Source organism: Anastrepha obliqua, chromosome 1 (assembly GCF_027943255.1).
Source record: "Anastrepha obliqua isolate idAnaObli1 chromosome 1, idAnaObli1_1.0, whole genome shotgun sequence".
Lineage (NCBI taxonomy): Eukaryota > Metazoa > Arthropoda > Insecta > Diptera > Tephritidae > Anastrepha > Anastrepha obliqua.
This window is the reverse complement of record NC_072892.1, coordinates 153,983,092-154,047,620: the sequence shown is the minus strand read 5'-3', so window position 1 is coordinate 154,047,620 and position 64,529 is coordinate 153,983,092. Positions and strand designations below refer to the sequence as shown.

Sequence of the window (64,529 nt, the reverse complement as noted above, 5' to 3'; positions counted from 1 at the left end):
TACCTGCAAGTCACATTCGGGCCGCTTTCGATTCGTTTCTGGAATGAATGCTTGGAATGCAGGACATTCATAGAGGAGATGTTGCACCGACTCAATTTCTTCCTCATCTCCATTTCTTGTGCATCTCCATTTCTTGTGCAGAAGTCATTGAGTGGTACACCCATTTTTCTGACTAGGGTGCCAATTGTGCAGTAACCCGTTAAACACCTGTGAGGGCGCTGGTAGTTGATCTGTTGAATCCAAGCAGACATTTTTTCCTTTTACGATTCAGTTTTGTCCAGAGCGCTTTGGAGACCTACAGTTAGTAGTCAAAGGCTACCTTCTCCTGATTTCCACTATTACGCTCAAGTCAATCGCAGTGTATAGCTCGTTTAGAAAAATGTTTTCATCCTCTACCACTCGCTGAAGGTCAAGCTCAGAGTCTTTCATTGCACACTCATCCGCTCTTTCACTTCCCTCCAGAATGTCGGGGGATCCAACAAAGTTAGATGTTTTGTTATTGAGAGAACTCTGAACTCGCAGTGCTTCATAAAGGCAATATCAGCGATCCGTTCACTACCAACGTATGCGTAAGGCAAGGTTGTCTCCTGTCGCCCCTTCTCTTCGCCATAGTCCTTTATGACGTCATGAGCCAACTGACCCTGCACCAAATGGCATCGTATGGAGTTTCACCAGACATATTGAGTACCTGGACTTCGCCGATTACATCTGCCTCCTCTCTCACAAACTCTCTGACATGCAAGCGAAGGTGGACAAACTAGTCGCGCTGGCACGCACTCTCGGACTGGAGGTCAACATTGCCCAGACCAAAGCTATGACAGTTAATCACAATAACGCAAGGCAGATATTGGTTGACGGAGGCCCGGTGGAATTCGTCGAAAGCTTCTGCCACCTCGGCTCCATCATTACGGCAGATGTTGGAGCAGATGAAGATGTCAACTACAGGCTAGACAAAGCACGGGTGGCATTCGGGCGATTGCATGTAGTATGGGGAAGTTCGCAAAGTGCGAATGTTCGGCTCATGCGCAAGGGTGCAGAGGTTGCGGTCGACCAAAAAATACTTGGAGAAGGTCGATGCTGCGCGAACTAGCAGATGCTGATATCTCATGGGACGGTACAAAACAACAGCACAGAACCATGTACAATGGAAGAGTCTTGTTGTCTTTCTTAAGTCTTTCGAATGTCATAAATTCACATCTGCAATTTTTTTCAATCCATACTACGGTGAGTTATCGCAAGACCTACGAAATGACTGTTGCGCTTTATAATAGCGGCTCCCTACAGACACCTCTTCAACTTTTTGTTAGTAAGTAAATGCTTTTGAATTATGTTGTTACGGGCGCTTCATAATAAAATAGTGCCTAAATGTAGGCTACAGTTTAATGCTACTTTTCTGTGTGTTAATGATACGCATGCGTATTGAAACGCTTCTGCCAACAAATTGTTTTACACGAAAGGAAGATGAGTATATATTGAAAATTCACGCCTTTTAAAACAGAAAGTGGTGCTTAAGCAGTTTTTTTAGAAATTATGTACTGGTTGGTTGAAGTGGTGATTCATTCGGAGTCCAACTAGCACTTCCGCACCATTTTGTTGCCATATCCTAGCTACCAACTTGTTTAGCGGTTATTTAAAGTATGGCCATATCCAGTCTCTGCGGTTTAAGATCTTTATTAGGTTGGCGAATAATGATTTGCCAAGGGTTGACTTCCGCCTTCCATAGGGAAGGACATTCAGAGAGAAAATAGAAAATCGTTTCCTTTTTCTCTGGTTGCTTACAACTGCGACGGTCAGATCATCTGCTTTTTCAACTTCACTGCTTGCTCAACTTCAATATTCCGATGTCCCGGGACTAAGATAAAGGTAACATTATGGTTTTCACTTAAGGTGGGAAGGCTATTCCTCCTTTGTTGCGCCAGTTTAGTGGCTGTTGTAGCCGAATCCAGTGCCTAGATTGTAGCTGGGGTTTCCGAAAGAATAGCGATATGGTCCTTAAAAGAGAAATCTGTGCTTAGTGAACTACAAGTTTTGGCAATTTTTTGTATATCCGCCTGGATATTATATGTTAGGTTGAAGCAAACTTTTTTTTTGTATAAAAAAGAAAAAATACAAAAACCCAATTAAATAATATTGTTTTCATAATAAAACTTCAACTGGCACTTTGGATGGTAGTACGAGTATACCTTATTGCCCATGATCGCTTCTACATATTTGCTTCTTTTCGATCACTCCCGTTTTTTTGTGTAACAAGAAAAAAGTCGTTTTCTATTCAGCTTAAAAAATATTTTTTCTTGCTGTAGATACTTTCACCCTTATATAAATTTTATTTTGTAAATGTTAATGTTTATAGCATTGCCCTACGCCTTAGTACGGGATGTGAGTGATTAAAATATGGCACCTTAAAACTGTTTATCCAGAAATTGTGTCACACCTATAACTCAGTAGCTAAAAGCAAACATTTCGTAATTCTCGTAACTCTTCGGAAGACATGACCCAGCCAACGGAGCCACTGCGCTATGTCTATGTTGTTATAAAGCTCATGCAACTCATTGTTCCGTCGCCTACGTTGATCTCTCTAGTGGACGCCTCACCGGATGTTGCTATCGTCCAAGCTTCTACGCCATACAACCTCGAAAGCATAGTGTACAACAGTGACGTGAGTACCGATACGCGAGTGCGCCGGCTGTTTCTTTGAAGACAGGAGGAACTTCGTTTTGTCCTCGTTCACCACTAAACCCAATATCATCGGCGTGCGCCAACAATTGTACGCTTTTTATAAAAAAGTGTGCCTGAGCGATCAAGTTACGGGGCTTGCATGATCTTTTCCAACATCAGGTTAAAGAAGTCAGACGACAGAGAGCCCCCCTGTATGAAACCTGGTTTGATATCAAACGGCTCGGAGAGGTCCTTCCTAATTCTGACGGCGCGTCTGGTATTGAGCAACGTCATTTTGCATAGCCGTATTAGTTTTGCGGAGATACCACATTCCGACATCGCGGCATATAGGCAACTCCTTATCGTGCTTCCGAAGGCAGCTTTAAAATCGACAAATAGATGGTGAGTGTCGCTTCTCCTTTCACGGGTCTTTTCTAAGACTTGGTGCATTGTAAACATCTGGTCGATTGTGGATTTAAGAGGATGGTTTAGCGTTTAGAAGTCCACACAAGTGAGAAAGTCCCTGATTCACATTCACTTGGGAGTGACCAGAACCATTCTTCTACATATGGTTCAACAAACTCACAACTTACGGGATTAGCCCAAGTAATCGTGGAAACTAATAGAACTGCTCTGGCCAAAAGTGAATCTTGAAAAGACAAAATGTCTGCTTGGATCCAGATTAAATATTAGCGTCCTCACAAGTGTTACAACGGGTCACTGCACTATTGGCACCCTAGCCAGTAGAATGGGAGTAATTCACAATGACTTCTGCAGGATTTGTGAAGATGAAGAAGAAAGTGAGTCGGTGCAACACGTTCTCTGTGAATGTCGTGCACTTGAAAGAAGCCGTGCCAAATATCATGGCCATCTGGGAAACTTTTAAAATGTCTCCTTATCAAATGCAGGTGTCACAATAGGCTTTAAGGAAACCTTGCTAACTTAATCTAACCTCTGTGCGGCTTTTCCCTACAGCCTGTTTTATAATTTTCCAAGGAGGTAAATAAAAACAAATGCTAATTAATAAATAAATAGTCAGATGCATGATTTATTAATAGTCCAATAAATTAATAAATACTAGATTAAAACTATTCTTGCTTAAATACTATAATTTTCGTAAAGATGTACAAAAAAATCGCATTTTCTTACTGCAGATGATTTGGCATAGCCAAGTTCAATTTTCGTGCATAACCGCCGTAACCGCTGCCGCTGTGGCCACCTCCGCCCATATGGCCACCGCCATGGCCCTCATCGTAGGAGTGCGAATGACTTGATGTGTATACAGGTTTCGAAACAATTTCGTATGTAGTCGACTTGCCACCGCCACCGGATGCCAAGCTCTTCAGGCCCAATATACTCGAAAGTGTTAGAGCCATGAGGGCCGTCATGAGTGCTTTGCCAGCCATCAATGCCACAGCACCCATGCCGAGAGCCATGAGTGTACCTGATGAAGAGAGTGATTACAAATATATTTAACAAAAAAACGCCTACTTTCATTACGAGCCCACCTTTCATCATGAGACCAGCGGCGATCAGCGCTTCCAAGCCACCCTTTTTGCCGAATTTGCCCTTGCGTCCCGTCTCCAAAGCCGAGCGCGCCTCCGCCACTGTATCGGTGTCGATCAATTTGAAGCGTAAATAATGGGTTTGCAGAAAACTACTCAGTTTATTCACAATGTAACCGTTTAGGCGTGAGTTGGGATCGCTGGGGTAGCTACGTGCCACTTCTATGGAAAAAGATGAAAAAGGAAAAATATAGTATTAATATACTTTCGTACTTAGGTGTACTTATGTATGTATTGTACTTGTAGTATACCAAAAAATGGATAAAGGTTAGGTTAGGTTAGGCTGCCTTAGCTTGTGGACAAATATTCAAAATTCGCCCGTTGTGATGCCATACAGGGGAAAGGAGAACGGAGAAGGGAAGGAAGAAGGTGCCTTGGTTAGAGGATGATGCCCATGCACTAACAGCGCTGGTTGATTTACGTACATAATTAGCCGCAACAAGCTACTGATGAACTTCACCAGATGTGTGATATTTAAACCCGCTATATCCGCAGGCGTAGCGAAAAAATGAGAGCCCAGATGTCTAAATCTTTGCCAGACGAGAGCAGGGCAGCTGAGAAGAAGGTTTTGAAATGAGGAGTAAATTACATGTTTTTAAGGGAACCCCAATCCTCTCATTTCGCAGCGAAACCCTTTCCAAAGTTCCCTGTCTATCCAGCTCATCAGCCCAGCAGTTTCCCTCTATGCCGCTGTAACTGGGAACCCAAATGAGCCTAATATCGAAGTACTCGGATGCAATCGAGAGAGAAGCCAGAGATTCCCCCACCAATCTCGAACGCACAAACAACGAGCCCAAGACGCTAATTGCCGCTAGGCTATCGGAGTAAATATTTACTTCCTCAGCGGTAATTATCGAAGTAAGCAACCCATCCACGGCTTCCTTAATTGCGGCTACCTCCGCTTGGAAAACACTACAGTGGTCCGGATGCCTGAATTTGCGCTTAATGGGGAGCTCCTTATAGAATACTCCCCCACCAACTCTTCCGTCCAACTCCGAGCTCTCTGCGAACATGTTTGCCATGCCTTGCCGCCAAATGTTACACCCCGCCTACTCATCTCTTGAGGGAATATGAGTGGAAAAAGGTCCACTCGGACCTAGCGTGGGTGTACAAAAATTGATACAAATATTTAATAAAAAAAAATAGTTTGTTGATGAAAAATTGAGGCTAAAATTTGCAGATGCAGCTTTTGCGAATTATCTTTCATTTTGTAAAAAAATCGGAAAAATGTTTAATTTCAAGCTTAATCGCATAGTCTTTAGATTTCCTCTTTAATGTGCTAAAATTTATATGCTTAAATAAATGCTTAAAGTGTTGACCGTAATAAATTTGGCTTGTTTTGCGATGTCTTTTAAAGTTTGGTTGCCTTCATTGCGCAGCAATCCGTATGCACCCCCGAATTTATTATAAAGGCACTACATTGACAAGCTTTTCTTTATTTACTTAGCTATTTTTTTTTATTAAAATTTTATTTTGTGTAAAATATAGTGCGTTATGTAACAAAGGATGTAGTAACAATCCGTTCTTTTCGAAGGTAGCTTTGTTAATAATTTCCAAGGTTAAATAATCCTTACAACTAAGTTAACAAAGAAGAGAGATGAAAGTTAACAAATATGAGCGTGAAAACTAATAGTGAGAGTCAAAATGTAATTTGTTGTTGTTGTTATGTAACAAAGTGAAATAGATTCGTTTAGAAAATGTCTTTAAAGGAAAGATAAGTTAGTAAGTAAGCAAGTTCAGTTCTCTGTGAGTGTCCTGTCTTTGCTAGAGCGAGGCTACGAGTTTTGGATTCCGATGTCGTGAGAATGAGTAATATTCGATCTCTAAAACTGGAGGATATTTACAAATTTACAAAGAATATGGAAAATTCTCACAGTACTAACTACCTCCGTCTCTGTCTCTATTCTTTGCTATATCTTTCTCTGATACTTTTTTCCTTTCCTCCTTGACTATCTACCCGTTCGCCAGAGCTCTACATACAATGTTTTAGTAGCCACCAAATCTCTTGGTGCTCCTTCGCTCGACCAATTCAAATTTCAATTTCAAGCAAATTCAGCAGTGTGAAGAAGAGATGTGAGAATATAAGTAGGAGAGGTTCGGATAGGATGAGTAAGGAAGTGTGTGTTGTTGGTAGTGGGAGCATTGGTATGAGACTATATGTTTATATATACAGTAATAATCTCAGTTTCACACTTTGTACAAAATCTATGTAAAAACTCAACAAAATTTCATATAAATTACAAATTTTTTAATCGGAATTTAAAAAAAATTAAGGTACGCAGTTGACCCATTAATTTTTAGTACAACAATATGCAATTTTGAAGCCGCTTGAAATTCTCATTGATTGAATTTTTGATAATTATTTTCCTCACTACTCAGCTTTTCCTCTTATTTATTTATTTCTAATCTAAAACATAATAATAGTTTTTGCAGACCTCTTAAAGCTTTTTTTTGTTTTGGTTTTTGTCGGGTCAACACTCAGCCACAATTAAGTCCATTGTACTACCCTCGGATTCCCGTTTAATTTTCTTTAAATCTAACCGACATCCGAAGAAATCTGAGTAGATCTTGTGGTGACAAGGTGGTCGCTTCTTAACACATCAGTGCTAAAGACCTCAAACTTGATTCGAGCGAAGGCTAGACAGACGCACAGAAAGTGATCCGACGTCTCATCCTCCTCTCCACAAGCTGGGCAAAGTACACAGAAAGTGGCCCATCATCAGTCCAACCAGCAGTCGGCAGTCCCTTCTGCTTTATGACAAGAGGATTTACGACAGTCGATCGGATATAACAGCTAACATCAGTTTAGTCCATCTGTTCGCTTGAGGGTTGTAGTAACCCATTTGCTAACCGTGACTTTGATGACTGCAGAAAGGAGAGGCAGAACGGGCTCCGGGCCAAAGAAGTTAGCCACAGAGCCCATCATAGCCTATTATGTCTACCGACATTGTTCAACCTGGATTTACAGGACTCGACTACCTCTGATGTGGTTGGGAAGCTGTCTAGGTCTATGAGTGCCTCTCTGTCTCTCTGCCTCTCAACCTGTTTTCCACAACAAAGTTCATTGCATTTTGATTAGCTTACACCTCCGCTTGAAACACAGATGCATGCATTACAAGAGCAAAATGCAGTTTTGTCCGGCTGGACTCCACATAGACCCTAGAACCGGAGCCGTGCTCGGTCCTGGAGTCATCCGTGAAAATGCGTTAGCCTATGCCAGCACCACACTGGTACGGCCCCTGTCCGGCATTGGAAAACAGAGAAGGCATGGACTTTGATCCTTTTAAAGTTAATATGAGTTTAAATTGCTAAAAAAATGTTAAATAAAGTGAAACAAGAGGTTAAAAATTCATATAATTCCTTCTCTGACACAGAAAAATCAAGCCGAATAGTAATCGAGATCTCATAGAATTCTCTTAGTGAGCGGGCAATAGGAGCACTAAGCGCATAGTTCGTGGTCGCACAGTTCTAGTAGGCATATGAAAATGAATTTTCCGTAACAAAACTCAACAGTGAATTAATTGCAGTAAAAACAAAAGGCAGTGAGAGTACAGATCTGCTATTCTGTAGAGACTTTCAATTAGTTAAAATCAAACGTGGATTATAGAAAGGGAGAGAACTTGAGAATTTTAGCGAACTGAGAGCATATTTAAGGAACGCCTTCAGTACACATTCAATTATCTCAATTGCAAAGGTCTTCAGATAAATGTTGCATATTCTAATCTAGAGCGAACAAAAGAAGTAAACAATAATTTAGGAATGTAAAACCAAAAGATATTGTAAGAAAATAGAGCAGGAGATAGAAGTTATTTACTGGTTTTTTGAAACCTGTATTGCTGTTGTTTCTTCGAGTGGAGTAGCATCCTATGGAGATTATAATGTGGGAATTAGGGATGTAGCTAGAGCAGAAAATGGGTTAAGAGGTTATATACAGTTGGAACTTTCAAAACATCATTTTTTTTTTCTTAATGTACATACATATGTATGTATATTTAAGAATACATACAGAAAATTTAGTATGGTTCGCTGAATATATTCGAGGTTACACGCAAACTTTAAAAGGCGTTTCAGAGTGCTTGAAAGTACAAGGCAAACATTAATCGCGTTTTTCTCAAAATTATGTTGTCAAAGTCGGTGACCAACATTACTCGAAAACGGCTAAACCGATTAGTCTCAAATTTTCACAGGAGCTTCTTAAATAGCTTAGACGATTTTTTCTCACCGATACATTTTTTTTTTTAAACAATTTGAGGCCGAAATTTTGGCCAAAAGTCCATCTGTTTTTTTTTTTGTGAAACCACCATTTTGTAAAAAAAAATTATTTTGCTTATTCCTTCGATTAATTACTATATTTAACATTACTTTAACGAAATCTGTTTGGGTTTTTAATTACAGAGGATCCAGTTCAGAGATAAAGTGGTCACTGCAAAACGTCTTTTTTGAGAAGAGTTCCGGAGATTAGCTGCAGCTCCTTTCCAAATAAATATTTTTACTAATATTAAGTCTTAGAATACAGTTAAAAAATAACATAATATGTGTACAAATTTTTTGATCAATAAAGTTAAAAGTTTCCTCAGAAAAATTTCTGGGAATTTCGCTTTTCTTTGGCCTTCTAACTGTATATATCTCCTTAATGGATACAAGGCAAATTATAAGCTCTCACTGTTGACCACAGGAAGCATTGAACCCCATCCACCATCCTATCATATCTTTCATTCTCATCGCTTCTTCTAGGAAGATTTGGACGACGTCTAATAATTATAGTCGGAGATATACCAATGCTATCACAGGTAGTACTTCGCTAAATTCATAAAAAAGTAATTATGAATTAGGTGATTAAGAAATGTAGCTTCAGACATACATATAAACTTTTACACTGCGTTAAAAAGCGCCTTGGTCAAAAGGGTTACACTCATCAAGTAAGTTAAGTATTCGAATGCACACAAAAGTCAGTGCTATGTATGTGCGAATGCTCAGTACAAACAAAACCAACTCGAGAATCACGATCGCTATAGAGAGAGTAAATAAGAGCATACGAAGCAGCCTACACTTGATACCAAAACTGATGCTAAGCAGATGCAACAAAGCAGCGTAAGAATAGGAATATTGCGGGTAATGATAGGACAGTAGATTACAAGGCAAGGCTTGGTTTTAAGTTTGGCATGGACTGCTTGAAGAAACCCCTTGCCATAATATCTGTTTGTCCTCTATGTTCAAGGAATCTATACTGACTATGTAGTTTGAAAAACATATATCACAAGCTTTGACTTCTTTGTCGGACTACTTCCATTGCAGTGACACGCGGAGTGTAATGCGCTGTAGTTAGGTTTATTTTTTATTTTTAAATTCATGCTACTTCTCGTTTGCTTAGGTACAGGGATAGTTATGCCAAAAGGCTTCTTTCTCCACTTATTTCGAAAATTTCGATGTGCAAATGTTTTAGTTTCAACTAAATATTTCTGTTACATATAAGCAGTAAGTGAACGAATTTATAATTTGGCAAAAAATGAGCGATTATAAATTAATATTACTGCGGTGAATTCTTTTTTACTTTTGAGTAGGCCCATATAATTACTTTTTTGTGAGCGGAAGTGCTACTTTTTTCATTGATAATTAAAATCAAATTTAAATATGCATTCCGCATAATTTTCTTCAATTAACTGATTTCATAATTTCTTCAGCATAGAAATAATGCCACATAATTTACGTTTGGTATCACTAGCGATTGGTAAGATAAGTAATATCGTAAATAATAAGAAGAAAAATAATAATCATTAAAATATGAATAATGAAATAGTAAATCACATAAAAATCAAAAATATAAAAATTCAAAAAAAAAAAAAATTTCAAATTCTAAATCAATGTGGCATATTTTGTTTGATCCTTTTATTCCTACAAGGTGAAGTCCAAAATAAACAAGACTGTCGTCATAAAAATGGTTTTGATGGCGCCATCTTTTTAATGAGTTAGTGCGTTGGAAGTAACGTCCCTAGCTGACTTCCAGTGAAACCTTGGTGACATTCGGTCGAGTGGAAGCGAAGTTATTGCGTCTAAAGCGTCAATTTGTGTCATCGGTACAAAAAAGAGTTTCGAACAAAGAGCTAATATCAAATTTTGTCTTAAAATCGAGGCATTTGAATTGACGAAAAAAGGCGATGATTGTCAATCTCCTATCTGCCAGAGTTCATGAGTGGCTTAAACGTTTCAGAGATGGTTGTGAGGACATACATGACAATGAACAAATCAGTAACCACCGAAAACTCCATATAAATTGTTCGTAATTTTATCAAAAAACACCCAATCGTGGAATCGGAGTTGAATAGCTCTAAAACATTGATTCATCGCATTTTAATTGATCATTTGGGCTTACGAAAGGTCTGTGCATATTTCATTCCGCACAAGTTAATTGAGAACCAAAAATTGCACAGAATTCAACACTCGAAAGGCCTCAGTAAAGAAGCGAGAAAAGACGAGAACTTCCTTTACAATATTGTAACTGTAATGAAACGTGGTATTTTCAACATGAACCTGAAACTAAGCGTTAAAGTGCCGAATGAAAGGTCCCAGACGAGCTACCACCCAAAAAATCGTATTTGGAGAAGTCAAAAATCAAGTCGATGCTCATTTGGTTTAACGATTCCAAGGGAATTTTACACAAGTAGTTGGTGCCAACGAACCAAACCGTAAATGAAATTTTCTATCTTGGCCTTTTGAAGCGTTTGTTGCATGTCATTCGTCGAATTCACCCTGAATACCGCGAAGGAGGAGCCTAGCGCTAATTGCATGATAATGCACCATCTCATCGATCCACTCTTGTGACTGATTTTTTGACTAGAAATCGCATTTTAATCATCAATCACTCGCCGTATTCGCCTGATATGGCACCATGTGACTTCTACCTATTCGGAGAATTGCATTTGGCCATGAAAGGAAAACGTTTTGCGTCCGTAGAGGCCACCCAAAAGGCTTGTATCGGCATCCTGAAGGACATTCCGGATTTCGGACAATGACCTGAAACACTCTTTCGAAAAGCTTTTATATCGCGCAAAAAATTGTATCGAGGCCAGAGGGGACAATTTTGAATAAATGAACTTGAAGTTATCAGAACAAAGTTTCTGTCGTTTCTACTTTAGCTCAGTCTTGTTTATTTTGGACTTCACCTCGTATCTGTACACTCCGAGGGCGGCTTTAAACTATTTGCGGCTATTGAATGAATGCTCGCACCGCAAAATTGGAGTGCCTCTGCATGCTCACTTAGTATTACAAATGTTTATTTCAGCAATTCTTCCTTCTTTCAATGAATACATTGATGGGTGAATTCTAATTTCGTTTGAGTGAGTGCTGATTAAAAAGTATGTGGCCGCTTCCAAATGAGGGGGAAATAGTGAAATTTTAAAGCGCAAAATTATTGGTTTCTAATTCAAATGATTTCACACTTTCACCACTGTGATGTGCAGCCCGTAAGGGGTTAATTGGTTTTGAAACCGATCAGCATCACCAGACAAATCTTATTTGATTTACAACAACTTTTCATTTTTTATTTCTCCTCTTTCCGCGTTTTTGTACCCTAATTTTAGCTGCGTTATAAAAACGCCACTCTCTTCTTTTTCACCTAACTTATTCAAAAATACTCCAATTTGTGCGCCTTGTTTGCTTTGCTCTCTTTTTTTCCAACCCGGGAATTGCAAGTACACTCTAAACTTTTTATTATAAAATGTCCCAACTTTTCGTGCTGCACTTCCGCTCTCCTCTTTTACCACTAACCTGCCATTAAATCGTTGCTCTTCACTTCCGACGCATTCACATTTCGCACCACACTGATGCCGGGCACCAACAAAAGCTCATCCTTTTCGGTCAGGCGCTCCATAATTTTCACAAATTCAATTTTCAAACACATCCAACTAAACTGTGTGCGACACTCCTCAAAAGCACGTTTCATCGTGTCATGTTTATTACTGTTCGTGCTCGCTGTTTCCGAAGGTGTGAGATGTGACGCGGGCGGTGGTTTGATGCTATTCTCGCTTATGGTGTCCTCCGAGTTGGGCACAATGGCTGCATCCGCGCGTTTTAGTAGTAAAACAAAAAATCCAAAATAAAATATATAATCCATAGTCCTTCGTGACAGCATGTCAAGCGCGCGTGTGTATGTGTGTATAATCTTTCAATATGACTGACTCCGTGTAGCGGCTAGCAGCTGTTGTATGCCACACTATTACTAACCAGCAACTGTTGATCGACTTTGGAGTGATCTCAATTTTATACGATACTAAAAATGCAATACAGAAATTGCGGCAAAATGCTGGAAACGAAATTATCTAAAATGCTGCGGTAAGTAAGTAGTTAGCAGTAGTGGCAGCAGCAGCAGTGCTTATGTTTACGGCAGCAGCAGCGGCCAGCTGTTGTAGATTCCCTTTCACTGTGGCGGCACATAGCGGAACTGCAGCAAATGAAAGGAACATCGCGCGATACGCGTTCACGTTGGCCGCGACGCACGCTTCGGAGCAGTAGCTTAAAGCACAATTGGAGGGGTAAGAAGCAGAGCGAAGCCACTTTTGCTAATACCAACGTAATAACTGTTAAAATTAAATTTTTATATACCTCTGATACCGAATTCTCTTTCACGCATACTTTCCAGTGCATGGCATACTGATTACCGCCAAGAATCACTAAAATGCTTCAGTGGCAATAAAAATGAAAATGAAAAATTCACAACAACAATTAAACATAATTAACCAAAGTATTGACAGCAGCGTACATTTCCAAATTCAGTGAAGTGTATACGATTGGGTGGTCAGTCCAAACCACTAAAGCCACCACCACCACCCAAATAGTAAAGTGCCGGACTCACAGTCGACGTTTTGAAAATGAAAGTTTTGTTGCTGGGCAGATGGACAAGACGAGAAAAAGAGAGAGACAGAGAGAGAAGAGGGAGCAGCGGTTCACTTCGAAACGCCCTACTGGCACTTTCCCTTAAGCACTTGCTCCACTCGACGACACATACACATACATATGTAACGCATAAATATTAACATACACATACACACATGCATCTCGACGTTCACGCATCCATACATTCCCACAGTATGGGAATTAAGGGGAAAATGCAAGCCTTGACCATAACCGCAAATAACGAACTAAAACAACGCAAATAAATCATCGTCGGAAACACTTACCAGAACTATAAATCTGCAATAAAATAAGGCCGCAACAAACAATGTTAAAATAATTAAGCAAAAACTGCGACATTGACAATGAGAAAGTGCCGGAATTTGAAAAGATATAAACTTCAGCTCATAAAATGGAAAAGCGAGCAGCAAAAAATGAGTAAAAGAAAGGAAAATAATGCGCGCAGGCAATTCATGACAAAACATTGTCTGCTAATGTCTAAATCTACTAACTTCCAATGCCAAAAAATTAGCTGGATTTTCATTTCATTTATGAGGCTAATAACTATTCGTTAAAACAAAATAAAACAGAAGTTGCCGGGTTGTGTAAAATGTTGGTGGATGAGTGGAGGCGTACCTGTGCCACTTATAATTACATATGTATGTAACAATTGTCGCGTGCTGCATTGACGCACAGTTAAACGACGCAATTGCCACCAGTGCGCCTAACGCCACTGCACAGTGGGCTTATTGGGAAATTACACTGGTGCATGAAATATTTCAAAGAATTTTTAAAATCTAAAAAATGATTTAGATTTGCGCATTAGGGTTGGTTAATTTATGTTAATGATTCTACATAAAATTCTAAGAAAAAATCCAGTAGAGCAAAGCTCCGATACGTAAAAATGAAATCGAAAATGCCATTAAAAATAGGAAATTAAGGGGACATATACCTGTAAACGGCCATATTTACCTTGATTTTCATTAAAATTATTTAAAATGAATAAGTCAATATATTTTTTTCAAAATTGGCATACAGTTTATTTATACATTAAAGTAATATAACATTTTTTTTATTTTAATCATTTAAAATGGCGGATGTACACCCAATTCTTCCAGGAAGGTCGCCGCCGGGCTTCTCAATCGGCAGGCATTGTAGCATCGGAGTCAGTGATCTGAATACAAAAAACCAACAATTTTTTTGGTTATGTGAAAAAATGATTTTTGGGGCGTATTATTCTACTATTTTTTCTTCGAAAAAATAATTTTTTCTTCGAAAAATAATTTTTTCGAAAAGTTTTCGGAATTGTATATTCACATAGAAAGTAATATCATAAAAAAGATGTGTGCAAAAATTCAGGGATATAGGTTAATAACTTTTCGAGTTATCGTGTACGCCGGCACGGTTGATTATCTATAATATAAGAAATACTTAAATTTACGTTCTAAAAATTTTTTGACATATTCTTAAAGAATTATATAAGGTTGTCAAAAAAGTCTTGCGGTATTTTTATTGAATTTTCAATTGTTCATAAAATTGGTTATAATAATGCGATTTAAGTCAAATATGCGCCGTTTTGTTCCATGACGAGTTCCCAACAAGATGCCAACTTCATAATGCCTCTCTTATAGAAGCTCGCTTCCCTATTGTCAAAAAACTCGGAGAGCCAATTTTCACAGGACTCTCTTGTGGACAACTTCCGACTACCAAGCTCGTTCGCCATGTACAGAAATAGGTGGTAATCACTTGGTGCGAGATCCGGACTATACGGTGGATGCAAAAGAACCTCCTATCCGAGCTCCCGGAGCTTCTGGCGCGTCACCAAAGATGTGTGTGGCCTAGCGTTGTCCTGATGGAAGACAATTCGGCCTCTGTTGATCAAAGATGGCCTCTTCTGCATGAGTGCTGCATTCAAGCGGTCCAGTTGTTGGCAGTACAGGTCCGAATTGAGCGTTTGGCCATAGGGGAGCAGCTCATAGTGGATGATTCCCTGCCAATCCCACCAAACACACAGAAGAACCTTCCTGGCCGTCAATCCAGGCTTGGACACCGTCTGGGCAGCTTCACCGCTTTTCGACCACGACCGTTTGCACTTCACGTTGTCGTAAGTGACCCACTTTTCATCGCCAGTCACCATCCGCTTCAAAAACGGGTCGATTTTGTTGCGATTCAGAAGCGATTCGCATGCATCCATACGGGCAAAAATGTTGTTTTGTGTCAAGTCGTGTGGCACCCATACATCGAGCTTCTTTTTGAATCCCAGCTTCTTCAAATGGTTTATAACGGTTTGATGACTCATGCCCAGCTCTTGGCCAATGCTACGGCTGCTACTATGCCGGTCTCTTTCGATCAATTCAGCGATTTTATCGCAATTTTCGACGACAGGCCTTCCGGACCGTGGCGCATCTTCGATCACCTCAGCACGTTGAAACCATCGTTGTGCGGTGGAAATGGAAACTGTATCGGGTTCATAAACTGCACAAGTTTTATTGGCAGCATGAGATGCATTTTTGCCTTTATCGTAGTAGTACTGTAAAATATGCCGTATTTTCTCTTTATTTTGCTCCATGTTTGCGACGCTATAACTCACGAACGACTAAAAGCAAACAACAATTAATCAAACACGTGTTATCACGTGAAAAGAGCTTTCCGAAAAGCTCTAGCGTGAACCGATGCGACTACAACTAGATCTACGCGCTTGCAAAGACAAGCTTCCGGAAATACCGCAAGACTTTTTGGCCAACCTTATATTAACATTTTATGAAAAACAAAAAATTTTTTTTTTTTGGAAATTTTACAGGTATTTGTCCTCTTAAATAAAACTAAAAGCCCTGATAAAATTCCATCTGAAATTCTGAAACTTATAGATGAGAAGAATTTTCAATTCCTAGTAAAATTGTTCAATTATGTATATGATCTAGGCCAACATCCTTTAGACTGGCTAAAATCAACGTTCATAAAAAATAAATAATAATTGTTTGGCCGAGTTCCTCCTCCGATTTGTGGCATCGTCTTGACGTTGTTGCACAAATGGAGGGTCCTACAGTTTTAAGCCGACTCCAAACGGCTGATATTTTGTATGAAAAACTTTTTCATGGCAGAAGTACACTCGGGGGCTTGCCTTTGCCAAGGGGCCACCGCCATTACAACTTTTTCTTCATTTTGTTGTTTCATGGAGAGTCGGACCTACGTGCTCCCGATTTCCGAATGGTAGTCACGCACCAACTCATTCGACTACGACGGCCACCGCACATTATGCACATTAGGGTGGGCTATTTATGTTAATTCAAAGAAATCAAAGCAATTTAGAATTTATATTAGTATCACCAAACAGCGCGATTTTAGTTGATGATAGAGGATAGTGGATGACGACAGCACTTACAATATACCGATATCAAAAGGTGTCCGACAAGGCTGCACACTCTCTCCACTGCTCTTTACTATATACTCCAAAAAAATATTGCAGGAAATGCTTCGTTCGTCTAACTACGCAAAGAATCGCAACAGACAGCTAGAAGATTCACCATGCGACTCGCACTACTGCTCTCGGAGGGTACTGCCAATAATACAGCAAGTACAGCCAATGGAGCAACTTTCCTCGTTCTTTACGTACCGCCGCCGAAGAAGAAATTGGATCCGGGCGAGCCCGAAAAAAAAGTTTGTACGACGAGAAATGTCATGATGCTGCGCAAAGAAAGTGTGCTGTCTATAGAACCACGCTGCGAACGCCAGCCATGTGGAATCGCTACCGGGAGTTATAAAAAGAGGAGAGACGTATTATCACACAGAACAAACGAGAGGCCGAAATGCGTGAGTGCGAGGAGCCAATAACTGGGAATAACGGCAGAAAATTCTACCAGAAAGTTCGGCGGCTTAAAGAAAATTTCAAGACTGGGGCGTTTTACTGTAAAATCAACAATCGATGGGATATTCACAGCACACTAAGTCTTGAACAATATCCATGAAAAGAAAATCGATACACACCATCTCTTTGTCGATTTCAAAGCTGCATTCGACAGCACGAAACGAAGCAAAGCGAATCGATCTCGTGGTAAAGGATGACACAATGAAGTAACTCCTGACATCAAACACTCTCGTTTCGGCACCCACGTCACTATTTACAATTATGATTTCGAGGTTGTAAGTGACTTGCTTTAGGATCGAGCATTAATACCGATAGCAATGTCAGCCTTGAAATCCAAAGGAGAATCTCTCTTGGCAACAAATGCTACTTCGGACTAAGTAGGCGAGTGAGTGGTAAAATCCTCTCTCGACGAACAAAAATAACACTCTACAAGCCTTTCATCATGCCCGTCCTAAGGTATGGCGCAGAAGCTTGGACGATGACAACATCCGATGCAGCGACGCTAGGAGTGTTTGAGAGAAAGATTCTGTGGAAGTTTTTTGGCCTTTTCCACGTTTGTAACGGTGAGTGTCATAGCGAATAAAGATCAAGCGATTACGTTGGCTGGGTCATGTCGTCCGAATGGATACAAACGCTCTGGCTCTGAAAGTATTCGATGCGATACCAGCTGGTAGTAGCAGAGGAAGGCCTCCTCCGCGTTGAAAAGATCAAGTGGAGAAGGACTGGGCTTCACTTGGAGTGTCCAACTGGCGCCGGTTAGCACAAGAGAGAAATAACTGGCGCGCTTGGTTAAACTCGGCCAAAATCGCGAAAGCGGTTATCGTGCTAATGAAGAAAGAAGAAGAATCATATTCGCTAGTGGCGAATCTAGTTCCAAAACTTTTTTGTTACTTTCACATACAAATTTTTCATCGAGGCTCAGCTATAAATTGTATACAAAATAAATGAATGTTACCAAAAAGCGCACATTTTTTTAAGCTCTTTAAATGTACGCTTTTGAACCGAATATGGCCACTGTGTCCCGGTCACTACTGGAACATACTTTCGCAGTTATTTAACAGAAGCTTTAGTAGCGGTCGCTTCAACCAACGTCACACCGCCAATATGATTACGAGTACTAATGTCATCAGAAAGATCCTACAGTCATTACCAACGAGTTGCTGAGCTCCCTCACTTCGGTGTATTAATTAAGTAATGTTGTCTTCAAAAAACCACACACTCTATTCATCGACTACGTAGCGCTCGACGGTCTCCACTATTTTATGCTTCCATCTTTCTAAAGAAATCTTTTATTTCGTTGTAGTCTTTCGTATTTTATGGGGTTCCTCCAACGTTCGAAACCAGCTGCGTGTGACATTTTGTGACGGACACTACAAACGCATCCACAAAAGGCTGTAACATCGCAGTGATTTATGTATTTACATTACTTAGTACAGTAAATTTTTTTTTTGAAATTTTTAGCTAATTACAATGTCACAGCAGCAAAGAAGAAACTTGGAGAAAATGAAGTGCTGTAAACAGCATTAGCATGAATGCTAATGAAGACAGAATTACTACGCTTCTAGAAATGCAAAGAAGAGGGAATGCATACTCAGAGTATACTTTTGGATTTTGTATGTTGGTTCGGTTCATGTAACAAGAAAAAAGGCGCTTTAATTGTCATTTTATGAGCGCCGAAATAACCACCTGATATTCAAACAAATTAACACATCGCACGCTGGTTAATTTAGAAGAGACTCGACACTCAATTCACGGATGACTGTCTTAAAACTAATCGGCGCAGTTGATGAAGTTTAGTAAGTTGTGTAGACTGTGGTTAGAGAAAACCTGGGAATGATTTTAATGGAATGCATTGGCATCTACAGGGTGAACAATATGACCAACTTCACACTGCTTGTATCTGTAAAACAGCTCATGACATCAACGTCAAAATTGTTCCAATGACAGTTCAATATATTGTTTATAAGTCACCAAAAGCATTTGCGTCTCAGTTTTGTTGAATTTTTTTTTTTCTGTGATGGAATTCAAGCGTAATAGTGTGATTGCCGTATATTTGGCAGGAAAATCACAACCAGCCACTGTTCGTGAGCTCAGTCACCTCAAAGTGAATAAAATGTTTGTGTATCGTACTATAAAACGTTACAATGATACTGGTAGCATTGCAAAACGCTATGGAGGTGGACCAAAAAAAAATCGCAACAACGCCAGAAGTGGTTCGGAAAGTGAAGGCTCGACTTGAACGAAATCCACGTCGAAGTGGAAGAAAAATGGCCAAAGAACTGAAAATATCGCAAGACAGCATTCGGCGCAAATTGAAAAATGAGCTCAAGGCAAAGGCTAACCAGTTCCAAAAAGCACACGATCTTTCACCCCAGTAAAAACAATTTCTGTGCGAAAGAGCAAAGAAGTTGTTGCGCTTGCACGAACGTGGCGAAATTCCTAACATTGTGTTTTCTGATGAAAAAAATTTCCCAAGTGAGCAGTTCATAAACACTCAAAACGATCATGTTATTTGACCGAACGCTCATACGAGAATTTGAGCTTACGTATGGCCACTCGAAGCAATTTCACATCGCAAGTAATGGTTTGGGCCTCATTGACCGCTGATGGACGCTCTCCAATCGTTTTTATCGAGCCCGGTGTCAAAGTGAATGCGACTTATTTTCGGGAAAATGTTTTAGAAGCTGCTTTAGAGCCGTGGACGCGAAACATTTCGGTCGTAGACCATGGACGTTCCAACAGGACTCGGCACCGTCTCATAAAGCTCGTGTGAACCAGGAAGGGTTAAAAAATCATGTTCCACACCTCATTTCGTCCACAATGACTATTCCATCTGGTCCATTTTGGAGAGCAAGGTGAGAACTAAAAAATATGCCAGTATGGATGCGCTGAAAGTAGTTATTCACAAGCCGAAAGAGATTAGTAATCCAGTGGTAGTTGTTTCGTGAATTTCAGATTAAAAAATATTGAAAATAGCAAGTTTTGTTCACTTGTGACACATAAAATATAAAATGTGAAAAATTCAGAGGCAAAATTAAAAAAACAAAATATATATTACGTATATACACAGCCATGGTCATATACATAGCACATTCAAACTTTGAAAGCAAAGAGTTGAATATGTTTCTAAATAATTAATTTTAATTGGGGAAAAAGCAACATAAAAAATAAAAATCCTATTTCCGTCCACTTTAAACCAAAAAAAAAAATGGTCAAAAAGAATTTCAGTTCTGATTTAATTTACGAGAACGTTGATAACTCACGAAACCTTCTGGACACATAAATATCGCATCCTAAAAAATTCCAAATGAAAGCAAAAATAGAAAACAAATCAGATTGTTAAGTAGTAATATTGTTTTCCCAGATTATTATTTTGTACTATATCTCCCGTTTTTTGATACTTCTTCAAGCCGTCTTTCTTTCCTTTGGAATTGAATACCAAACCTCCTCAACTACGGCCCACAAATCATGATGGTTTTTTTTTGTCTGGACACCTCTAGCCCAGATTCTTTGTTTATTTCAAGCATTACTTGCCGTGCCGAAAGGATCTGCTTTGCTCTTGCGTACTATAGCTCTATCCACATTAACATCAGTTTTTCGCGGCTTTGGTTTTCTCTCCGTTTTTCGCTTAGATAGGATGAATCTTTCTTAACTAAATTAAGAGCATCATAAACCATTTTCCGAGAGCTCATCATCCTTAGAGCAATTTCTGCATAGCTTTTTCCGTTTTGACTCATACGGTATGTAAGAGTTTTTTTCTCCGGCGTGCAACGTTTTCCACGTCTCATTTTTAGTAATTACTTTAAAATTTTGTTGAAGCAGTAAGCATAAATAAAATAGAACTCAAAAAATTCCATCGAAAAAAATGGCAAATTCATCGCATAAATGTAAGCTTAATAACGGTAATAAATATAAACAAACAAATATATTTGATCAAAGCAGAGTTCGTATTAAAAACTTAGCTTAACATATGTATGTATAAGGTTATATTATATTTTTTATATTTGTATTTATCGCTAATTATAAATTTTCGTTTAACGTAAGGGCGGCCGCCATAGCCGAATGGGATGGTGTGTGACTACCATTCGAAAATCAGAGAGATCGTGGGTTGGAGTCTCGGTGAAAAACCAAAATGAAGAAAAAGTTTTTTCTATTGGCGGTCGCCCCTCGACAGGCAATAGCAAACCTTGGAGTGTATTTCTGCCATAAAAAAACTCCTCATAAAAAATATCTGCCGTTCGGAGTCGGTTTGAAACTGTAGGTGCCTATATTTGTGGAACACCATCAAGACGCACACCACAAAGAGGAGGAGAAGCTCGGCCAAACAGCCAAGAAGGAGTCCCTTTATTGTATATATATTCTGTGTCAGAGAAAAGGAACCGAAAGTATTCATGAAGTATAAAAGATATATATTTAACATTTTTTACATGAAAGTATGTAGAAAATTATGAGTCGCAATTATTCAATATCATCAATCATCTTCTTCCCGCTTTGAACCAGTTTTTCTGCGTAGCTCGTCGACAAACAAGGCTAGATTTTGCGAATTTGACGCACGAGTTGCTTTAAATCTTGGACTGGCTATCCGGCAAGATTTGCTATCTTAGTTCCCCACACATTTTCAATGGGGTTCGCGTCTGGGGACTGGTAAGGCCAGTCCAATGCTGTGACTCAATTTTCTTGTTTTGTTGTTTCTCAATGTGTTTTTCTGAGAGCAGTGGTTTTGATGATGTGGGACGGTAGGATATGCTCGCCTCCTCAGTCGCAATTTGATGGTGTTGATATTCACATCTACTCCCTTTTTAGTAAGAACTCTGCGTGATTAGCGTGGTCGCAAAGAATAGTCCCGCTTAAAAATTTGGACGATCACTTTATCCTGCTTTTTGGTCGTCACTCGCTTCAAGCCGCTCTAGGAAAAGTCTTCAATATTTACACCTTATAACGCTGATTCCGCCTCAAAACGCTTCGCGTACTTCGCACTCATTTTTGTTTGGTTGCGTTTACGGGAAAGTTTCGAACGACACTAACCTGAGTTAGTAGTTAGAGGCGTTGTAGTCCTGAAAAATCGAAACAAGGTATTTTGTTCGCTGATGTGTCATCTAAGATAGTTCTGCTTTCCATATCTCGAGCAAAATATTCTCAAGCTTAGTGAGGCAAAAATTAAAGAGTATGCTTTCGTAGGCCCAGATATTAAAAAAATAATTTAAGGTTCATCTTTTCTATTTATTCTTAGCGATGTTGAAAAATAAGCATAGAACGTTTTTAATGTATACAAAAAATTTCTTTAGATTGCTTGTTATAAAATAAAGGGTTTTCCAATAAGAAGTATTACTTTGATATTTTATCAATGACTAGCAAACCCGGCCCCCTTCGCTGGGCACACTAAAATAGAATAGATATGGTTTAGAACAGAAAATATATGATTTTCATATTATTTATTTCTTTATTCTTTATTCAAGCGTTTTGGCATAAACAATATTTTTTGTTTTTCTATTTGTTTTTGAGTAAATATAAAATATAAATTGAAAATCAGGAAAAAAGAAGATTGTTTTTAAATTTCAAATCAACGCATATGAATAAACAATCGTCTTTTTTCCTGATCATCCATGAATTTTTCGTTTCAATTTATATGTTTTATTAAGCATTGGAGCTTTTTTAACCATTATCCATTTATATTTTTCAAAAAAAAAAACGAAAAAAATTTTTTTTTCACGAACACATAATTTCATTCGGATTTCACATTAAATTCTCAAATTTCGTAAGAAATTATTCACTGTTCCAAAATCCACTCCAAAAAAATTCACAAACAATTTTTACATGTTGCACTTACGTTTTTTCCTTATGGCATCCAAATCAGAAAGAAATATAGACCCATTGTAACTCACACTGTCAATTTGACAGTTCAGTTCCGCCCCAAGCGTTAAAAAAGTAAGCGACATTATGGATGGTTCAAAAGAACGCTGTACCCGTTGCCAGTGCTCCGAATTACAACCAAACTTTACGAAACCCATTTTCAATACTTACTTAACAATGTGCGTAAGTTTGGTTTAATTCGGTGCAAAGACACGGCGGGTCCACGTTTTGGCATATATTTCGAGACCCTAGTCATCAATGGGTATGAAAATTACCCCGTATTAAAGCACTTATCAACAGCTTTCATTTGATACCCATATTGTACATACACAACCAAAGGTTACCCGGGTCCACGTTTTGACCTATATCTCGAGACCCCAGTCACGGAGCGGCATGAAAAATACTCTGTACTAAAGCATTCCCCAACAGCTTCAATTTGATATCCATATTGTACAAACACATTCTAGGCTCCACGTTTTGGTCTCTATCTCGAGACCCTAGTCACGGAGTGGCATGAAAAATACTCTGAACTAAAGCATTCACCAACAGCTTCCATTTGATACCCATATTGTACATACACATCCGAAGGTTACCCGGGTCCACGTTTTGACCTATATCTCGAGACCCTATCTACCAATAGGTATTCAAACTATACGGAAATCATCTTCAATATCTACTTAACAATGTGTGTAAGTTTGGTTTAATTCGGTGCAAAGACACGGCGGGTCCACGTTTTGGCATATATTTCCAGACCCTAGTCATCAATAGGTATGAAAATTACCCCATATTAAAGCACTTATCAACAGCTTTCATTTGATACCCATATTGTACATACACAACCAAAGGTTACCCGGGTCCACGTTTTGACCTATATCTCGAGACCCCAGTCACGGAGCGGCATGAAAAATACTCTCTACTAAAGCATTCACCAACAGCTTCAATTTGATACCCATATTGTACATACACATCCGAAGGTTACCCGGGTCCACGTTTTGACCTATATCTCGAGACCCCAGTCACGGAGCGGCATGAAAAATACTCTGTACTAAAGCATTCACCAACAGCTTCAATTTGATACCCATATTGTACATACACGTCCGAAGGTTACCCGGGTCCACGTTTTGACCTATATCTCGAGCCCTATTTCCAAAATAAAATATAATCCATGTTACTCGTGGATAATGTAGCTTTCGAATGGTGAAAGAATTTTTAAAATCGGTCCAGTAGTTTTTGAGCCTATTCGTAACAAACAAACAAACAAAGTTTTCCTCTTTATAATATTAGTATAGATGTCGTTGCTTGTGAGGAACGTAACGCTATCTTATTGAAAATAAACGTTGTTGAGATCAATACCATCCAATTCCGGCCATAAAAAATCGTTAGTCATCTCTCGATAGCGTAATCCATTCACCGTAATTTTTGCTCCAGCTTCATTTTCCAAGAAGTAAGGACTAATGACTCCGCCGAACCATAAACCGCACCAAACAGTCACACGTTGAGGAAAGAGAGGCTGTTCAACAATAACTCTTGGATTTTCTGAGTCCCAGATCCAACAATTTTGCTTGTTGACGAAGCCACCGAGGTGGAAATGTGCCTCATCATTCAAGATGATTTTTCGATGGAATTCCGCATCATTTTTATGCATTTCAACGACCCAATCAGCAAAGACGCGACGTTGTTAATGATCGGCCGGCTTGAGCTCTTGTGTTACCTGGACTTTATAAGCCTTAAGACCCAAATCTTTATGCAAAATACGGTGTATTAACGTTTTTGGAATGCCTGGAAAAAACTAGGTTTTCTTCAACACTTCCGGCTACAACAGCAATATTTTCGGCTTTGTCCCAACAGCTCGAATTTTTTCACTAATTTCTGTATTGCAGTCCGACAAGGTGCTTCAGGATGACCCAAAAATGTTCGAGTTTTATGACCGTCTCTGCTAAATTTCACCATTTTAATAGTGAATTTTAAACATTTCAATACGTTGTTTAAGCGCCTATCGTTCCATTTTTATTAATGGCGTGGTTTCTACTTGTCAAATATCAAAAAATGACAGCTTCAAAAAGGACATCTACAGAAATAGCGGGCTATTCAAAATAACTTCTGCTATTGGAAAACCCTTTGTAATGCAACACGCAATTAAAATTCATATTCAAATTCTATTTTTCCGGAAAACTACTTTTTCCAGTTAATGACGAGCACGGAGAATGCTTTCATCAAAATATTGCCGCATCTGAGAAGTCTTAGCAGGAAAGATGTCAGCCTACTACGAGTATGCGCGAAATTACTACTGGAACCCTATGCGAGATGCTCCTGGAATCCAGTACTAGGGAAAAACCAGATGCAACAAAAATATTGCCGCTTTGATTAAACCATTTAGAAGAGTCGAAGCGAGTATTTTTGTTTTTGAAAAAATCATGATTTTAGACTTGACTTTTTACCTGGGAACTAACATCTGATCAAACATTTTTTTATCGTACATTTTTATGTTGTTGTTATAGCAGCATGAACATTCCCCTTACATGGACGGGGAATGCTGCTGGAGTAACAGTCCTTGACCGGATATAAATCCGGTACATTCCGGTAACGTAACCGTGTCAGGGGAATGAAGTATTTTTATTATAGGTATCAATATCAAAGAATGATATTCAGCGCGATCTCAAATAAACTCAAATGATAGAAATTTGTTGAGTAGTATAAAGTAAGTAAAAGAGAAGTATCATAATTTGCTCTGTTTGAATAAAAGCTTACGAGCTCAACACTCGGTATGCATATTAAAAGTTGAGTGCATCAAAACAAAATTCTAGCAATCAACTTTCTGAATACTAAATATTGACAAATTTTGCTTAGGGGCTCAATAAAATATTTACCATTGACCACAAAAAACAAAAAAAAAAAAGTATAGTTCTCAATGGGTTGCATGGGAAAATGGATGATGCGCAGTGAATGAAAGCATGAAAATCGACAATCGATGCTTAAGTAATTACTATCAGCAATCAAAACACATACGCGTACATACATACATATGTATATTGTGGAGAAACCAGGCTAGTCAGTGTGAAAAGAAAACGAAAATATGTTAAACCTAAGCATTTTTTTTTTAATAAATTCCCATTCACTAAATTGGGAAAAATTAGTCAAAGAGGGGGGTAAGCAAATGCTGTGAAAGGGCAGACTTCGCATAGTTTTCATTTTTGTATTTCTTTGAACACAAGCAAAGCACTTCAAGTTTAGGCTATTTTAGATCCAAGTAGGTTTCAGGTTTTAAGGTACATTTGACGGTGATTGCGACTGGGTTAACTTGGTTTTATTGCTAGTGGATGAAGCTATTTTTAAACAAATATTGTTACTTTTTCCTTAGAAAACTACTTAAAATCTATAGTGCTTTTAATCCGGTTTAACTCAGAGGTTTCCAACTCTTTAGCACAGCTTCCCGTATAAGATGACTTACTAGGTAGCAGCGCTTAATAAGTGAGTCAGCCAAGATGTGAGCTGCAATTTTATTGCATTTTTCGCTGATAATATCAAATTAGAATATAGTAGCTTAACTACTCTAACTAACTATTTGTACTATTTTAAAAAATTCTCTCGGTCTCTTCGACCACCGCAGTTGAATGAGCTGGTGCATAAATACTATTCGGAAGTGCACGGACTCAAAACCCTTGGCCACGAAGCACCAAATGATAGAAAAAGATTTTCCTAAAAGCGGTCGCCCCTCGGCAGGCTTTGGCAAAATTCCGAGTCTATTTGTGCCATTAAAAAGATCTTCATACCAAAAAAGAAAAACCATTTACCGTTTGGAGTTGGCTTAAAACTGTAGGCCCCTCCATTTGTGGAACAACATTAAGACGCACATCGGAAGTAAGGGCAAGGAAGAGTTTGGTTCAACCCCCAATAAGCTTCGTGGAAAGCTGAAATGGGCACTAGTATTAAGTTAAGTCCCGCAAGCCTGTATGGTCTTTGAAAAGCGCTATAATTTCTTACCAGATCGGTCCACGGAATTTTCAAAATTTGCTTAAAAATCCATATTTCGAAGGCCTCAATAGACTATTCATGCCTGCGACTTTGAGTGTCCAACATAAGATTTCACAAAACGAACTTTACGATTTTTACCATACTTCTTGCAGATTTCTTTTTAGCGAAGTTGTTGGGGTTGCCAAATATGTACTATTTATTGAACCCTTCAACGAAATTTACTTTTTTGTTGTTTGTTCTAAATAAATAATAACCGCTTCCTTACGATGCTGACAAAAGGCTTCCAGTTATTGAAACAAATCAAAAGAAAGGTAGCAGTATTTCGACTTGGATAGCAATCGAAGTATTTCTAATTTGTTGGGAAACATGAAGTCAAATATCAAGATCAATTTAGTTTTATATGGTTATAGTGCCTCGAGCTCGTTCAAAGTGGTTGGCTTGTCAGCGTAGCCCAAAGACTTGACTTTTCCGTAGAGAAACCAATCGGGATTTGTCAAGTCACCTGCTTGTGGCGACCATCGCAGTGAGATAACGGAATCATAAAATTTCCTCTTCACAACTTTGAGAGTTGCGTCGTTTGGATAGCATACAACGCCATCTTTGTGTAACTTCAGCTTAAGTATTAACGTTGTTGATATACGAGACTGGAAGGTGCAACCAAGTTACACTGGCTGGCCGAACCCACGCTAAGACCATTTGGTCCATACTTGTGCCAGATCAGAGTCCTTTTGTTTGTTTTATTAAGCGAAAATATGCATCACTCAAGATGTGCGCACTGTTCGCGAGTTTTATGAGTCACTCAAGCTCCAGTTCAGAGATAGATGCTAGTCTTTCAAAACTGAGAGCACCCAGGGAGATAGGCACCGCAATATAGGTAAAGTTCCATTATTCCGTCGTGCTATAAACCACACCAAAGCGTCACTGTTTGCGTAATAATTCAAAGTGTCTCCTTTTTATTGTTTCTTTCCTGCACCAACATGTGAAGACATCCCCATTGAGTAGTTTTCTTGGTATTGTCATTATTTTCGTTTGAAGAAGCACGGACTGACACGGATTATCGTGCAAACTGGTAGCGACGAGTTCAACATCTTCATTTGTTATCGATGTCCGGCTAAGCCCTGGTCGTGGGCTGTTAGCCTCTGAACTTGATACCCGAAACGTTTATACCTACGAACGAATCAAATCTTTAGTTGTGGCATCCACATAAACGTCGAATATTGTAAAGTGAACAAAATCTACGGCGAGCTGTTGCACTCGACTGTGACTTTTCTGGAGGCCTTGTCACCAATTTGCAATTTAGAGAATTGAGAATTGAATTAAGTGTACAGTTGGTGTTCCTTAAATATACTCTCAGTTCTCTAAAATTCTCAAATCCTATCCCTTCCAATAATTCCTGTGGGATTTCAATTGATTTCTTTATTGATTTCTCTTGATTCGCTTTCATATTCTTACTAGATCTCTGCGCAATACATACGAGTACCATTTCATCTTAGATTTCTTGACACGAATTATGCGCGTAATGCTCCTATTGCCCGCACACTAAGCGGATTCAATGCGATCTGTGGTGCTATTCCCCTTGACTTTTCGGTGTCGAAGAATGAATTTTCTAAATTTCTGTTTTTTTTATTTTTTTTTTTAATAATTATCAGTAGTAATTTAAGCTCATATTAGTCTTCGATTCGGAGCCCACGTTGCTTACCCATCCACTGCAACATCGTGACCGAATAACCCGTACGAATAACGAAGCTAATGCGGCCCATCCAGCTCATATACTCAGTGAATAGGGAGAAGTTTTAAACTTAAAATTGCCACCCTGGATATGCAAAAACAAGTGCCTCTGGTTGTATGGTAATCAAAAAGTATTCTCAGTCAAGTGTACTTCTGTGCACGGAAGCATAGTCCAACTGGCAACCGTACCCACTATTGCGACTGCACACCCTACTACACCCTTCGCAGAAAATGATTTAATTTGCTTATTTAATGAATTATTTTTATTCAGTTGCATTTGCTTGGGTGTTTATTTTACAAAAATATATACATAAATTCTTAGTTTAATTAAATCTGATGCTTACGGAAAGGGCTGAAGGAAATTTGGTTGATATTTGAATTATTTTAAATGACGTGTGTGGGGTGCGTATGTGTGTGCGATAGCAACACTCTGTCGACTTGCTACAAAATATTTCACAAGAGAAACTGTGAGGAATAAAGCTATTATTTAGTTGCTGCGAAATATTTTATTTGCTGAACCTGAGCTTAACTTAATTGCAAGCAATTAATTAAAAATAAATTCCATATATTGAAACAAATCAATTACTGCTAATTAATAAGTAATTAAAGACATAGTTTTAATATTTCTCGCGTTGACTATTACGTTACTGATTGCTTAACTAATTGCGTTAAGGCGGTTGCATGCCTCAGCGCATTCATATGCCACAAACAGGACTTAATTGATGGCTTTGGTATTTGACTCCTTGCAAGATAAATAAATAAGAAAATTATTTATATGTATTTGTTTTGATGAAATAAATATTATTCGCTTTTGTTTATTTTTTTTTGTGTTTTTTAAGATTTGCATTGCTGCATTTTGCTTTTTTGCATTTGCTTTTGTTTGACTTTTTTGGTATCGCATAGTTTTCACTAATTAAAAACTAAATACTTGACTACAAATAAATATTTATAAATATAGATTTTTATAAATAAACTAAAATTTAGTCATTCTTATGTTGATCGATAGAAATGTAAAGCATTTGGGTAAAAGTGATCAACTTTCATTGCGTTAAATAAATAGATTGGATTGAGGCAGAGAAAGCTAGAGAAAGTGGGAGAGTGGGATAGGAGAGCTAGAAATATTCTAGCGGCGGGTTGTGCCGTTATCGAATCGCTTGTGTTGTTGTGCGTGTATGCATTTAGAAGGGTTGAGCCAAGCCATATTGGTTGTAGGCCAAGTCAGAGGCAGCAGCCTGACCGTTGCGGTTCCAGTCGGAGTGCACGATTTCAGCGTTCAATGGGCTGCCGGTGATGTAAGCGGTGGTGATGTGTTCCTTCTTCTTGCCCAACAAGTCCTTGAAGAAAGTGGCACCTAAGTGGGAGTAAAGAGTTCATAAAAAATTATTAGAAAAAAAAAAAATTATGCAATCAGCTTATGTTTTGAGCTACTACGCACCAGCGAGGATCAGAGCCAGAATGGAAATGGCCAAACTCTTGAGCGAGATGAATTTGACGATGCTGAAGGCAATTTTGCAGAGCACAGCCTTCTTCAGTTTCAAGATCAGGAGCAGGGGCAGGAGCATCTTCTTCATTTTCTTGCTGCGGGATTCTGTAAGGAAAGCATAGAGTAGACAAAGTATAGGAATTAGTAAATGCTGCGAAAAGGCAAGAGATATTAACAAATTTTGAATAAATTTAAAAATTTCAAAAAATAAATAAATAAAGAAATTTCAAATATTCTACCATAAGATTTAACTTAAGACGCAATATTTCAACAAATATTATTAGTAATTTGCAGACTGTAGGCGAGCGACACATGAAAGTGTTAAATTATGCGCGCCTGCAACTATGCTATACTTTTGGTGTGGTAGCAAATTATGCACCAGAAAGTGGCGATGTAAACAGTGCTGCCATTTTCGCGCAATCAAACTAAGATTAAACCAGCGAATGTTAGTTCAATCTGCTAAAAATGAGTTATTATATTTTTAAGATTTTTTCTAACTTTTTGGAAAATGTTTCTCTTTTTCAATATACACAAACAACTTTGGTTTGGAACAAAGCACAAGTGAAAGAGAAAGTTGCGTCATGCAGCAACAACAGTGGTGGCTCAGTAAGATTTCGTGGCTTTGAAAGCAGTAAACCGCTTTATGAGCAGCTAAGTTGCCTTGCCAACTGCGGATAAAAACTCCAAATGCTTGTCAGAAGCTTTGGTGTCATGGTAAGGTGTATAATGCCGTGGAAGCTTAAGACCGTGCGAAAATATAAAAAAAAAAATGTGAAAAAGTTGCCAAAGTGCAGTTCAAGCTCCCCACATTTACCTGCAACTACACACTAACATAAAATAAAAAGTTGCAACTGCGCGTTTGCTGAATTTGGTAATGCATTTTTTGGGGACAAATAGCTGTAATAGGGTTAGCTTGCTGTTAAAGTTAAGATGCTTGGAAAATTTAAAAATGTAATTTTCATTTTTTTTCATTTTACCAAATTGAGTTTGCTTAAACTTTTTTCTTGTTTTCTCGTCACCTTACTTTACTATCACAAAACGTTGAATACAATTTTTACAGCGCTTAACTGCACCTTTGCTCAGTTCATTGCAGCCAACCTTTTTGTTTACTCGAAAGGTGTATTTTACCGAGAATTGCTTGTTTGTGGTGAAGTTTAATGGAGAACTGCTAATAAAAGTTAGATTGGAAAATGTTTTTGCTAACTGGCACTAAAAGTCGGTTTAGGTATGGTTTCTTGCAATTTGGGTAAAATGGCTGGGTCATAATTGTTTAAGTCTGAAAAAAATTACGGCTTGTGAAAATTTGAACAGACTGGGTGAAGAATTTTGAAAAAATATTTTGCGCTTATACTTCGAATCAAATATATTTAGAAAAATTGGGAAAGTAGAGCGTTTGAGAAAAAAATAAAATTAAATTAAAAAAAAATAAGTATCAGAAAAAAAAATTGTATTAAATATTATTTCAGTGAAACTATTTAAGTGAACAATTGTCGCTTTGGTTAAATAAATTTTTTAACATTTAAATTTTGTTTTAATTTTTTAACAATTTGTTTTTAATTTTCTTTAAAATGCATAAGAAATTAATTTTTTGATTTTTAGTATCTTTTCGCTGATTTTTGTTTTTATAAAAAAATTCGCATGCAGTGAAACTCTTTAATGGAAAAACGTTCGCTTTTGGTTAAAAAAATTTTTAACAATTTTTTTTTAAATTTTCTTTAAAATGCTTAAGAATTTAATTTTTTGATTTTTAGTACCTTTTCGTTGAAGTTTTTTTTATAAAAAAATTTGTATTTTACTGAAACTATTTAATTGAAAAACTTTCGCTTTTGGTTAAAAAAAATGTTTTTAACAAATGTTTTCACAAAACTTTTTTAATTTTCTTTAAAATGCATTAGAAATTAGATTTTTATTTTTCAGTATCTTTTCGCCGAATTTGTTTTTAAAGAAAAAGTCATTTTTTAGTGAAAATATTGAAGTGAAAAACTTTCTCCTTTGATTAATCAATTTTTGTTTCTTTGAGATGGTTAAGAAAACTCTTTTTTAGTTTTAAGTATATTTTCGTTGAGTTTTTTTTAATAAAATAAATTGTATGAGTATTATTTCGAAATATTTAAAATATCGCCAGATAAACTTAAAATCACAAAAATTTTTAAGAATATTTAAAATAAAATTAAAAGAATTTCATTAACTGCGCTCTAAACTATAAATCTTGCATGGAATTTACTTGTAAAATGGTATAAAATATATTACTTTTTTTAAGACTAAAGTGGTTATTTGTGTAACTACAGCAGACGCATGCCAAAAAAAATTTTAATGAAAATTATTTATTTAAAAAGCCTTACTTTTTTTAAATTTTTTTAATAAATTAATTAACTTATTATAAAATCCTCTGAACTATTTAAGAACTTTTATATTTGAGCGTAAAAAATTGTTAAAGAAAGTAATTTAAACAAAAAACTGTAAGCTATGCTAATTTTTTTAAATTTAATATTTGAAAACTTTAATATTTGAGTAAAGGAAAGTATTAATGAAAATAGTTTATTTAAAAAACTGCAAGATTTATTTTTTTTTTAATTTATTTATCAAACTTTAATATTTCAGCGCAAAAAAATTTTTAATGAAAATAATTTATCTAAAACTGCAAGCTTTATTATTTTTATTTTTATTTATTTATTAAAATTCAATATTTTTAAATTTATTAAATTTTAATACTTGAGCACAAAATACATATTTTTAAGAAAATAATTTATTTAAAAAACTGCAAGCTTTACTATTTTTTTATTTATTTATTAGACTTTAATATTTGAGCACAAAAAAATTTTTTTATGAAAATGGTTTATTTAAAAAACTGCAAGCTTTCCTTTTTGTTACTAAACTTTAATATTTGAGCACAAAAGAAAAATTTTATGAAAATTATTTATTTAAAAAAATGTAAATTTTAATTTTTTTATTTAACAATTTAAATTATTTAAGCTCTACTATTTTTTAAATTTATTTATTAAATTAATTTATTTATTATACATTTTTTGAATCTATTTATTTAAAAGCTTTAAAAAGTCATATTATTTTTCTTCAAATATTTTTCCGATATTTTCTTTAAAATCAGAAAGCTCTTGTGAGGAGAAAAAAAAAACATTAGCATCCTCATATTAATATTCCATTCAAATTTCGAATATATTTTTTATTTAAATTTATTTAGGTTGCGGTTAAGCAGCAATTCTCCTCATGTAATCTCTATACTCCACGTAAATATCCACTTTCCGCCTCGCTCTCCTCTTCAATAAATGCGCCAAAGCAGGGGTTAAAAGCTTATAAATATGCTTGTCAGCACCCGAAGCCATAACTACCCTCTATTACACTACTCGTAACAAAGCACCAGAGCACTTACGCGAAAAACGGATTGAAAAGGCAAGAGTCAAAACTTATGCGGATAGCGTCAGTTTCAAACTCCTTTCAGCCAAACTATTTATTTATTATGAGCAAAAACTTTAAATGATGTTAAAAACCAGAAGGCAAAAGCGGTTGCGGCCACATAAGCGAAATGCTAAAGAGCTCGAGAGGACTTGCTGATAAGCAGCTGAGCGTAGCAGGATGCTTGCATGCCAAGAATATAAATTCCGTGCGGTTAGCTGCCAATGCACATACAAACATGGGCACATACATGGAAATATGTATACGAGTATATGAAAACTTGCTTACAGTCAAGATTGAAAGTTATTATTAAGCTCTCATCAACACAAATCTATGTGTGCGTGCGTGTGTGCGCACGAATATATTGGATTTCGAGCCAAAGAGCGTAAGTGAAGTAGGAAAATGAAATGATGATACGTACATGCGAGCTCTTGTGTGTGGTTGAGTGAAGCTGAGTGAGCTGTTATAAGGGTACAAAAAAGGTGGAATTTATTAAGAACCCTTTGCCATATTTTGTTTGCACGTGGACGCTGCTCTGATGTGTGTGTGTGTTTGTGTGCTGATAAGATTTTCATTAAATGCTTTTGTATTAAAGGCTCTATGGCGCTATAACTTAACTTTTTCCACAAATAAAATTAGTTCTGTAATATGGATTACATGGGTTTAAAAAAAAAAATTAGCGGTTTTAGTGATTCGAATCTCTATACCGAAATGTGTACTAGCAATTCACATCACTGCTTGAGGGTTCATTAGGAAAACAGCCACAAATATTAGATTTATCTCTTCTTGCCTGGTTTAAGTTTTTGGCTTTGGATTTTGTGCGTACTCCTCACCCCTAAGCTAAGCAGGTAAACAAAGATCGCAATTAAAAGCTGCATTGAGATTACAATTCCTTTGTGTATATGTGTGTGTGTGCCTATTCTGCAAAAGCTGATAAGCTTGGCTGTATGATTGCAATCAGCATCGTTAGGCTAATCTAAATCAACAATGCATTGCTAGGTAACGGCATTTCATGCTGTGTATGGCACATAGGCTCTGAGGTTTTTGTGCTCATTTGCATTAGCAATACATACGCACACATACATAAAGGCGAGCAGGTGAATGCCATTTGTGCAGCAATAAATTGCACATTGATCACTCACACACTTGATATCTTTATATGTACATATACGTGCATATTACACTACAAGACCTCATCATGCGGCCCAGCAAGTAATTTTCACTGGCCACAGCAGACAAAAGCGTCTCCATACAGCAACAATTCTGTGGTCGGGCATTGCGTACGTTCTATTTTCTAACAGCTTTGGTGTGCACACAATTGTATGCGTGTGTGTATGTGTTTAATTGGCATTTGGAACTGCAGTAAAGTCAAGCTGCACATGCAGGTGTAGAATGCCGTAACTACCGTTATGATTATTACTCAATTAAGGTGATGTCGAAGTTCAGCATATAAAAATTATTACAGAGTCTTATGCTGGAAATGGTGCCACATTGGTGAATGAACTTGTTTGTTGTAGTTGTAGTGTTACTGCGTCAAGTAGGCGACGACATTTATAGCGGTTCTTGGATTGCGTTTTTTCACCTCTCTCTACTATTGATTTATGTCACAATAGCGACGCGTAACCGAGTTTTTGTGGTGGTTTTATTATCTTGCTTAGATTCTCATTGTCATATTAGATCAGTTGCGCGTATGTAAGCAATGCATTTGTTGGGTTGAAAGGTTTGGCAAAAATGTTGTAAGTGGAATATTATTTGAGATGCGTTGTTTTGTTATGAGCTCAATTCATTGATTGCGAATGAGTTCACAGAAGAGATAAGCATTTTACTTTAAATGTCAATAAACTGATAAATCAGTGGTTAAATACGCTTCGATAAGTATTAAGGAAATTCTCGAAATATGTTTTTAGCAGAAAAATATGCAAAAAATTGGGCTTACAAAAAGAAGAAGAAGCAAAAAGGATTTTCCATGTGTATTGAAAGAAGGTGGTTAAAGGTTAGAGAGTTGGAATTTTTCTGTGACTGCGAAAAAGTCGAAAACAGATATGAAGATACAAAAAAAATTTTTTAATAAAAACGGAATCTATTTTTAGTTGAAATTAACACATGAAATTTGAGAGTGCCGAAGTTCACGTAATTTTTAATCTTTTAAAATTTAATATTTGGTTTATTTTATATTTCAGCTTGTAAGATTTTAAAATCTTTTGAATTTTTCTCAAAAAAGAAAAATAACAAAAAAAAATTTAAATAAAAACTGATTCTAATTTTAGTTGAAATTAACGCATGAAATTTGAAAGTGCCGAAGTTCACGTAATTTTTAATCTTTTAAAATTTAATATTTGGTTTATTTTATATTTCAGCTGTGGATATTTCAAGTTTCAAATACTGCCTAAGTGAATTTTTAAAAATTGGAAAAAATTTTAAATTGTGAAAATTGTTTGGAAAAATGCTAACTAAGTGAATTAAACTCATATTTTAAAAATGAAAAGAAAAAATTATTGTTTTGAAAATTTCAATTTTCAAATACTGATTAAGTGAATTAAATTAAGAAAATATTACTAATAAAAAAATCAAAACTAGACCAGTAGTTATAAGGCAGGCTAATAGTAAGGCGAAATAATATTTGCAACATAAAATTAATGAATATTAATTATTTGAGAGAACAAATGAAATAGGATTTTTTTGAGGTAGGAAAGTAAAATGAGAAAATTAGAAAACAAAAATTTATTATAAAAAATGTTACAAAATTATAAAAATTTAAAATATTATAAATATAATTATTTTTTTTATTACTGAACTAGTATTATTTTTGAGGTAGAAAAGTAAAATTAAAAAATAAAAAAAAAATTATTAAAAAAAATTAAAAAAAAAAAAATTTAAAAAAAATGTTCAAAAATTTTATTTTGTTTTTATATTTTTTTATAATTATTTTTTTATTACTGAACTGTCTTAGTCAATTAAGTTAGGAAAATATTATAATAATAATAAAAGAAAAGTCAAAGGTAGAAAAGTAAACTGACAGCATTTACCAAAAAAAGAACATATTATAAAAAATATTAAAACAATTTAAAAAATAAATAAAATATATTATTATCTTAACTTTACTTTTTTTGCTCTTTTATAATAATAAAAAAATATAGTATAAAAGCATTATTAAAAATATAATATAAAAATATTATATAAAAAGTACAATCTAATATAAAAATATTATTTTGTTTTATAAGAAATATTATTTTTATAAAACATATTACTGTTATTAATATTAATTTCTTATAATAGCATTTTTTTATATTTTTTTATATATATTATATTTTTATAACTAGTATTTCTTTATCACTAAATCTAGTAATAATTATAATGTAGTAATAAAATAATTCCCTGAATAACAAAAAAATAATATTATATTTTTTATAAAAAATAATGATTTATATTATATTTTTTATAATAAAATTATTTTTATTATATTAAATCCCTTATTTATATAGAAATCTGTTTCTCTTTATAATAATAATAATAATATAATAAAAAATATTATTATACTTTTAGTAAAAGTATTGTCATACTTTTTATAAAAAATAATATTTTTATACTATTGTATATTAATTTTTTTATAAAAAAGTAATATATTTGTATTACTAAATCTACTAATAAGTATAATTTAGTTAAAAAAAAATTCCCTAAAATATAAAAAAATATATTATATTTTTAATAAAAAATATTTTTTTTATATTATATTTTTTATAATATTTTTATTAATTATATATTTTCATATTATTTATTATATTTTCATATTATATTCTTTTTATTATATAAAAATTGTTTATCTTTAGTTTTGCCTTGTAAACAACACACAGAGATATTTAATTATTGTTTTTATGAATTGAAAATGAAATTGAAAAATAAATTAATTTAATGTTCAATTTTTTTTTATAGAGCCCCAAAGAACGCAGCTTTTTAAAAGTCCCTTATTTTATTTTATATTTTAAGTTAGTTTGTTTTGTCTTAATATGAAAAGACATTCATAACCTTTCTTCGAGTAAATACAAAAAGTTTTTTCTAATAAGAAAAAGTCGCTCATTTAATTTCACAACTAATTTCCAGCCTGTTTGCATTTGAATAGTATTAGTTGAGAATGCACCGCGGCTTTGGTATTATTTATCTTTTATGAAAACATAATTTTTCACACCTTATATTCATATTAATGATTTGTGTTTCTATTATTTCTTTAAAGTCCGTAGCGTTTTTCTAAAACATTCATGTACTTTAAATGAATTTCAACACTTCTAAAATTCACTTCAATTCATAAATTTGCACTTTCATTATTAATTTACTTTTGCTTCTCCCTTTCAAGCCACACATCACTGATTTTTAGTATTTTTTACTTATTGCCAATTAATTTCTTCTTACCCTCCATGGCACGGCCGGCATATTCGCTCTCGGTTTCCTCATCCTCATCACCAGTCAGGCCAATGTTCAATTCGTGTGTGGCTAGATAGCGTTCGACGCGATCTTCAACCGATTCAACGCCATTAGATGAGACACCGAATGAGCGACCAGTTTCCGAACGTTCAACACGCAGGCCAGCGAAGAGTGGCATCGACTCGGCACTGTCGATTCTATCGATCAAAGCAATAACATCCTTTTCGCTGTTATCCAGCTGTTGCTGTGAGGGCAAGGCTACAGCGCAGCAGGCGAAGGAGGCGATGAGTACGACACAAACGAATTTCGAACACATTTTCGTAGTTTTTTTTTTAGTTTTGAATTTTTATAATTTTATGTTTGGCTAATTAATTAATCCGTTTTATTGTGGGTTGATCACACACAGCACACACCGTTTGAAGGTTGAAATTGTTTTGTGATTGACTAAGTGCCAAGCACGAGTATTTATACGAGGTGAATCTAACAAATCGATTTGCAGCGAATCGAATTCAAATGTATTAAAATCGAGGCGTATGTGAAATGTTGTCGCAGCGACTTAGGCAATGCGTAGCCGAAAAAGTTCCAACTTTTTCCAATTCCTATTTGGTCTACTAGAAATCGGAAAGCAAGAAAATATGCAAACACCAACGTGTGCAACAACACCACGCACCTGCCTTGGCGAAAAGAAGGTGTTGAGTGAAGATAGGGGGAGGGGGGGATAATGGTGAAGCGGCAAGTACGCGCTGTTGCATTACAAATAAGCAAAATTCAAATCACCACTAGCACTGCGCTTGTTATTGTTGGTAGTGCTTTTTGCTAACGCTATTGGTCACTACGCAATGCTAAGACAGCACCCACCCGCCGCTAGCACTGAGTGCCTGCCGCCGGCTGCCAGTCGCTCGATTTCGATTTTTGGACGCACTTTCCGTTGCTTGCCTTCGATTTTTTCGACACACATTTCCAAAGTAATACAATTTCTTCTCCAAAATAGCTTGAATGCCAACAACAACAACAACAACAATAAAAATAGCTAAAGTCGCACTTTTGTTAGCCGCAAGCGCCAAATTCAGTGTCTGCGTGACTTCTTTGCCCTTCTTTGGTTTCCTCGTCTTTCTCTACTTTCGGCCATTTGACTTGTCGCTTCTGGCTGGTTTTGTGTGCGGCTTGTTGTTGTTATTGTTACTCCTGTGTCAAACGAAAGGGAAGCCATCAACTCATATCGCGCTTACCCATGCGTGGCAACAACAATTTAACAAAAAAACCAAAAAAACACTAAATAGAAAAAAAACACAAAAATTTAAAAACTATATTTTCGTATCAAATGTCCTATTTGAGCAAAATTGTTGTTGTACTTTATTATCATTAATATGCATCGTGCGTATATGTGTCACACGCATACACTCATACTCCTCGCTTGCGCACGTACGTGATTTTATTCAATTATGATTGTTGGCCACTAGTCGCTCGCCGCAAATCCGAAGTCGGGCGCACTCCGCGCCGCCACACCCCAACGCAACGCATTGCCTGTTCCAAATTCTTGTTCATAAATTTGTGCGCTGCCAGTTACACACACACACAATCACTTAACTGCTTATCTGAATTTATTGCTGCCATGAAAGTCAACAGTTTATTAAGAATTTGCCGGTGTCCCTTAATGACAGTTACACTTACACATACATACACATACACGCACAAGCTAGTTAACGCACAAATTCTTTGCATTGTTGTTATTAAACGGTATTTGCAAACTATGTCTTCTGCCATAACCTTTTTAGGTAATTGGCATTCTGCTGCGTTTGGTTTTATGTGACTTTATGTCTGCTTATCACGGCTCAATGGCCCAGATTCTTTTCTTTACGCGAATCGGCTGCTTTCGATTTCAATGAAATTTCTTTTTCGTTTTCTTCACTAATTTTTTTCTGTGGCCGTAGGTAATTGCAAACGAAATTTACTTCAATGCTCATTGATTGTGCTTTATCAAGGTTAAAATACCCACAAAGTTGTTTTGAAGTTCGCTACCACATCACTGCGAATCTAAATCTTCCTAACAATGGCGAATTGTATGTGGCTATTTATAATAAATGAGGTTTGCTGTTAAAAGCAAATGCTATTTGTGTATATTACGTCTCCTGACTGACGACAGTCTCCTCACTGAGTGCTTGGACTTGTCCAACCCCCACAAATCTAGTCTACGGATTGCCACAGCTAAGTAAAGTAGGATGCTTTTTTTATAAGAAATCCTAGGAAATGAAGCCTTTTCAAAAGTTCCTGTAATTCCCTTAGTCGTTCAATTCGATTTACTATACAAGTAAGTAGGTGTATTGTAGAAAGTTTTTATTAAGAGGAATATTATCTTCTTTTAGTTAGTTTTATGCCCCCTTAATTGCTCTGATGCAAATTTTTGCACTAATGAATGCTTGCATGCAGTGTCTTAGTTCAAAGTATGATAAAATATATACATACGGGGTGGGCCAAATAAGACCTACTAATGTTAAACACAAATAACTTTTGCAATAATCATTTATTTTGGTTAATTGTCTTTATACATTAAATATATTTTATGGAAATTATGTATGAAATGTTATATCAGACAAATGTCTACCATTTTTCTCGATACAAAGATGAGCCAACGCGTTTTCCATTACACCACATAATGTTTCTGGTTGACGGCTCAGTATTTCGTCTCGAATATTTTGCTTCAGCTGTCTAATAGTCTCTGGTTTATTAAGATACACTTTGTCTTTTAATTATTCCCATAAAACGAAGTCGGGCGCAGTCAAATCTGGCGAACGAGGTGGCCAAGGAAAATCTGAATTTTTGGAAATCAGATGTTCGCCAAAAATTTCACGCAGCAGGTCCATAGTTTGCCTAGCAGTATGCGCAGTTGCTTCATCTTGTTGAAACCACAAATTAGGATACTGTTCCGCCAATGACCGCAAAAAGTTAGTGTGTCAATATTTTGTAAGAAGCTCCTGAAAGCGATTCCGGCGTTTCATCCTCGCTTTCGAAGAAATATGGACCGATAACTCTGGTGGCCATAACACCGCACCAAACAGTATATTTAGATGGGTGCAACTGATGTTGGTGTGTTGCCCTTGGATTTTCAGAGCCCCACAATGTACAGTTTTGTTTGTTGACATAATCATTTAAATGGAAATGCGCTTCATCCGACATATGCCGATATTTACGCTGCGTTAAAACAATTGATCGTTGACAAGAATAGAAAAAATCGATAATTTTAACGCGTTGTGTTGTACTCTGTAGGGTTCCATAATCAATTTCCAACAATTCAATTATAACCTACAAAAAGAGAAAAATAAATATGTCAAAAAATAAAAAAGTTATTTGTGCTTAACATTACTAGGTCTTATATGGCCCACCCTGTAAAAGTACTTTATATACCAGCCTTAGCCCGCAGCTTAGAATGCGTGACGATTGACCATATAATACAATAACTGTATACTTGCTTCCCGTGGTTTTATTTCGAAGTTTTATTTTATAGCGAAAGATTATTTCTTAGCATCATTCCTTTGTTTTTCCAAACACTTATTGTGCCCCACATCCGGTTATTTAATAGAACTGTGTAATTAAGTGGAAGTATCTTACAAAATTTCCCTTATTAAAGTTATCTTCTTGCGTTTGAATACAAATCGATTGGTACCTGCAGATATTCTGATATTTATTGAAACTTTGTTATTCAACGCCATGCGAAAAAGTTTTTATATTGCTACATTAATAAACACTTTTCACAATCAGTGAGCTTTGAAAGTGAAATATATTAAGACTGGTCTAGTAAATTTACATATATGCATGTAAATATAAATATACATATGTAGATGTAGCTGACGATTTAAGAATAGCTGAGCTATTCAAGCCCGGCGAGGAGGAGCTGTTTTATTTCCATTTATGATTTATTTCCAATATCAAAGATTTTTGCTTTAATCTTCATCTTAGTTGTCATCAATTTGTGATCAGACTCATATTTTGTAGAGGAACTTGGATATATGCAATCAGGTATTCCTATCAGTGCGCATTGGATTTTTAGAGGTTATAAACAGTTAGATTTAAAAACAAATCGATTTTTTTTATTTTTTTTTTCTTAATGTATGCAGCGCGTACCTGGAACGCTGTTGTATTTATGCACCTGCATATTGTAAATGTACCTTTCTAATGTATTTAGATGCATAAAGCAATAGTGTGTTATTGCTTTTTTATGCCTGAAAGGTAAATTTTTATTTTTCTGTCCCCAAACTGGAAAATGTTTAAGAGTCAGTATAAGCAGCCAAGCCTTGTGAGTTCGTTCATATTTTTTTCTCTAATTTTTTCGTAAAAATGAAGTCTTATAGAGAAATGGGAAAATCTCTTAATATACGTAAGTCGAGAACAAAATTGTGATTCCGTTGAAGAAATGTATAATGCTATCTGGGTCACATATTATCATTATTGTTCAACTGATGAAAACCCTCAACACGATCCCCCGGACAGACCAGACTCATGGTGCAGCTGGCAGAGAGCCAGAAAATGATGCTAAGGCTACACTTCCGACTTATACAGCAGTGAGAATTTATTGGAATCTATACATCATTCCAATAAAGGTTTTAACCAAAATAACAACGAGCGCTGCGATCAACTGATTTGGAAAGTTTCTCCCTACATCCGGCCGGTTCGAAAACTGTGGAAATCATTTCCTAACTCAGAGCGTGTGAGAGCACCCGAGATGGAAGAATAACCCGCAGACAACATCAGCTCGAGTTAATAAAAGCTGCCGAAGGTGCGGAGAGTGTATTATATGGTCCTGAAATAGACAACTCCATGTAGGTTAAAAAAAAAATTATCCTATGTAAGAAATTTATCCTACCAAATTTTAAATGCGTTTTTCTCAAAATGGTCTTTTCAAAGTCGGTGACCAACATTATTCGGAAACGGCTACACCGATTAGTCTCAAATTTTAACACGAGCTTCCAAATATATTTTTTAGTAATTAATGGAAGACTTTTGCTCAACGAAAAATATTTTTTTATAAACAATTTAAAGTCGAAATTTTGGTCAAAGATCGAATTTTTGTTTTTTTGAGAAACCGCCATTTTGTCAAAAGAATTTATGTTGCTTATTCATTCGATTAATTACTACATTTCACATTACTTTAACGAAATCTGTTTGGTTTTTTAGTTTCAGAGTATCCAGTTCAGAGATTTAGTGGTCTCCGCAAAACGTCTTTTTTGAGAGGAGCTCTAGGAGATCAGCTGTAACTCCTTGCCAAATAAATATTTTTACTATTACTAAGTCTTAAAATACAGCTAAAAGGTATCATAATGTATGTAGAAATTTTTAGACCAATAAATTTAAAGGTTTTCTCAGAAAAAATTCTGGAATTTTTTTTTTCGGCCTGTCTCTATATAACCCCTTAAAGTATGTATATCGGTCAATTACTTTACTAAAGAATTACCTTATTTCTAAAAAATTAGTTAAACTTATATTATTAGTTTGTCAAATTAGAATTATGAAATGAGTAATAATTAATACATTTACATTATATGAATTAATCTGTAATTCCTCCATCTCCTAAATCTGATTCAATAAAATCTTCTTCCAACTTTTAAATTGTATTCAAGTATTTTTAATTTAGCACTAAATCTTCTAAAGCCATTTAACATTAACTTAAGCATTAATCTCCAGCAGGAATTAAATCAGTGCCAAGCTACACAAGGAAATTCTAACTGTATATAACCCCTTAATTAACAATAGGTATGAATCTATGATTTGACTCTAAATTTCAGAACAATAATCATAAAATAATCATGATCGATTTATTAAAAAGTTAATTTAATTTATCCATCCAGACAACAAAAATTAAGTAAACAGTACTTTTATGATAAAAAAAACTTATTTTTTTTTTATTTTGTTTTAATAGGCTTTAAATCTATATTGGTAAGTTTTTCTTTAATTTATTATTACAGTACTAATTAGCTACTTTGCGTACTTTTTCCCTCTTTTTCAATCCTTCGTAAATGCAACCCATTATAAAAGAGTTTCAAAAATCCCTTATCATTACTAATCATGTATCTACAATATACAATTTTTACACAATAAGTGAGTTTTATGATAAATGTGTAGCACCTATTGGAGGGGGAATGCAGATTGATACAGGGCTTAAATGAAGCTGGAATTACTCGCCATTTGCTACCCAGTTGACGCGGTTAAGATTTTGTAGCAAGTATAAACCCTGGAGTGCTGATGACTGGAAACGGGCCCAAAGAACATTGACGAGCTGTGAAAAAGAGTTCAGAAGGACTGGCATGATCTTCCACACTCAACTATTAAAAAGGTCGATAGCATAACAGGACGGACAAAGAGCATCCATCAGGCTAAAGATCTGTGGACAAAATATTAATATTAAGTTCTATGCAATACAAATTATTGCTAAGCATGTTTTTTATTTTTCAATATTTTGTGAACTTGAATTAAAGCGTTTCATTTCACAATAAATGATACATTTGACTCGAAAATTTGATAGCATTTAAAAAAAAACTACTCTACAGCAATCAAATATGCATGAATATCGCAAACGTTTAGCCAGTTCTGCTCGCCATTGCACCAATTATTTACTTTTCTTACTATTTTTACTAGCAGAGGGCGATCATATTCTTCCCTTTTCTTCCTACTTCTAAATACAACAAAAGATTTTTTTTGTGGGGACAACTAACTAGTGCAGTACTCAGACAACAATAAGTCCATTGTTCATTTAAATCTGCCCGACCTCGGAAGAAATCTGAACACATCAGTGCCAAAGACTTAAAGCCTGCTTAGAGCAAAGGCCGTGCAGATGCACAGAAAGTGGTCCGGCATCTCATCCTCCTCTCCATGTGTTGGGCAGAGTTCACTGTCTGCTGCGCGCTTCGCTTCAGTCCTTTCTGCTTTATGACAAGTCACATCAGGTTTGTTCATCTGCGGCCTCTCTCAGCCTACCAAGCTCGCTTGTGGGTTGAAGTAACATGTTTGCTAACCGTGGCTTTGATGGCTGCAGAAGGGAGCGGCAGAACGGTCTCCAGGTCAAAGAAGTTGGCTTATCCTAGCTAAAGTTTCAGATACTCACGTGTCACGGCACCTATATTAACGTCAGTATATTATATCACCCACATAGTTCAGCCAGGATTTACAGGACTCAACTACCCTAGATGTGGTTGAAGGGCTGCCTAAGGCCATGAGTCCATCTTTGCTGTTGCTGTAGACACATACAGATCTTCCTCTCAACCTGTTTTCTACAACAAAGTTCATTGTATCTTGGACAGTATACACCATCGCTTGAAGCACAGATGCGTCATTTTCAGAGTACTCTGTACCTCTTTTCAAGTACGACTCCTGATAGCATGTAGTTCAGGGGCGTGGAGAGGATCGTTTGATCGAAGTCCATGCCTGTTGTCCAACGCCGGACAGCGACCATACCAATTCTAATACCATTGTGTTTCAACCTACAGATAGCCGTCAAGGCCTCTCCTTCCTTACAAAGTAGAGTTAGTGATGGTAGATTAACCAGAGCATCTAATGCCGGCCCTGAAGTAAAAAGAAAGAACTCGGCGCAACAGATGACCACATTGTGTTATAGTTTTGCTAAGGTCCTCCTGACTCCCACGACGGAGAGCCCACTTATGCATAGGCGATAATAGGTCCTGACATAGCTGTATATATCCATAGGAATTAGGCAATGGATTAAGGATTATCAAATTTCACACTGAAAACAGAACTGCGACTAAATACAGAATATTTGATTACTAAATCAAGGTTGTTGGAAAGTCTCCGAAAAATTTAATAACATATGTTTGTAGGTAACAATTTAGTATTTCACTTTTTCTATTTTTGTTTTTAGAAACTGATTGAAATATTATCACAGTAAACAGCAAATCGCATTAAATACCTATCGGCTGTTAAGAAATTTCAAACACGCCTTTCAAATATACAACCAGCGGCCATTCTACAATAATAAGGCAGATATGCATGTGTGTATATATATATAATATAAATATGTCTTCTTCTTCTTCACACATTTGTAATATACTTGTGTATGTATTGTGCAAATATATCTTTACAGCAAAAGTGAAATATTTCATGATTCACAAGCGCACATTACAATTCAACGGTAAGTCGTCTTTTGAATACCTGACAAATTGACATTCGAAATACTAAGCTACCATACTTAGAGAGTGACAGTTTCCTTACAATCATAAGTACATGGGTATGTATGTGTAAGCCAGTGGCAGTCAATGAAGTTCGTTATGGAACGCACACTTCTAACAAAGCCGAATTATAGGGTGATTCAAGGGTGCATATTTGACAGCAGTTACTTTTGATATGCCAATTTTTGCTTTTATTTATTGTTGTATTTTTTTCAGAAAATTTATATCACAGGCTATGCGATACAATGCGTAAAAGTGATGCAAGAGTTTTGAGAAAGTGGTCGTTATGCAAAAAGTATATTTCGCGTATTATGGCATTTTTTCGGTGAACATAACCGGGGCCTGAGTGAATAACCAGCAAAACTGCGAAAGTTGGGAAATTGAAAATTTACATGGCATTCAAGAAAAAAATATTATTAACTATTTCACGTATTTCGTGGGCTGGCAGATACATCGGACACTAGTTCTTCGCAAATGTTGACGGCAACGCTCCTGTAACAAATTTTTTATGACCTAAATTGGATGGGGAACTGGAAGACATAGTTAAGAAAGAAACTAAAATAAGATTTATTAAGTCTCAATGACTTAGATGGCTGGGACATGTGGCTAGAATGCCAAGAGAGCAGTCAACGAGAAAGGCACTAGATCTTCGCCCAATCGATGAAAGAAAAAGGGGACGCCTGAGGAAAAGGTGGCTAGAAGATGTGGAAGCTGATCTTAGGAAAAGGCGCGTGCAATGTTGGAGGAAAGTGGCTGTAAATCGAGATCGATGGCAAGAAGCTGCGAAGGAAGCAATGGTTCAGCAAGGACTGTGAGGCTAAGAAGAAGAAGAAGAAGGGTGAAAAATTGGACGAGGTGAACTTTTAGAATATGTGGTTTTAACAGAGCGATGTCACTTGCCACAAAATAAAAAAAAGAAATAAAATAAATAATAAATAATTGGAGTGTACACTTCTGCTAGGTGCTTGGCCGAGCGCCTCCTCCTACTTATGGTGTGCGTGATTACGTTGTTACACAAATGGAGGGACCTACAGTTTTAAGTCGACTTTGAATGGCAGATGGATTCTTATGAGGAGATTTTTTATTGCAAAAAACCACTCGGAGGTTTGCTATTGTCTGCCGAGGGGCGACCGCTATTTGAAAAACTGTTTCTTCATTTTGATATCACATTTGACCAAGATACGAACTACGATATCTCTGAATTCCGAATGGTAGTCACGCACCAACCCATTCGTCTAGGGCGGCCTTACCTTACCTTATCACTTGCCTCACAACGTATAAAGAAATTACACAACTGCGAAAGAAGTGCCCTGGACGCATTATTTCATCAAATAAAAAGGTCAAATGGGCGCCGAGATCTCTGAAATTAACACCTCTGGACTTTTTTTCCAGGAATACGTGAAAAATAGTTCTTATACCAATGAGCTTGAGATGATTTTAGAGCTGAATAAATGGTATACAGCCAACACTGTTCCACGTAGTCCTGGAATATTTTCTTGTGCGTATTCTGCGTTTGATATAAAAATGATGATATAAAAATAAAAAATTAAAAAAAAATATCTCGAAAAAATTTTTTGTTGTATTTATAAAAGAAAATCTGCGCTCGCATTGTATAACCCTATACAAAAAGTGTAAGCAAGTGCAAGTAAGCAAGTATGTAAGTATGTTTGTAAACTCATTTGTGTGCGTGTGCAAATAGTCATTTGTGTAGCTGTCGAAAAGAAAGTGTTTGTTGTTGGCAGAGTTAATGGAAAACCGGCTGTACCAGCAAATGGACTCACAACGCACTTGCATAGTTGTACTGTGAAAAGAAAAAAAAACGAAGCAAATGCTACAAAGTCAGAATTGTTATGTGAATGGAATTGCAAATTATGCGGACTAGCTGGCGAGTTAAGTACATCAAAACTAGTTTGTTTGTCTGTTGCTTGGTTAGTTGGACTGCTCGTTTTCGAAGTTTGAAGACCAAGATGATATTACAGCTAATACCGTTATAATTTGTTCATTGCACTTTCTGTGGTGCTGCAGATGATTACAAAGAATTTTACGTAGAACGAATGAAATTCGCTTCGCAGCAAATTTCCTGTCATACTATGTAAATTAGCCAAATGTTTTCTTTTTTTTGTCTGATTGGTTTAAAGAAATTTGTTTCTAGTGCGGATTAGCACTTTACCTTTTGTAGTTTATTATTAAAAAGTATAGCTAATTTCAATTGCTATCGAATGACGTAGCAAAAAGTTGAATAGCTGCGAAGTGGTTGTGACGATGTTTAGAGCTCAAAGTCTTCTAAAGCGCTTCTGCAATATAAATTAAGGTACCGTTTTTTCCGAAAATAAGACACTGCCTTACTTTCTTTTTTGGCCCAAAAAACGACCTAGGGCTTATTTTGTGAGAGGGCAAAAGTAAAAGTATATTTATGTATTTTTATTTAATATTTATATTGCGCAGAATACAGAATACCGGCCGCGGTAGACTAGCGTAAGTGTACTAGCCTGCCTTGTAACAGGCTGTGGGCTCGAGTCCCACGTAAAGCTCGGTCCTCGCACTTTTGCAAGTTTACCTACATTCCCTCTTTGTACACAAAAAAAAAAATGTCTCAGTGCTCAACCCCATTCCTCCTTCCAATCCTTATTCCCGCACAAAAGTCAGTGCATTACTTGCATTGTGGCTGCTAAAACAAATAAAAAAACAAAAGAAAAAGACACACTTACACATTATAACATTGGCGCTAGCAAGAGGAAGCGTGCAATCGCGGTAATATAGCAGACACACCACGTAATCCTCCTGTCAGAAAAATGTGACACACAGATGGCGCTTCAAGCAGTAAGAAGGCGTTGTTCCTAAGCAACGACAGGTGGACACTCCCACTACTTAGGACTGGTAGCGACAGGCTAATCACCTACCCTTTCAGAAATAAAATAGATTAACGAAACCAACGCAAGACTGAGTCTTGTCGAGGCCCTATGCTCCGAGTGGAGTGAACAAGAAAAGAAAACACAAGTATAAATTTATTCATATGTCATCTTCTTCTGGAATATCGTCATTAATAAAATTCTGTATTAAAGGGTTTTCCAATAACAGGTGTTATTTTGAATAGCCCGCTATTTCGGTAGATGTCACTTTTGAAGCCGTCATTTTTTGATATTTGACAAGTAGAAACTACGCTATTAATAATAGTGGAACGATATACGCTTAAACAACGCATTCAAATTATTACAATTCGGTATAAAAATGGTGAAAATTTGGCAGAGACGACTCGTAAAAGTCGAACATTTTTAGGTCATGGTGAAGCACCTTGTCGGACTGCAATACAGGAATTGGTGACAAAATTCGAGCTGTTGGGACAAATTAGTGATGTGAGGAATGAAACCATTGCACGTCGCTCAAGAACAGCCGAAAATATTGTTGTTGTAGCCAAAAGTGTTGAAGAAAACCCAGGTTTGTCCATTCCTCTTCGTTCTTTGGAATTCGGCATTCTACAAACGTCATTACACCGTATTGTGCACAAAGATTTGGGTCATAAGGCTTATAAAGTACAGTTAACAGAAGAACTCAAGCCAGGCGATTATTAACAACGTCGTGTCTTTGCTGATTGGGTTGTTGAAATGCATGAAAATGATCCAGAATTCCATCGAAAAATCATCTTGAGTGATGAGGCCCATTTCCACTTCGGTAGCTTCGGCAACAAGCAAAATTGTCGGATCTGGGGAAAAGCCCCTCTATTCTCAGCGTGTGACTGTTTGGTGCAGGTTATGGTACGGCGGAGTCATTGGACCTTACTTTTTAGAAAATGAAGCTGGAGCAACAGTTACGGTGAATGGATTGGGCTATCGAGAGATGATCAACGATTTTTGATGGCCGGAATTGGATGGTATTGATCGGTCAAACGTTTATTTTCAACAAGGCGGTGCTACGTGCCACACAAGCAACGAAACCGTTGATCTTTTACGGGAAAAGACCTCCAATAACCCCTCTTATTGGAACACTCTTTATATTCTTTTTTTTCCAAATCCATTTCCTGTTGAATCATTGGTCTGAATCTCTCATGTCTTGCGATACAACTATCGTTAAATGAATACTTCTTGTCTAAGTAGCCTGTTCCTGGAAACATCGCTATCAGTTATTTGGTCCCATGCATTTTTTACCAATTCACACATTCTTGTAAGCCTAGTTTTACAAAATTACCTAGATGATTTCTTACCATTCTGCTTTCAATATCTTCATTGATTTCCATATGCAAATAATCATTGAATGGCTTGTTTATTGCAATGCCAAGTGTCTGGAGGTAACCAGTCATTCCTGCCGGAATCATTGTTTGAATCTTCCTCTCAGTTTTTCATGTCTTTAGCGCGGTGAATTGTGGCTGGCTTTTTCACTTTCAATGACATAAATTTCGGAAACGTTGAATCTGATATTTTTTACCTTTAATGATTAAAAATAGCGATACTTTCTTGCTATCTAGACCAATTGCCAAAATAGAGGTAACATGTGCGCTATCGTAACCCGTAGAAGGAACGTAAATTGACGAAGAAGCCTTGTGGTGGACTGTCGTTTGAGCTTCTTGGCGTAGGTATACCGAGGTTTCATCTATAGAAATCATGTTGGAGAGTTGGTATTTTGAAAAATCAATACCATCAACAAAAAACGTAATGGTCTATGGATAAGTTCGTGCGGTTTTACAACAGATGGCGTAACTTGATTATTATTCCATCGATCCACATTTCCAAACATTCATTGGAGAGCTACTGTCGTAAGGCACAAACGTCAGTATAAGTTTTTTATTTGAAGCGTAAACAACAATATTTTTACCACACTTGAAAATGTCGAATTTCGTGCCAAATAATGTGTTTTTGCGGGGAATTCTTCTTCATTATTTTAATATGAAGAAAAAAGCAGCCGAAAGTCATCGTATCTTGGTGGAAGTTTATGGTGAGCATGCTCTAGCTGAGCGAACGTGCCAGAAGTGGTTTGCACGCTTTAAAAGTGGTGATTTTGGCCGCGCCGCCAAAGTTCATGGATACCGAATTGGAGGAATTGCTCGATCAAGATCCGGCTCAAACGCAAGAAGAGGTTGCAAAAACTTTGGGAGTTGATCAATTAACCATTTCCAAACGTTTAAAAGCCATGGGAATGATCCGAAATTCAAATTTCGAAAAAAAACCGCACGAACTTATTCATAGACCTATTAAATGCAACTGCACGCTTAACAACTTTATTGTCTTTCAGCTTAAACAATGTTGTTGATCTCCTTAGACACAGTTCATATCTTTTAAGGAAGTTGTCCAACCAGTGTGACGATGCTTTAAATTATTCTGTAGATATATCAAATTCAATTGCTGTTTCAAGGGTTTCTGCCCTGCGCACAACCATTCCATTCCCACATGCAATTTTCCAACTTTGAAAATAACGCTTGCAGACCTGATCCAACTCTGCGTTTTTGCTCATTTTCTTGGTCCAACAGTTGAGACAGGTAATCGTAGTCTGCATGCTATTTACGAGAGAGATCCAGCATCTTCTCTTTACAGAATGCTAATGCAAAATTATTTACTTTATTTTTAAATGAAATTACGTATGAGGAAATAATCAGATTTATAAGACTGTAATGAATGAACGTTGCATACCTGCAGTCGCTCAATGTAGACTGCTTTTTTGTTGTTTTTTTAAGATAAACTCCAAGAATTAGTATTTTGAAACGAACTGTAGGGGTATACAAATCATTTCTCGTAATAGTTTGTTTCAAACCGTTCTCTGAATTGCGAGTATTAGGAAAACTAAACATATTATTACTTATACTTAATAAATCAACAGCATTTTTTAACGAATTCTTTTCGTCACATTATTTTAAGTAGGGATTTTTTTTGGGGGATTTCCCATTTTTACAAAAAGTTCCAAAAATCACGATAGGGCTTATTTTCGGAGGATGTCGTATTTTTGGAAAAATACGGTACACATTTTTTGCTGGGTGCTTTTGCTGGCTAGCTTCTGCTCTAACTTTTGGTGTGCTTCTTGTTGCTCTTTCCCAAATGGTAGGTTTTTTATAAAATGCTTTTACATGGCAAAATCCTTTCGAAGGTTTGCCGTTACTTGCCGAAAGGCGGCTGATTTTAGAAAGAACCATTTCTCGTGTTGTGGCGGTTCATGCTTCAGTGGGTTTCGAGCGAGAACTCTAAGGAATCGTCGGTTACGGCAACCACTTTACAAGCACATATACTTTTCCAGACAGGGCTTGTTGAGCATTTCACTGCTACCAAAATGAAAAGCTTCAGTAAATTTTTATCTGAGACGGCTTATTGTCAAGTTCTGTAGGCTTTTGAGCCATCAAATAATTGCAGAAATTGTAATAAGTGCTCCTGCTAGATAAATAAAGGGTGATAAATTTAGAGGTATCGGATTTTAAATTGAAATAAAACAACGAAAATTCAAATTAATTCATCAATATTTATTTATTATTTATTATTTGTGAGAAGAACTATTGATGACATTTTTTTTTTGACGATAACATCCTTTCAAATGTTGATCGCAACTGCGCCGTAATTCGGCCATCCGTGAACACCAATTTTGAATGACTCCCTGGAGGACTTCGGTTGGTATCTCGTGAATAACTTTAGTGCTGTCGGCATCTAATGCCTCAATAGAAGCTGGTTTATGCACAAAGCATTTAGACTTTACATACCTCCATAAATAAAAGTCGAAAGCTACGATACCACACCATCTTGATGGCCAATCCACTGGTGCAATACGAGACATAATTTGCTGACTGAAAAGACGACGTAGTATATCCATGTTTCACGGATTCTATGTCAAATAGCGCTACCTTGTTGCAATCTGAAACCAAATGTTGTGGTGATCACGGGCTTCAATTCCCGCTATCAAAAAGCCCTTTGTAGTGGCGCGATTACGTTCACCATTCACTGCTACATTGACGCTAGACTTGTTTTTGAGGATGTATAGACCGATGACTCCCCCACCCCATAGGCCGCATCAAACGGTTATTTCCAATGGATGTAATGGGTGTTCTTGAATGGCTTCGAGTTGCTGTTCATCTCAAATACGGCAATTTCACCTATTTACATATCCATTGAACTAATTTGTTGGCCTGAGCGTCCGAAGATCGATTTTCGTAATACATTTGTTCGATTTGCAAATATTGTGGAGGCGTAATTCTTTTCGTGATGAAATGTTAATGAATACTGAAAAAATTGTGTACTTAGCTTGACAGTAGTCACTCGTGATCTGTGAAAAAACCTCTATTACTTCTATTACCTCAAATCGTATCACCTCTATTTAAAAAGCTTTGAATTCAAAGATGAAATTTAAGTAGAATGAGGTCTTTGCAGAAAATTTTAATACTACGCCATTAGGCAAACTGACTAGATTTACATTGGTTAACTGTTACAACAACAACAAGAACAGGAAATTGATAACATTAGGTTAGGTTAGGTTAGGCAGTAATGGTTGCCCAGAGAGTGGGCACACTGGGACGAAAGAAGTTTGGTTCATCGTTTGTGATACCATTGCAAGAGGAGTAAAAGAGGTGAAGGAAAAAGGACGAAAGGAAAAGGGCGTTTGTGGACTATGAATGGTGACTAGTCTGCGCTTGTGTTAACCTCTTTATGCTGCTGATTAAGTTCGTCAGATTCGTCAAGTCCTGCTATATCAGTAGGCGCGGAAAAGAAGTGAGAACCAAGATGCTTAAATCTTAGTCTCGCGAGAGCTGGATAGCTAAGGAGCAGGTGCTGAAATGATTCCAACTCATCCTCCATACAGCTGTGACAAAAAGGACTCGAAGTATTTCCGCGTCTCACGGCATGTATACCCCGCAGTGCCCCGTGAGGATACCCACGAAATTTGAGAGATTGGATTTTGTCATCCTCAGAATATCCCTCGAACGCCTCCCATCCAAACGTGGCTAGAAGGACTTCGCGATCTTGCACGTTCGTATACTTGCCCAGCGCTCGCTCAGTTGGTGCAAAGCCTATCCTTCCAGGAGTAGCGTACAAGTTGTCAAGGGGATCCCGATCCTCTCCTTTCGCGGGCACAAACCTCACATTAGAATTGATTAACAATTGAAAGCTTTATTACGCTGATTTTCAGTTGGAATATCGCTCTTTTGATTTATATAATATGTGCATATATTTCATATAGAAGAAGAACAAGAAGAATACATCCACTTATCAATATAAGAATATTTATTGTTTCTACCAAAAGCCTTCCAGATACAACTGCATTTAAAGTAAAACAAAAACGGTAGTTTCCTATCAGTGCTGCCAACACTCATGAAGTTGATCTCGATCGTTCCAGTGGGAATTGATCGGGATACTGAGCTGTACGGCGCAAAAACGCATGCTAAATATGTTGAATAATGGTAGGTTTTATAAAGGGTGTTTTTTTTAGAGGTTAGGTTTTCAAGTTGGCACTACTTTTTTCGTAGATGGTCTTTTTGACAGCTGTCACTTGATTTATGCTCAGTTTGGTTTGCCATTTCATAATGAATAGACTTACACCTGAACAACGTTTGCAAATCGTGCAAATTTATTACGAAAATAATGGTTCGGTTCGCGCGACGCATCGAAGAAAATTTTGTTCAGCGATGAAGCTCACTTTAGGTTGAATGGGTATGTCAATAAGCAAAATTGTCGCATTTGGAGTGAACATAATCCACAAGCCATTGCTGAGACGCCGTTACATCCTCAAAAAGCCACTGTTTGGTGTGCTCTATGGGCAGAGGGAATCATTGGTCCATTTTTCTTTAAAAATGAAGCCGGCCATAATGTTACAGTCAATGGAGAGCGCTATAGAGCCATGATTAATGACTTTTTCGTGCCTGAATTGGACGATGTTGATGTGGACGACCTTTGGTTCCAACAAGACGGCGCTACATGCCATACAGCCAACGTAACAATCGATTTATTGAAGGAAACTTTTGGTGAGCGCATTATCTCGCGCCGTGGATCTGTGGCGTGGCCTCCAATATCGTGCGATATAACCCGCTGGACTATTTCTTGTGGGGCTATGTGAAGTCGCTTGTCTACGCAGATAAGCCCGATACGATTGACGTCTTGGAAGAGAATATTCGGCGCGTTATTGCTGACATACGGCCCCAATTGCTGCAAAAAGTGGTCGAAAATTGGGCCTCTCAGCTGGAATTTATTCGAGCCAGCCGCGGCGGCCACTTACCCGAAATCATTTTTAAAACATAATGGCAAACCCTTATCTTTATAATAAAGCTAAATTCTTGGCCATAACATTAAATTATATACGTTTTATTTCATCATGAAAACCTAACCTCTAAAAAAAACACCCTTTACTAAGAATTGCCCACCTTTAATTTAGATCAGTAAATGTACAGCCGCTGTAGCCGAATGGGTTGGTGCGTGACTACAATTTCGAGATTACGTAGGATCGAATCTCGTAGAAAAAGTTTTTTCTAATAGCGGTCGTCCCTCGGCAGGCAATAGAAAACCTGTATATTTCTGTTATGAAAAAACTCCTTATAAAAATAAAAAATAAAATATCTGCCGTTTGGAGCCGGCTTGAAACTGTAGGTCCCTCCATTTGTGGAACAACATCCAGACGCACACGACAAATAGGAGGAGGAACTCGGCCAAAACCCTAACAAAAGTGTACGCGCCAATTATTTTAATTTATTATTTATTTTTAAATGCAGATATTTAATTACTAGTCCGGCTTCGAAGTAGTAGTTTGGTGCAAGATTTCGTCTGTTTGCTTCGATTTTTCTATTCATAAACCTACCGGCCTACTGGCAGGTTTTATGTTAGCGTCTGGTGAGGATCGAAGCTTTGGCGTGTCATTCTGTCTGTCTATCACCAAAGTAGTTATGGACATAACATTTCTGTCGTTCCTTGGGTTTTCATTGAAAATTTCATTAAAGTATGGAAAAAAATAAGTTTTTATTTCGAACTTTATTTTGCAATTTACATTTGTACACTTTTTATAACAGCTGACTAACAAATAACAAATACGAATACAGTTTTAAGCACATTTATGAAATAAATTAAATATTATGACTACGAAAAAAAGTCTTTGTGTGTGGATCAGTGGGTGAATTACATCTATAAAAGTGTGTGTGTGCTTGTATATGGTATGATATGCAGGTGGATGTGATTGCTTGTGAGTAAACACAAAAAACTAGATGCCACAAAATAGCCAGCTATTAAAAAATTACTTAGCCCACAAACTATTACTTCTACATCGTTTCTTCATTTAACTATGTTTTATTGATTTCGTTTGTTTTTTTTTGTCAGCTTATTTGCTTGAAAAATAAATACTCGTACTTATTTGAAAGTCAATATTCCTATCGATTTATGTAAATATTGTCTTTTTCTTCAATAAATTACTATAAACTATAAAGTACACATTAAAATATTTAATAATAGGTAAATTTTAACGAAGGCACATTTTTGGCATATCCCATGCAACATTTTCGTACTCAAGTTCATTATTGCTCATTTTCTTTCTCTTGTTCATCCTCGGTGGGCGCTTGTCCGGCATAAGCCAATTGCTGAGCATCCAAACTGCGCGCATATGGGTATGATGATGCAGCGCCCGACGACCAACCGCCCGTATTGCCTGCTGACCAACCGGCAGAATTGTAGCCACCGCCGAGTGCACCGCTAAACTTATTGCCCAAACCGCCGAAGAAACGTGAGCCACTGACGACAAGAGCCAACAGCAATGCAATCTTGGCCACAATTACAGCCTTGGTGGTGAGCAGAGCCAAAGCGCCGAGCACAATTGGAATAACAGCGAAGAGTTTAGCGCCAATGGCAAGTGCAATGGGGCCCATCATTTTCTTCAATTTTCCGCGGCCTAGCGATAAAAAAACAGAAAGAAATAAATTGAAATTTAATTAAATAGAAAATAAAAATTTGTCATTCATTCATTTATAGGGAAATGCAGTGGCCACGCTGGCGTATAAGTAAAAAAAGCAGGAGTGAGCGCCAGTGAGTATGGTATGGCAGGGCGTATGAGTAATTAACAAATGTATGCGGTGTATTTACCGTTATGGGTGCCAAATTAGTAATAAAAATAATACCAGTATTCATTACTTGAATAGTTGAATTATAAAATGTGTACTATGCTTTGGTCGCTTCTTTTCTCACCTTCATCGAGCGCGCGTGCAACTTCTTGTGTAGCCTCAGTGGGGATTTTCATTTCAAGACTGTGCGAGCCCAGGAAGTCAGCAGCATTTTGCATAGCCATATCCACCAAGCGTCCACTACGTTCTTCGGGATTTTCAGGCAGTTCAGCGTAGATTTCATTCTCACTCAAAGCTTTGCCGCTGCGTGCTACGGATGAAGCGGAATCTCTGAAAATGGAGATGCGAACGGAAATGATTTAGTAAAAAATTAAATACAAATTAATAAAAATTATTAAAAAATAAATAGTCTCTTAAATATTGAGCGAAATAGCTGTCATTCTTGGAAAATAAGGAAATTATTGGCGCAGAAACCCTTTCTTGGTTAAAAAAGAGATTTTGTGATTCTTCTGCAAGTTTTTAAAAATAATAATTGTGCTTCTATGTCCTCCCTACGGAATACGAAATATTGTAAACTTTCTACCGAAAAACTTGAGGCAACCAATTAAATAGCAAAATTTTCACTGGACGAGCAAAAAACAAACTTTATAAGAGAAAAATATTTCGCATGCTAACGTGTGGTGTAGACGCTTGGAAGATAATAAACATGCGAAGAGGTTCAATGGAAATAATCTGCGAACCTTTGCACCTTCTCCCGCGCCGAATTTTGCAGACAATATGCTATGGGACGCTATAGTCAAGGTGCAGCGAATATTCTGCGCAATGTCTGCTGGTGGATGGCGGAAAGCTTTCTCTACGTTGGAGTTACCAGCTGGAGAATTACTTGGCTTCACTTGGTATTTCTACTTCCTGCCGATTAGCAAGAGAAAGAAAAAATAAGGTTGCTTTGTTGAACCCGGACAAGATCGCAAAGTCTGCTAAGCTAATCCGGCAGAAATACGTGCCCTTCACCATTTATGCGGTTATTAAGACCGTAGCTGAGAGGGTTTATAAATCTGTTTGCAATCGCTATATAGGTCTGGGATTGGCATATTCTGAGAAGTCAGTCGGCCCGACTGATGTCAAAGTTTTTACTATCAATTTAATTTTGATTTCATTATTTTTTTTTATTAAAATATAGTTAGTACTATAAAAACAAATGTTATTTAAAGTTTTAAATGTTGCACAAAATTTTTAATAATTTCAAAAAATTTTCATCAAATTTTCAAACTTCTTAGTCACAATTCTGGGCACACAGTGTCAGAGCCCATAAAATGTTTATATAGTATAAAAGTATTAGTTCAAAGTAGCAAAACATTAGAGTTGATATTTAATAATTGTTGATGGTGATTGCATTTTCCTCCCTACTCCCCCTGCTCCATATTTCGGTATGTACAAAATCACCAGAAAAAAAAATTGTCAAAATCAACGCGATTTTTGAGCCTTTAAGTGGCTTTCAAAAATTACCAACATTTATGGGATGTTAAATTACATACTCAGAATTCTGACTGAAAGTTTGAAATCTTTATGAAAATTTGTTGACATTTTAAAAAGAATTTTATAACATTTAAAGTTTTGACATTGAAATTCGATGATTCTGGCAAAAAACTTAAGATTTCGTAAAAACTGTTTTAAATTTTTTGTAGTTTTTGGGACCTTCAATTATATAGTTGTTTTCAGAATAAACTGAATTTAAAAAAACTCAAAAAAATTATATAATAGAAAAATTTAATATAGAAACTATGCAATATGTCATGGTACTGTTATTGTGGGCGCAAGAAACAAAAGGTATAACAGAAAACAACAACAATAAAAAAAACGAGGAAAAAACACAAAACGAAAAAAGACTGAAAAAATTGTGAACGAAATTTATATTTGTTAAGAATATTAATTAAGTAAGAATAAATCTTTTTTAAAAGGAACTCCTAGTTCAGCCTTAGTTTTCAACTGCCAAATTATATATTGTTTTTACATGCTTTTCATATCAAATTTTATCAAAGAAAAAGCTTTTATTACTCAAATTTCGTGTATACCCCAATGGTTCTTCAAGTGGTGTATCAAAATGAAATATTTTGTGCTAATTGGGTCTGGTTTGAATCACTCAGACAACACCATCACCCCCAACCGGACCTCAGGAAACTACAATCCTTTACTGATCGTTAACATTTGTACTTGAGAACGTAATGATTGATTGAATAAGATCATGTGAGAGCTGCTGGACTAAGATATAATAACTTTTTATTATAAGTTATGAAAATAAAACTAAAACAATTAAATTAAATAAAAAAAATACTAAAACAAAACTAATAGAAAAGTAATAATAATGAAATGAAATTATAAAATTATTTTTTTACAGCCTGAACTATAAGGTCCTGAGGTATAAAACTAATATAGAAAAACTTGGTGTTCAAAAACAGGTCAGATTGATGCATTCATCGGTTTATTAAAATGATTGGGACTCACTTACCCAACAATTAGTGTATTTAATTTGCCTAACAGAGCGCAGGAAGCGATATTATACAATAATATTAATATTCCTTAAATGTAGGCTAACAATGAATGAAAATATATTTCGGGCAGAGTTGAAGGTAACATTTGGTAGCATTTGTGCAGTCCTATTTTTTTTTTTAATATTCATAATTTTGCACGTGGAATTTTGTATGTATCTCACGGCAAAGTAGTACTCAGTTTCACGGCGAAACATGACAACAGTATTTCACAGTTTTAAACGCATTTATATGGCGTAAAATTGAGCAAAAATTAGTAGTTCGTTTGCAAGTGAAAAAATGAGTTCCAATACTCTGAATAAATGGCATTTTTAAGCGAAACTTCTTCGAGAAGAGTACTATATAAGCAACTTTCCTTTATATTTTTTTGTGTTAATAAACATTTGTTTTAATTTTTTTTATTTAAATGCACTTTTCATACCAAAATTAACGAACTTCTTTTGAGGCGATGCTCATAAATTTTACGTTGCTTCGCATGTGTCAATAAATGTGGCTAGAAAGATTTCAGGACAAGACAAATGCATGTTGTTGGCGAAATTTCACGGCTGTGAAGGTAGTACTAGCCTTAATAAAGTGCAAATTTGAAGCTGGTACAAATCCCGTAGAATTTTTATAATTTTCTTCATTGATGGTATTGCGAATTTTCGTCATATAACAAATCTCCGAAATGTATCAGAAAAGTGAAAAGTGAAAAGTTAGACTTAGCTTGTAAAGTCTAGGCTTGCATTGCGTGCCTATGCTTTACAAGCTAAATCTAACTCTTAGCTATGATTGCAGGAAATTTAATAAGCCGAGTACAAAGCAAAGTCTGGTGCATCTCCTATGCTGTTGTCCGGCTCTCTCAAAAACTATACCATGCTACCTGGGTGCTATCAGTTTTGAAAGACTAGAACCTATCCATGATCCGGACCTTGAGCGACTCCTAAAATTTGCAAACAGTACGCGCATCTTTTTCTCTGTAAATGTCCGGGTTTGACAGGTAGAAGACTAAGGTCACAGGGAGCTCTTTTCTTCGAGAGCCTGGGGGCGCCAACCTAAATCCAATCAATCATCTCCATTATATCAACAGCTCCAGTTGGCTGTATATATCTGCCTGTTGGAGGTCTCGTAATGGTATCAAAACGGCGCTTTAGTGCTACTTGCGGAGTGCCAGGTTCACTTTCACCTACCTACCTACCTACACGCATCTTGAGTGATGCGTATTATCGCTAAAATAAGACTCTGTCTGTTGTGATATTGCTGTGGACCAAATTGGTCTCTGTCCAGTAGAATCTAACTGAACCTAACACCCAATTCAAACATTTCGTGCTAATTCAATTGAGTTTTGCATTCTTAACTTTCCGAAAAAATAAAGGCACTCACTAACTGTAATAGTTTTTTGCTGACCTTAATGCAATTCTGCACATTTATTTTACAACATCGCTTCATTTTGTGGAATATGAAACGTGTGTAGGTAGAAGTGGCATTCGGTCTTTAAACCAACTCACTTGGACCTTTGTCGACTCATTGTGATACCATAAGCTTTTGTAGTAAGGCCGCACAAATTTAAACTGTTTTCCATAACTATAAATATTTTTTTACTTTGCCTTTTTTTATTGCTAAAATTAGATTTCTTGATGGGACTGAGTTTTTTGCTAGGGGCCCTGTGTTATATTAGCGTCTCTGATTTATTTTATTTAGTCACGCATTCCATCATTTCTTTTGTGGGCTCTAAGTTATAGCAGAGGACCTGATTTCATATAGTTACGCATACATTGTGGAATTTAAGTTATTTTATAGTCGTTTTGTTAAACTCGCTCACTTTTTAATAATTATTTGATTATGTCCTTTCAAGCATTTCATAACTGAGTTCAAAAAAGTTTTTTTTCGTCAAGTCTTTTCAGTTTACCCAGAGACTCATTGCATGCTTCACTTAACTATTAACACATTCTTACAGGTAAAATATTTGAATGAAATTTTCACATGCTCTGTTGTAATTTCGAATGTCTGTTTTTCTTCTAGTTTTTGCTTTTTTCGATTTTTATATTTCTAGGTTATATAACTCATTTCAATTTTAATTATATTTTTTTTCACACACACCTCTTGAACGACACACCGCTGACGAGTTCGATATTGTTGCTCCTGGCAGCGCGATTCAATGCGGTAATACCTTTGACCGCCAAACAGGTGGTCATGTCCTCAACTTCAAAGCAGCTGCCAAGGTAGCGGGCAGCTAGCGCTAACGTGCCACCATTCTCGCCCTCGATGCGATTGTCTTGTACGCTTGGTGCCGCCCAAGCGCAGTTGACAATGAGCAGGGATGCGGTGGCGAAGATGGCGAACACTTTCATTTTCACAAAACTCGAGTAAATTACACACTGAAAAAATGTATTTCAAAAATATCCAATTAGCCGGAAGTTGGGCGAAAATCGAGAAATTCCTTTAACGCGACAATTTGTTACAAAATCCTGTGTTTACGCGAACGTGCAGTACTTGAGAGCGTTAAGATGAATTTGATGTACTTGTCTCGAGACGGACACCCTTTTATAGTGGTTCCAAAAAAATTAACTCCGACTTTGTATGCTGCTGTTATGCAGGCGCAGGTGAGGCAGCGACGCAACGCAAAGCAGTGCCATAAAAGTTGTTACAAAGCAATTTTACCGAAAAATTAAATAAAACCGACAGCAAACGGAACAGCCGCAGCAGCAGCAGCAGAAGCAGCAGCGAGAAAAGTGAAGTAAATGAAGTGAGTGAAGTGATAAAGACGCGAGCGGCTGTCGGAAAGAGCAGAGCAATGCAGCAAAGTGTTGAATGCGCGCACGCACAGCTCATAAACCGACTCGAAAACAAAACACAAATCATACCAAAAAAAAAAAAAATTAAAAAAAAAAACTAACAACACTACAACAGAAAATAACGCGAAAAATAAATAAACTAGAGGGACATAAAAAGTACGTACGCGGCTATACCGGAGAAAACACCAGAAAAAAAAACGAAAGAAAAGCGAAATATGGAAAAAATGGCCCAAAAAGCCACCGAGAAGCAATAACGCGCAGCCGCAGTTGTCATAAAGTTGGCACTGCCAAGTTAAACCGAAACAATTTTGAGGCAATTATGATTGTAGCCAACACTACTTACTTTCCTCATTGGCTGGCGGCAACGCGCATTTCTCGTCGTCAACAACAAACACGCACAAAAATTGCTGGGTTAAATTGGCAGCATCGTTTACAGAATGTCGCAGCACATGAAGGCAGCCTGTTTTCAAAAAACTCTCCGTATATGTGTATGTATGTGTATATGAGTGCACATGCTTGCGCGCCAATTGGCATAACTGTAAGCCAGGTTGTACAAATTTCGCTCGATTTTACGCCCTCAATATGTGGGCCCAGCATTGATACTCAGCGACTGCGCAGCGCTGCCCAGCATCAAAGCGGCGCGCAGCTTGTACACACACTCACGCATGCTGTGCGCTGAATATTTTTACTCGCACTTTCTTCCCTATTACTCCCGCTCTTCCTACCTCCGCTCTTCGCTTATATAAGCAACCGCGCCTTATTAACTTTGCTTCGCCTCTCCGTAGCCTCCGAAAATTCACTTTGGCTAATTTGGGAATATTTCATTCAATTGTTATGTGAAAAAGTCATAAAAATAGTCTTCGTCAGGCCTAAATTTTGTTTTTAGTTTTTTTTTTTTGGTTTTGCATACTTAATTGTTTTTTGACGCGCTTTTTGCACTGTTGCGACTAATTTAGCGATAAGCGTTTGTGTCATTGCCGTTACCCAAAGCTTTGCGAATATTTTGTTGGGTGTGAAATTTCTCAATTGACTTGAGTTTCAGGTGAGTTTTAGTGCCATTTTTTGCTTCTTTTGAATTTTTGTATGCTTTTAAATCTTCCTCTGGCTACCTACTTTGAAATAAAAATTTGACCCAAATTCAAACGCAAATTGATTAGTCATACATACAAATATATGTTGTATGATTTTTTGTCGCTTACGACATATGCACACGAACAAAAAAAAAAAAAAATAACACAAAAAAATGCGGAATTTATTGTGTAAAGAAAGGAAACAAATATTAACTACGGATTTGTCAATTGTCCGCTTCATGAGTGTTCCGGCCATTTAAAGGTTAAAGAGTTCGAAAGTGACTTAAGTGGCAGATTAGTAATATTTTAAGTATTTTAAGAATTGAAGTATTTGAGCTGCATTCCGGGTATAAAAACTCAAAGGCGATTAGTTCCAGGATAAATAAAGTGGGTAGTTAAGGGATGAGTAAAAAATCATCAACCTACTAAAAATATTTCAAGCTAAAGAACTACTAAAAATATTTCAAACTAAAGAAGAGGGTACGAAAATCAGACACAAATTAAAAAAAAAAATTACTTTTACTTACATTTTAAGAAAAATTACATAATAAGAAAAAATTTATATGTAATCTAATGTGTTATGTGTATCGACATAACATATCATCATCATAGCAATTTCAGCTCGGGGTGAGCCAGTGCTTCTTTCATAATCGCGCTCCATACGATTCGGTTCATTGCGTCGCTTCTCCTAGCATTTATAAGGCGGTAATATGCATCAACATCGTTTGCCCATCTTCTTGGCGATCTTCTACGCTTTTTACTTAGTAAGAGAGTTACAGTTCTTTTTCGTAGTTCGACTGTCGTTCATCCTGATTAGGTGTCCAAACCCTCTCAGTCGCTGAGCTTTAGTGAAACACGCATTGTTTTGACTTGATATAAGCTGTCGATCCAATTGTTGTTGTTGTTGTAGCAGTAACTTTGCCCTGCCAGTGTAGTGTAAATCACCGGCCGTTTTCGTCTAACTCATTTAAAGTTAGACCCAGGAAACTTTCTGTTTCGACAGGTTGGGTCCAGAGGGAGAGTGGTATTGGATGAGTGGGTTTGATGGGACACTTGAAAAGGTGGTTAGTGTCGTGCGGGCTGCCTTCACTTGCCGGATCAATTCTAGTTAGGTAGGAGTTTAACCTGCTACAGTATCCAG

The 64,529-nt window shown here is 36.7% G+C and overlaps 3 protein-coding genes across 3 annotated transcripts; all 3 read right to left on the bottom strand.

Moving 5' to 3' along the window:
* Nucleotides 1–3,800: 3,800 nt before the first annotated feature.
* LOC129237916 (uncharacterized) lies at nucleotides 3,801–12,330 on the bottom strand. The gene is made up of 3 exons (XM_054872900.1): nucleotides 11,985–12,330; nucleotides 4,164–4,382; nucleotides 3,801–4,099 (listed from the first exon to the last, which is right to left on the bottom strand). Exons 1-3 carry the CDS (start codon nucleotides 12,328–12,330, stop codon nucleotides 3,801–3,803), a joined length of 864 nt encoding a protein of 287 aa, XP_054728875.1.
* Nucleotides 12,331–29,358: 17,028 nt separating this feature from the next.
* On the bottom strand, nucleotides 29,359–38,497 carry LOC129253225 (uncharacterized). The gene is made up of 3 exons (XM_054891510.1): nucleotides 37,820–38,497; nucleotides 29,957–30,109; nucleotides 29,359–29,872 (listed from the first exon to the last, which is right to left on the bottom strand). Exons 1-3 carry the CDS (start codon nucleotides 38,145–38,147, stop codon nucleotides 29,700–29,702), a joined length of 654 nt encoding a protein of 217 aa, XP_054747485.1. The 5' UTR covers nucleotides 38,148–38,497; the 3' UTR covers nucleotides 29,359–29,699.
* Nucleotides 38,498–56,458: 17,961 nt separating this feature from the next.
* Nucleotides 56,459–61,940, bottom strand: LOC129239517 (uncharacterized). The gene is made up of 3 exons (XM_054875087.1): nucleotides 61,624–61,940; nucleotides 57,123–57,328; nucleotides 56,459–56,829 (listed from the first exon to the last, which is right to left on the bottom strand). The coding sequence occupies exons 1-3, from the start codon at nucleotides 61,872–61,874 to the stop codon at nucleotides 56,459–56,461; spliced, it is 828 nt and encodes a 275-aa protein (XP_054731062.1). The 5' UTR covers nucleotides 61,875–61,940.
* Between the last annotated feature and the right edge of the window lie 2,589 nt (nucleotides 61,941–64,529).

Excerpts from the sequence above, each read along its gene's own strand:
- LOC129237916 (XM_054872900.1), bottom strand. The coding sequence starts at position 12,330 with ATGGATTATATATTTTATTTTGGATTTTTTGTTTTACTACTAAAACGC. Across the intron at positions 4,383-11,984 it reads GAGCAACGATTTAATGGCAG|AAGTGGCACGTAGCTACCCC; the intron begins GTTAGTGGTAAA and ends CTTTTTCCATAG. Across the intron at positions 4,100-4,163 it reads CGCTGGTCTCATGATGAAAG|GTACACTCATGGCTCTCGGC; the intron begins GTGGGCTCGTAA and ends TCTCTTCATCAG.
- LOC129253225 (XM_054891510.1), bottom strand. The coding sequence starts at position 38,147 with ATGTGTTCGAAATTCGTTTGTGTCGTACTCATCGCCTCCTTCGCCTGC. Across the intron at positions 30,110-37,819 it reads TGCCGGCCGTGCCATGGAGG|AATCCCGCAGCAAGAAAATG; the intron begins GTAAGAAGAAAT and ends CTTTCCTTACAG. Across the intron at positions 29,873-29,956 it reads TCTGGCTCTGATCCTCGCTG|GTGCCACTTTCTTCAAGGAC; the intron begins GTGCGTAGTAGC and ends ACTCCCACTTAG.
- LOC129239517 (XM_054875087.1), bottom strand. The coding sequence starts at position 61,874 with ATGAAAGTGTTCGCCATCTTCGCCACCGCATCCCTGCTCATTGTCAAC. Across the intron at positions 57,329-61,623 it reads AGCGGTGTGTCGTTCAAGAG|AGATTCCGCTTCATCCGTAG; the intron begins GTGTGTGTGAAA and ends CTCCATTTTCAG. Across the intron at positions 56,830-57,122 it reads TGCACGCGCGCTCGATGAAG|GCCGCGGAAAATTGAAGAAA; the intron begins GTGAGAAAAGAA and ends TTTTATCGCTAG.